Source organism: Manduca sexta, chromosome 18 (assembly GCF_014839805.1).
Source record: "Manduca sexta isolate Smith_Timp_Sample1 chromosome 18, JHU_Msex_v1.0, whole genome shotgun sequence".
Classification (NCBI taxonomy): domain Eukaryota; kingdom Metazoa; phylum Arthropoda; class Insecta; order Lepidoptera; family Sphingidae; genus Manduca; species Manduca sexta.
The window spans coordinates 4,774,006-4,846,094 of record NC_051132.1 but is presented as its reverse complement, the minus strand read 5'-3'; the positions used below and the strand labels follow the sequence as shown (position 1 = coordinate 4,846,094).

At 33.3% G+C, this 72,089-nt stretch overlaps 1 protein-coding gene across 1 annotated transcript; it reads right to left on the bottom strand.

The window, feature by feature from the left end:
• Positions 1–26,924: 26,924 nt before the first annotated feature.
• Positions 26,925–57,724, bottom strand: LOC115442837 (muscle segmentation homeobox). The gene is made up of 3 exons (XM_030168012.2): positions 56,754–57,724; positions 28,908–29,095; positions 26,925–28,428 (listed from the first exon to the last, which is right to left on the bottom strand). The coding sequence occupies exons 1-3, from the start codon at positions 57,163–57,165 to the stop codon at positions 28,183–28,185; spliced, it is 846 nt and encodes a 281-aa protein (XP_030023872.2). The 5' UTR covers positions 57,166–57,724; the 3' UTR covers positions 26,925–28,182.
• Between the last annotated feature and the right edge of the window lie 14,365 nt (positions 57,725–72,089).

Here is a 72,089-nt window from a genome sequence, read left to right as displayed (position 1 = left end):
CGAAATAAATCATTGGCTCATAAGCAAGCTGTTTGCTTATGAGCCAATTATTTTACAAATGTGATCTATACCTTCCTAAGGATAAACTTATTTTATGACAACCACTTAAAAGATGGAAGTCAATACCCATACAAATGCAAAACTAGATCTTCCATTACAATTCCACAAACGATGTTCCAGACAGTATTACAATTAGTTCCATTTCGATAACGTTCCACATTCACGAAACTAGTTTACTTGTTTGTTACGTAATAAATCCAATACAATTTAGCGGCCGAAGTTATTTCAATAGAATACAGTGGACGTCGAGCGAATTGTCTGCGGGTAGTCGATAAATTCCGGTAGTGGTTGACGCAACGCGGCCGCCCGTCATTTGCTATTGAGAGGCCGAGCGGAGCGTACGTGTCTAGATACCGACGCTCAATTTATTTGAATGAATCAAATTATCTAACTTCATTGATTTGATGAGCTTGAATTGTTTTTTTTGCTAAGTAGGTTAAGTTAAGTAAGTTTTTCGTAAGTAACGACTTGTTTTTAGTATACTTGATAGTAGTAGTAGTCAAGATTAATTAATGTATGAGAGGAAGATTTTGATTCGTTAGAGAAAAATATCTAAAATCTTTTTGCTAATCTTAGTTATAATTACCTATACTTAGACAAATGCACGCGCTAACCATTCTAAGTTATCCTCATTATCTCAATGTAATTGGAAACGCTACACGACTAATCAATACTTGCCAGACTCAAGTATTTTATGGGACAAAAAATGTATCGACATACATTCCAGGATTGCTTTCTTTAGTAATAAAACTAGACCAGTTTCACGTATTCGCGAGTTTGCAGCCCTACGACGTCACTACACGCTTTATTAAATGGCTACACTGTAGCTCGGTCCACGTGCTAGAAAAAGACAGTGATACGACCCCCCATACTACGTTACCCGCAATAAATGTGCGGGAAAGAAAGAGACGTAGTAATAGCCGGAAATTAGCACTCGTCTATCTTTCATTTTACACCCCAAATTTTCTTATTCCAATTTCCTCTCTCTACGAGAGTTCGCATTACGTCGGTCGTAACTGAATTGTTTTATGCTATCAAAAGCGGGCTTTATGCGCTCAAGTTTAAAGTTGAAATTCGGAGTTTAGTCGGTGCATCGATTGTGTTGTTCTCCACAGTGTAGAGTTTTAGAACACTCTGTCATTTGAAATGAGTCATTTTCTGATAAGAATGCCCTATTGGTTGAGACGTGTGCGCGTCGGGCGGACTGGCTGATAATGCCATTTCCGCAGTAAGATAGCAACTTACTTTGGTGTTGGTTTTTGCACGGTTTTAATAAACCATAGGGGAGCGATGGAAATGAGCGTGTGGTGAGAGGAAATTTGAATTTATACACCAGCTAGTTTTATTCATGAGGGTGAGATTACGACGTTTCGCCCTAAATTTGATATTTGATAACGTATTGTATTATTTTTGATGTTATGAAGTTACGATTTTAATGTTTTTGGTTTTATTGCTGTTACTTATCTGTTTTTTTTTTATATTAAGTTAAATTAAACAAACAATGTATGTCAGTATATCGCAGTCACCATTATAAGCGTTATATTTTAAGTCTCAAAATTAAGTAATAGACATAAATTTTGTCATACTTAAGGTAGCTTATTGTCCTTGTTTTTTTGTGTTAGATTCTACGTCTAATCTTATACGATTAAATGGATTTTATTACGGCACCCTCTTAATTCGCTTCGATTATATTAAAAATCATGAGCGGATTAGGTTGGTGTGAGGGGACTCATGCCCCCTCTTCGCTTAAACTATAATGTATTTACGGATAAATTATTATGAATCAATTTTGTTTTGGCTTGTCATGAATTCTTTTACACGATTAATTAAAGTAATATTTATGATACGTTATTTTTATTTATACGTATGACGAGTTATTATACAATATAGAAACTCAAGATCAGTCACATAAAATATTGAGAAAACTAAAATTTACTACTGTCTCCTATATATTTCAGAAAATTTATACATGCAAGTAGAATTATTGATTGTTTATGCGACAAATGTTGCCTACATTGCAGGACCAAATATTTTCCTACATTTTCTACACGATTCCCAAGTTTCACAAGTATTGTGCGGGTGCGTTATACAGCATCTGTTATCAAATAACCCGTAAACATTTCTATTAGTTCTTTGTCAGGTGCCGGGTCGGTGTGGGAACAAGTTCGGTTCGATTTGCGATTCCTCTCACGCCATTTAATTTGAAAGGTGAGGTTATGAAGATCCTGCGGCCAGTTGGTATGACTTCATAAAATATTGTGGGAATCAGGCGTCTGAAGTATTTTGACTATGTAAAAGTATTGATCTTGTTCTAGTGATCTTGAAGTTAAGTTCTTATTGCTTTGGATGCGATGTAGATTAAATCGGAAGAAAATAATTGTAGATAACCATAGGCCACTTGTATATAAATGTGTATAAAGAACTTATGTGATAAACCTGAGCGGGATTCGTTCTTGTTTGAAATTAAATCTTTAGTGTGTCTAGATGTAACATTTAAACCTGCTGGCTCACAACTTAAGCTTATTTGTGCTCCTAGATCAACGCGGTGATTTCTAACTTTAATGGTATTTTTAAGTATCAGTAAAAATGAACAGTGAATGTAAAAAAACATATTTCTATTGTTAAATTCATTCACGACGAATTGATACAATTTTTCAATAACATTAATCGTCCTTCTTCGCATTCTTAAGAGCATACTTGAGTTTTACACCTCCATTCAAAATTCACGTTCATAAATAATAATTTAACAATACAAATTTTTATCGCCTACGAACTCGGGCGGACTACAGGTGGGCAAAAAATCGATAAATCCATTCATTCATAAAGCATCCATTCATTCGTGAAATGCAAAAAAAATGTCCAGTGAGTGGTCGAACACTTACAATTGTTAGAAGTTAATCTATTACGACTTCATTTATCGTGTCCCGTGGGATTTCTGTGATGAATTTAGATTTTTATTGTGGCCCAATGAGGTGGCGTGTAATGGGCTGGTCATATTTCATTTTTGTGTTTATACGTTGTTCTCTCAGGTTCGTATCAAAGATATTAATATGGGAGATATTTGTAATGCATTTCAATGTGTCGAGGTTGTAACTTTTTAGTTATGTGGGGGGTCATGATCAAATTCATTTTCCTAATCCGCGCCTGTTTTATCGAAGTTATGTAACACTTTTATAATCATAATATTCGCGTAGGTGTATGTAGCAATAATATAATGTAGACTGAACCTCAAAAATCAATATACCTCTGTGGTTGATGAGAGCAGTGCTTGATAATTTAAAGTTTTCGTTAGTGTATAAACAGTTTAAGGGTAATCATAACAGTTATAAAACGTGCTCAGATCGCTCCTTTCGTCATTTATCATTATAGAATGTAACAAACAATGTTAGCAAGGTAATGACACAAAACATTGCGTGTTACGGTTCTAAGCTAATGTTTCATGAGTCCTAGATATCTAGAAGTTTTTGATCAGCCTACTTATGACTTAATATTCATTATGAATACTAACTTTACAAGGAAAGAATTGTTAAAATTAGCGTCGATTTTTTTATGAATATGTAATTAAAAGGTATAATAAATAGTGAAATATAATACATAACATTGACGAAATCGTAACGTTGTTCCTGTAGTATAGTATCATTGTTTCAATCTGCTTAATAATTTGAACAACGCATTTTAAAATTATTAGCACTATAACACTTCATCATACTAATTTGGACAAATGAAATTTCATTGAAACAAATCTCGGTTTTCACACTTGAGTAATGGAATGATGAATACATCCATTAGCACTAGTGGTCATTAATTTAATTCAAACGAATGTTACGAAATGAGCAACATAAACGTACACATAGTAATTGGTGGCGGCATCCACCTAGTTATCTCTCGCACCGGTTATGTGATCAAATTCCGGTAGCTGCCTTATTAATCTCGGCTCGTAATCGTCTCTATAAGCACCCACATGTGTCGCCATCCAAATACTTTTATCCAATTAACTTGTTACATTCTCGCTTCCGAAAATATCTACTGCAACTAAAAAAACACGTTCCAAGAAATTTGACCATTATCGACCGTTACCTCCCAAATAGAGTGCGATCGATACCGAAGATAAATCCTTTGACGTGAACTCTACTAATTGGCGTAATAAATTTAGAACACGACAACCTTCCGAAGGGATATTACTCGCCAGCCCGAACCTTATTAGGGCCTACACGATCTGTCATAGACCGAAAGTACACCTTATGCCTGTCAAAATTGATTTCCGAACGATTTTGCACCTTAATGACCCCAATTATTGAGCGAAAGGCTAGAATCGCGATCGAAGCACAATAAAGAAACGGCAGCTTGTTTAAATTCCATTTTTGAATTGAAAAAAATATATTCGGTGAGGCTGAATGCGTAGGATACTCGACCCTACTGCTGAGGATTAAAAACAAAAATCTTTAATGATGAGCCCTCGGAAACGTGACGGGTCGGTGACAAAATGTTGGACGAATATATAATTTTTATGTTGCAACGTGAATCTTAAAACGTTTCGAATAAAGTTTATTTTCAATTGTTTAATTTAGGCTAAATTCGTATCGTTAATATAGAGTCGTCGAGAGCGCGCAACCGCTCGCCGCGTCATGCGGACGGACGCTTTTTGTCGTTTTTAATTATATTTATTGTTCTCGTTATTTATTTATTGTTTTGTGTGTTTGTACCGTTTCTCGCTACCGTGCGTGCATTTTAACGATTTCGGAGTGGAGATAGCGGATGCATCCAAATTAGGCTGAATGTAGTTTGGAAGATGCAAATGTGCTCCTTTGCATACCGGTGTACGGGCACAGAAAAAACCTCAATCAGTATACCAGATGCGCCGAAATGAAAACATTATTAGCATACGCCAAGATAATGGGGTGATTTTTTGCTTCGAGAGTTATATTTTGTAATAAATCTTCTTAACTATCAAGAAATGTAGTTGATATTAAACATGTAAACAATGTAGATTTATTAGCGTCTATCACTGAGGACAGGAGGTGGATTATAAAATTTTATTGCAGGCGTAAGGATGTTTATAATTGTGTAGAAAACGTAAATGGGATAACACCGGGCGAGGCGAACTATTTGCACACAAAGGCACGTCAATTGGGTCCAATAAAATCGATGAGACGCGTCGTCAATGGCCGCGGCGACAATGTGCTCAAATGTCAACATATACGAATGCCGGGAGATGCTTTGTTTTTCATTCACCGCCTCGCGATTGGGCAATTTGGTAATTGTATTGCAAATATGTAATAAGTGACGTTTATAACGTGTAATGGTCACGTCCGTTTCATCTTCCACGAATGCAAACTGTTTAGTGACAGTAGGATAATGTGATGGCTGACAGCATCGAAATTTTTATAAGTACCTAGTCTTGCCATAAATATTGTAATAAAGAAAAAAGAAAATTGTTAACTGCAAATAACATTTATTACTTTTACAGTGTGTCAGTTTAATACATAAATATAAAACAATTAAAAATATAAAAGCTTATTCGAAGTGGTCTCCATTGGCTGCAATACAGTCCTTTAAACGATGAGGCCAGTTATCAATAGAAGCACGCACTCTTTCCATGGGAAAATTCTTCACTGCCAATCGTATAGATTGTTTTAGGGACTCAAATTATCATGGCGTTTAGAGCAAGCTGTACTCTCTAAAACTGACCACAAATCATAATCCAGCGGATTAAGATCGGGACTAGACGACGGCCAGTCTTCAGCTCTGATGAAGTCCGAAACGTTCGATTCCAACCAAGACTGCGTGGACCGAGCTTTATGACCCGGCGCCGAGTCTTGCTGGAAGGACCATACTTGGTTATTGAACATGGTGATGTTAAGGGGCTTAACTACCTTCTCAAGAATGGTATCTTGATACACTTGTGCCGATGTTTTGATACCTTTTCACAAAAATATGGCTCAGTCACTCCTTCATAGCTAACACCCCACCAAACCATCACTGAAGTCGGATAATGTCCACGTTGCACTCTGTCGACTAATTGGGAAGCTTCCTTAGAGCTTTGAGCATAAATACGGTCATTTTGTTTGTTAAAATGTTGCTCAATTGTAAAAATTTTCTCATCCGTAAACAAAATTTTTCTGTGACCTCCCTTTGCGTACCGCTTCAGTAGTTGTTTCGATTTTACCACCCTATTCTTCTTTAAATTATCAGTTAAGAAATGGCCAGTGCGTCTCTTATAGGCTGCAAGTCCTAAGTCATCTTTTAAAATACGCGACATGGTTCTAGGTGCTATCTTCATTTCCCGAGATAAAATCTTTTGCTTTCGGACAGGATTTCTTCGAATTCTTTCCCTTACTGCTTTGACCACCTTTTTCGTACGAACACTACGTGGACGGCCAGATCTTTTCTGTCACAAACAGAGGAGGTCTCATTGTACCTATTAATAGCCCGGTACACAAACATTTTACTAATACCAAGTGTATGGAGAGTTTTAAAATTGCATTTGGCTCCATACCTACTTTGTGTAATGCTATCACAGCGATTCGGTTCTCTTTATCACCCCACACCATTTTAATATCGCAAAATATTTTACAATGTATTGGCGCCAAAATGAGAAAACACAATGAACAATCGTATAAAAATGACAGATTCGAAATTCAAATGTAATATTTTTTTATAATTAAGTGTAACAGTATTTATGGCCAGACTAAGTATATGCGTCGATTTTTTGTGTAAGCGCATACGAAGCCTACACAGTTGTGACCGTACATTAAGTTTCCTAATGTGATATAGTTTTAGTTATTGTTCTGAGGATTAATATGTTGGAAAAGTATTTATTGAGTAGAGCACTGAATCGACATAAATGACAGTAAATAAATATTTCTTTTTATAGCACTATGTAGGCACAATTCGTTATTCTATTTTTATAATATTTTTGTATTGTATAATATAGTTTACTGCTACCAGTAAATCAAATGACAATAACGCTGTGGGCATTCGTCGTCAAAACATCGTTCGCGTACTGCAAAATTTTGCGAAATATTTACACTAATTCATCATTTTGGACTGAAGTGGGACGATTAGTACGAAGAAATTCATACGCGGATTCCAAATGAATCGAATTCTGAATGAACACATTTTTATGAATGAATGACAATGACTCAGCGAGGGTAGTTTTTGTAGAGCTTATTCAGTTACCACTGTTTTGATACTTTTTGCAACTGACCATAAGTCGAACCACGCCATACAGTCTGCGAATGCAATTCTATACTATTGAATCCATTTTCGGAGAATATTTCAATTCATTGATAAACTGCATTTAATAGACTCCAAGTTTTGCACCCAAGGGAACTCTATCAATGTAATTTGAAATATGTTTGTCGATAATACTTGTCGCTTTATTATATTCCTTGCACTTTTGTGTAATAATAGGCACAGTCACCGACATAGCGTGACAAATTCAAAACTTCGAATTGCCTATACAGTTTTGTGTTCTTATCAAAAAAAAAACTTTACAAAATAAAAGAGTTTTACTTTACTTCACACAAAGAACAATACATGTTTCCATTAAATTTAACGTGTATAGACGATTTGAAGTTTTGAATTCGTCCAATTACTATGGTTCAGTTACTATATATATTCGTTCAGTTATTATATGGCGAAAATTTATTGTGACAAATTTGTAACAAATATTAAATACCCAAATCTAAAAAAATACTATCGTATATAAACTTTCCTTGAAAGAGTCACTTGTAAGCAAAATTATCGTAGAACATTTTTACTAAAACGAATTAAACATTTCCAAGTTCATAGTAAAGTTTGAAACGAACGAAACAAGGTTCTGACTACCTCTCTGGCTCGAACAAACCTCCTGTTATATAATTAATAAGAAAATACGCAACGACTCCGCCGGCCATTACCGACAATTGAGATGGAATGTTAATAATAGTTTCACAAATGGATAATTTGTACAACAGTAATGTTTAATTAATAAATAAATAAGCGTTGCGAGGTAAAAGGAAAACTTATGTGCGTTCAAGGAATTGTTTGGGTTTTACAAGGGTTCGTTGTCTCTTTAACTTTTAGATGCATTCCGTTTGGGCTATTTTTTGCGTACACTGATTTAACATTTACTAATGACTCGGTATTTTATTTAGTTCCCTGTAATTTACCGACTTGCCTTTTGGATTGAAAAAGAAACTTGTTTGCATTACTATTTATTATTTTCTTTGTCATAGTTAATTGTTCCGTGACCAGAGCATTGTTGTCCCTATTTTCAAGACTTGTTTAAACCATAAACGTTATTAGAAGCGCAAACGTATAATTAACCTTACATAATTATTATTATTCGACTTAGAAATATTCTACGCCATCACTTAACATTTATTCATAGCTTTGCTGCTCAAACGTATTTCATAGTAATAGTTATTTTAAGCTGCAATGTTAATTTAAATAATTAAACCACATCCTTATAGATCTTAATGTGGCAGTTTCACTTATTAAATTAACAAAAATAAAAACTTAAAATATCACATCGCAACGTAGGAAACCATGAAAATGCTGTTAAACATTATCGGAAGTATAAAATGGCGTCCCTTCCATCACGTACCCTATACAAATGATGTTTAATTAAAAATGTATTTTATTCGACGCCAAATTCGCCATCTTAAGAAGGGCACGACAAAATTCTCGTATTTTAATTTGGGCACACCGCTTTAAGTGATACTTTTTCTTGATATCGCGTGTTGCGGTAGTAATAAAACTGTTGGAGAATTATAAAATGTCTAATGTTTATTTATCTATTTATTGATTAAAATTATTTCTCAAAATTTATAAATATGTACGTTTTAAAATAGAACATAATATTTTTCCTTTATACAAGTATATAAGTAGTTGCAATTCATAATTATGTACGAATGCTATACAATTCAACACTCTAATATCTATATCTAGTAGGGAAAAATAAAAATTTGAATATTAAATATTATAACCTACCGTTTCCATTATTTGTACTCTATATGAGACTTACCTCAAATAATGTCATAAATAAAAGCATTAAAACTTATAATAAAAATAATTTCACTGTTTACATACCATTCTAACCTCAAGCAGTTAGGTCTATTGAATTCGAGCCATAATTTACGTTACACAATCGTTTTATAGCAGTTCTATAATCAACATTAGCTCGTTATAAAATTTCACCCGCCCACGACATCGGAGTACACGGTACATCTTTTTTTTGTCGCAACCTGTACTCTCAGGACTTTGTCGAAGTAATTTAGTATAGCTTTACTCAAACATTTACTTTAATGTCTCCGTAATGTTACAGCGACAGAGTTCCAATCGTTGTCCAGTGTCGATCTCGAAATCCGGTAGCTGAAAGCAATTTGTGAAATTACTTTCTTAGAATCCGAGTCAATTAAGGCGCGCGTGTATGGAGACTCTGCGATTTTGGACAAACTGGACCGTCCGTTTGTTTGTTTTGTTTGATTTTTTTGTACATTTTAGCCACTAAACAATTAAATGAATATTTATTCGAAAGGTGCAACTGAAATGAAGGTGCCGAGCGTTTGATAAGGTTTTAAACGTTGTTTTTGTTTGTATCTTCATGGTGCTTGCGGTAGGAGCGGGTAGAATTGATTAAGATTGGCGACTTGATATTTATCGGTGGTATGTCCGAAGTGCCTTAAACGCCCCTTGAGTCTGAAAAGGTAGTTTAACGAGTTCATTAAATTTCAAATATGTATTAATTATTATACATCATTATCATATTCTTGATTTTTCAACAGTGTATCGTTTGCAAAGATGCCGCTAGGATTTTCCATTGGGATGATCCTTTGAGGGTTTCTCAGAAAACTCTCTGCATAACGTAAAAAAACTTACATTACTTATGAAAAAGTTAGTGTAAGGAATTTTACTTGATTAATATTACTTCGCGCTTTAATAAAAATACATGCTATATAATAAAATAAAACTATAACTTATAAATAATAAGCACACTAAAATGACATAATATATTTAATGAAAGAATGATTAAAAATATTTTCATAACTAATAAAACTCCTTAATCACACGTTTGACATAAATATCCATCACTGTCTCTCTTATGATAACGAAATGAAGTGAAAGAAGGACGCAGTATGTATAAAAGGCATTCCTAATTGCAAAGAAAACACTTTAATTGTTACATGATAAGGATCTTTATTGGCTAAAAATTATTATTGAATAAAAACGTGCGCCGTCCGCCTCGCCAGTACCGGGAATCGAACCCGACTAATTAGCGAATGGAGACTGCACAGTTAGTTCACGACACTTGTATCTGCTAATGTAAGGTTCGCAGAAAAAGTTGGGAAATATTTTTAGTATAGATACACTATTTATAACATTGCTAAATGTTATTATAATAGGAAAAATTATATGTAAACAACAAATACTAAACAGTAGCTACTTTTTAAAACATTTATTCGGCATTTTGAGTAAATTAACTAATTATAGAGCAATACAGACAGTTTAAATAAGAATATAGGTTTTTCGTATGCGAGTGCCCGTCTTCCTAATATTTATTTCAAGATTCACGAGCGCAGTGTAGTATTTTGAGTGGTGTTTATTTTGTTTATGGGATGTAAGAAGTCATCTTGTTTATCATAAGTTGAAAAGGTGATAATGATCTTACTACTGAGTGAGTAGAAGTGAACGAATGTAAACGAAAAGTGCTAAGATATTTTCTACATTTGTGATATTCACTAGTTTTATGGGTTAGCAGTTAAGATTCTACAAAGTATGGGATAGTAAGATATTTTTTATAAAAACAATTAAAAGGTAATGAAATGCGAATCGACTTTTTTATTTGTTATATTATTAGACCCAATACTACTTCCCAGATATCTCTCACTTAATGGATACTATTGTACCGTTAATATATTACACGTAAGTTCTATACTTTTTTCCTAGTATATAATGTAAGAAGATAATGTTAAATATTATAAAATATAGTTTCTTAGTACACCAACATATATTTCCGATGTTTTTGCAGCCAGTACATACTTGCACATAATAGGCGCGCGACATTTGCTCAACGGGGCGCTACGTGGAAAGCTGCCTGTTTTATGCGAGTATTTAGCAACTATAAAATGGTATATATAGTAAAAGTAGTTTGAAGAGCGCCTTTTTGTCATCGCATCGCCATGTTTACTGCATTACTCATTGCGAAAGTCTGCAGGCGTTTGTGCCGGTGAAACTGGACGGTTGGCGAGTAATGGCGGGAAATATAAATACAATAGAAATCGTTTTGCATACTTGAGTATTAGTTGTAGAGTTAATGAAATAGTTGTAATTTTTTATGTTACAGGTAAATTGATTGGCGAGTCGATTCGTGCGTAATCGTCAAATATGTGTACCTAAATAATATGGATAAAACAATATTTTTGGTGGTTTCTTACAGATCTTTTTATGTTAATTATAACACAATATTTACATACAAATAATGAAAATATTGTGACTGTTACTCGATTATATTGTTACCTTAGCAAATCTGACAGGGATATAAAAATCACTCCAGTATATCACATACCAATTTCCATTCGGACAAACATTGATCCACGCCCCTCAATCCGAATTGTCATCAAAAGTAATGGAAATCTCGGAATTTGAAAAAATAAACACATTATCTCGATATGTAATCGGTATCGATTATTAAAATCGCGAATGGATTCGATTAATCTGCCGACGGATAATAAAGCGAGAGCTGTTCGGTTAATTGGTTTGCACGGGTATAAAACATTGGGCTTGATAACTTATTTGATGCTGGGTGCTTCGTTGACTGTAGCAGTGTAGGTATATTTGGTATACATTAGGTAGGTATGTGATTTAAATAAGATATTTAGACATAACCTATTATAATTAATGGTTATTCGATTTCGATACTTCAGACTTTTCGAGGTCATGTATTTATTATGTAATATAACATATTCTGTGTATGAAAGCGGTATCCTTGGAAGCTGGGTACGTTGCGCAGCGGAACTGCAGGAATGCTGCTCAAGGTGGTTTGGTAATATTGGAAACAAATACCAATGCCTGGTGGTCCAGGTGAAGTGATGGATAAATAAGGGTTTGCTAAGGAAAATATATTTAAATGTCTATACCTTGATGCTAAGATTGTGGAAACATAAAAAAATAATAGTTTGAAATATACATAACTATAACAGAGATTACAGGAAGGGTTAATTAAAATGCCCATTTAAATCATAATGAAGTTCAGACCGCATTCGGAATGTTGGTATGCGAATACATTGAAGACGGTTCTGCATTTGTCGTGGTGTTGATTAAAATATAAATCCGAGTACCTAAGCCTTATGTTTTGGATATTGAGAGTGTTTACATTTAATAGATGTAATGAAACACCGGTTCCTAAAATATAATTACATCTTGGTACTTATACTGATTCCTTCTATTCCAACTGCACATATATTTTTTTTGAAATTTATTTATTTATTTATTTAACAACAACTATAAGTCATAAATAAACAGTAATTATTACTGCCTATCCTCAATGTTGTTTTGAAATACAAACAAATCACCCAAATTTAAAATGGAGTTCCAGAGAGCACAAATAAAAGTATCTTCACACAGTTTAATATAAATGGCCTAAAGAATCAACTATTACCATGCCTTAAAATTCTGTGTCTAAAGGCGATTATTGCAAACAGTTTTATTGTAAAAACATGCGTTTGAGCGTTCGAGTGGCGCACTAAGGTTTCAATTTAGCGAACCAAATGAAGAGATACACGGACACTGGAAGGGCGTAAAACAATTTTCATGAGCTCTTTGCACTCGTGACTCGTAGGGTTGGCACTTTATACAAACGAGGTTTGTTTTTTGAAAGAAAAATGTACGCTGTATATTTTATGTTTTTGGTAATGTTATTATTTGGTGATATTGTATATGTTTTAAGTACTTGTGTTTTATTGTAGGTGCAGATTATATTTTACGCATGGGTTCATGTATTTTTCTTATAATGTACACTAATTAATGAATAATAATATTTTCATAAGTCGAAGGATAATATTTTTCCTTATTTGATATAACAAACCACCGTGCAACACTTTTTGCAATGCAGATTAATATAATATAACAAGTATCTATCTTAATGTATTCCGCATAATTGTCTTTATATAAAAACTACAGTAAGTAATTATGCTTCCATAATAAAATATATTATATTAATTAAAATAAATTTTATGTAAAATATTGTAACGTGTAGCCAACCATAGACAAAACTAGTTAAAAGGTTGACGCAGGTACTAGATTATGAATAATTTGTAGCAATAAAAAGAGCCAGTCAGGCATCTTTCTTGGCTCTATAATTAACAATCATTGCTTATTGGTGGACATAACATGTAGTTAAATCCTGTACAGTAGAAAAATAAATTTGAAATAAATGTTGCATAGATATTATAATACATTACATTTAAAAATAATCGAATTCAAGTAGGGTAACCCTATTTCAGGCAGCGCTGGCTGTTTGGCTAAGTGCCGTTGCCTGTGGGCTAATTAAAACATCAAGCCCGGCTTGAGGCCATACTGCTCCCGACTCATGATCTTTCATATTTTGTCTTAACTGTCAAATACCGCCTTAGGCTTTGCTTCAACATTTCTCGATCGCCTCTGTTAATTCCACTTTTATTTTCGGAATGACAAGTCGTTTGTGGATGTGACCAATTTATCTTTGCAATTAGGTTTAAATTACTCAATTTTGTTACTTAGTTCAACTGGAGGTTTCTAAGTTAAATATTTTTTATTATTGTAAGTTTACTAATTACCTTATATTAAAATAAAAGCAACACGTAATAATTTAATGATGCCAATATAGGTACTGTATTTGGGAAAGTATTATTTGCCGAAATGTTCTCTAAAAAACGTTACTTACATACTAAGTTAGGTAGACTCTACCTGGTTAATAAGATAATGTGCACACCCAAATGAAAGGCAGAATCAAGCTTAACAGTCAAAGATAACTAATAGACAAGAAATTCTCATATCTGAACCTGTGAGACCGCGGTCAGCGAGTTCAATTAATGCTACCGATTATTTCACAGCGAGAGAACATATCCAAATGACAAATGAATCGATCGCGGCGGAGAGGGCGTGCGCGGATTAGTTATAGGTGGCACTCCGCCATTATACAACCGCGCCCACTCACAACTGAATTTAAATTAACTTGCTCGCGGTGGTACTAATAGTTCTCGAACAGATGTCGAGTGAAGTGTTCTATAAGAAAATGTAGTCGATCGAATCTCTTGATGTCATGCGTGCTTCAGCTACAGAAATACAGTGCAAGTACTGTATTTCTGTAGTTTAGGTGGTGTCATGATTTTTATAGCAGCAAAAGTAGAAGTGGATCACTTGATGCTAACTGATGATAGCCACCGCAAGTGCTAGAAGAATAGTAATTAATTTGTAAATTTACAAAAATCGTTTAGCGCTTCGTTAAGCCTTAAAGATTTTTATAGTAGGAGGCAAAGGTTTCTACATGTTAACTGATGATAATCATCACAAATGCTAGAATAACCGTAAGTACATTGTAATTTGTTTGAAATGGTTCTTGAACTTGTTAAGTCTCTGGAAATCCCACTGGGCATTATAAAGGCATGTGATGTTTATATTTTTGCAGTAAACCATGATATATTTAGACCTTAAAAAAATATATATATATGGACAACAAAAGACATTTTGTTAATACAATTTTCAAGATTACACGATGTGATGTTGGAATTTGATAATACATTATATCAGAATTCTTAACAATTAACCTGTGACTCGCCTTATCACTTTTCGAAGTTTAAGATTTTTTTAAATTCGGTATCGTTTCTACGAAATATTATTCCGAGGTATACGTTTTAACATTGATATAATTTGTCGTTACCTATCACATTGATTAACTGTAAGTACAAGGAATTTATAGGTAGAATTGGTTTTAAGTATCTTTACATTTTTGCATCGGAATAATCAGTGAGAAAAGGACCATTAGTAGAGCGGCCGACTTTATAAAACTAATCGAGCGAAGCATGGATGGCAGATGATTTAAGTTTTAATCTACAGATTGAAAGTATCGTAAGAGTGATCTTTTATTGGTTTGAATAATTGGTAAAATAATTGCACAGCAGTGTTTATCGTTCTTGAGAAAAATGTGAACATTAAAATGAGATTCATTTTTAAAATAAATAATTTTATGGTAATTAGCGGGATAAATTCTGAAAATTTTCACAGTTACGTGCAAAACAGAAAGGACAATGCCCAAAACCAGGCTATCTTTGCGTCAGTCATGCGTCTTAACCAAATAACCATGTAAAATCATAATTTTAATTATTACTTCATTTGTATTTATTTCAGTCATGAGCAAATAGGGGTTTTAAAGATATGAAAAAAAGTTGTTTAATTGTTGCAAATCAAACACCGGATAATTTACTGCCTATATGGCGAATTGATACCAATTTATAAAAAATTCCCCTTTTAAATGGAATAAAAAAGTTATATGCACAATAAATGTGATTGTACTTGAATCTATAATATATGGATTAAATATATTATTCATTAAACAAAAATATTGTTATAAAAAAATATATTTTACTTAATAATTATGACCAAAATCCAAATAGCTGGAAAAAAGATAAAATATTAATCCTTCTAAAAACAAACAAATGGCGACTTGTACTTGCATTGACAGAAATACTATTGTCAGCTAAAACATGTCTGGACTTTATTTTTAATTAAATGAATATATGGGTACTGATTTTTATTACACTGGCAACTGAAATTAATGACATTTTGACACTTTAGATTTGTCTGAATGAAAATATTTCATTATTAAAATATTTTACTCAAGATCGGAGTGTTATTCTTATGTATTTTAATGTTGAGTCGAGAAATTCACTGTTTAGAAACAAGGTGTATAGTGTGTGTTCCGAACTTTGAGACGGAAGGCTTTTAGTTAGCAGCACAATGACATCTAGAGCCTAGACCCGGGACGGTTAATCGAGACGTCATATCCCGGCGGTGTATTAACTGCACCATTGCGATGCCACAGCAACGATAAGTATATTTTTTAGACAAGCTATCCAGTTTGTAAGTTATGTAGATTATTTTTAACCTACCCACAACGTGGGAAAAACTTGCAAAAACTAAAGAAAACATTTTAACAATAATAATAATCGGAACATGTTTACTCAACTTCTACATTATATTCAAGGCTGGAATGAATTTGTGCTGCCTGCTGGAGATCAGTTAATAGAGAGGTTCACAGGCAACAGCAACATGACATGACCCGACCAGCACTGCAAGAAGTCATTCACTCACTTCAGCACTATTATAGCGTGTTGCGGCCACATCAAGTTCTTGTTTGTTTTCTGGGAAGCCATATCTATCAAAAATACACATCTATATAAAAATATACATCGGATTTCGTATTTCTTCTTTATTTTTTCTTTTCCTATGATAAGTAACTATTAGCCTAATCAGGCTGTGAAGTTAGTTCCTGGGTTTCTGTTCGATTTCCAGGCCAAGCAAGATTTTATCTCGGTGTTTCTAACATGACTTGCCTGGGATCGGAATCCTCCAAAGAGGGTTGGCGTCTGACATAAGGCCGGTCATAAAAACTAAGCTGAATCTATTCTGCAATATGTGTTGACGCCATATTGAAATGAGATAATGGTAGGTGAAAATAAAGATTAAGTTAATCCACGTAATAGAATAAGTCATAAGTCAGAAAAATATGTACTTACACAAAGGGTCGGGTAGTATATGCTCAGTGGAAAAACTAATATTCCGCCATACTATTTTAGAAGTTTTATTGGAGCTTCGTCTCATCAGATATGTTAATACCTATCAGTTTCTTATAAGGGCGATTAAAGCTAAGTGAAAAGAATGTCTAATAATTGTTTACTTATAGCAATATCAAGTAGCTACTGCAGTATTGAACTTAATTAGGCACGTAGGTACTTTCTACCGTACATTATTGCAGTCCATACTTAACCTCAAAATAACCGAGTTATTAAAATTCAGATTACTCCGAACTCCCATCGAATATCCAATTGTTTTCAATTTGTATAAGATTTAAGATATATTACCTATAGTTTAATGAAGGTTTTGTACAGACGCAAGCGTAGCCCAACTTTCATACAAAAATGGGCATTCTCCTTTGTGTTTTTAATGTTTATTGGCCAACTTTATTTTTTAGGTCAGTATGTATTATATGGTATTTAAATAATATAGTAAGGTAAAATTTATAGTAATTATCAATAGTATAATAGTATCGTATAACTCAAAATATCCTTGAATTATTAAAAAAAAAAGGAAAATGAATCAAATTATGATAATAATCCGAAACGAGTTCAAAGTTTTGGCTAGGATCATTTGGAGCTGTGGATTCCTTCGCCCTAATTTCCACATCAGAGGTCAACCGAAAGGTTCACTCTACATATCTGAATAAGTAATACTTCAGGAAAACAACCTCGAAGGAATACATATCACGGCGCAGCATTTGATCAACCAAAAAAAGAATTGTCATTCCGTCTACTAACGCGCATCAGTTTGCAATTACAGGCGTTCTAATTGAAGGACGGTTTTGTTAGCAGTATAGGTAAAATAATTAAAAATCCCCTATTTACCTATACGGCTATCAAATCTCTCCTTCCCTTACAACGTCCGTAATTGCAAAAAGACGGATATGCCCCCCAAGACGGAATAGGGGCCTCTGACTATAAAAGGAAATGCTCTGTAAAGACCGACTAATTACAAAATTAAATAAGTCTAGAAGTTTTTGTAATAAAACCAACAATTTACATCTCAATTTTATATTGTATTGAACAGAAAAAGTTCCTTTGTGTTTACTGCGTTCATAAAAAGTGCAATAATTACTTATTTAAAATAGATAACGTACAGACAGCACAATTTACTTTTATATTAACACCGAACACATTTCTTTTAGTAAAGGTGTTCATTAAAGAGTTATTAATAAAGACAAATTGAAATGTGACTCTAAACGCAAAAATGCTAAGCATTAAACATGTTTGTTTTAGAATCGTTTTTTTACTTTTCTGTTTATGACCGGGAAGGCGTTTAATTTATGTTTGTGGTTTGGCTTAAAAATAAATTATTTTCATGTTAAAACATTTAAAATTAAATCAATAGTAATTACACCTACTAATACCATGACCTCGCACTAAAATGTAGTATTTAGTATTTGATTAATATGTATTTATATTTCATTTAAATATAACATTTTAGTAATACACGTCATGTGTATTTATTAATATTTTTTAATTTCATTGCATATGACGTGTCTGTTTATTTCTACTGTCAACATCGAACTAGACAAACCAAGTACATAAAATATGAAAATAAAACGTTATTTTGGTTGCATTTTATAAAGTTCTGTAAAAATGATAAATAGGTTGTGGAATACTGGTTTCATAACATTTGAAAGTCATAAATACTTGCAGCTCACTGAGTAAAGCCTCATATAAACGGAGTATATTTTTCGTCTGTTTAGAGGTTAGAGTTGTAGGCAATTATTGCTAGCAATAATCAGAAGATTATAGGACCATATTGTTCAGATGTATGCAGGAACGAAAACTTGAGAATATTTCGTACAAGAATCGCTCTAGCTACTTTCTCGTCCACTGCGTCTCAAGGATACACGATGCCATTTTTCCTCGAACTGACGAGTATCGTACAAATTGGTTTCAATATCTGTGAAAATATTCAATTATTGCTTAGGCATGGTAAGTTTCATTTTGGCGGGCAAAATTTACATTTTTTAATATCCTTTCATGAATCGCACGTGCAAGGTAAGATATTTGCTCCGTCTAAATTCGAATCTTGATACCAAAGCTCCTACAGCGTGCAGCATGTAATGCTTGTTACATCTAAGAAGTTAAAATATTTCGTTTTAAACTTAAAAGAGATTATTACTATAGTATGTGTTTATGTAAAGAAAACAGTCGGAATGAAAAATTAGTAGAGTTTCTGCAAAATCCGAAGATTATTCGTACTTACACAAATAAGCATTATACCATTGCTCTACACTAATAAGAATTGTACCAATCATTAAAAAATAAAACCATTAAAATTTAGTTTGACGAACTTTTAAAACACATGATACATTGACGATAAGGTGTAAGGGTTCTTTTTGAGGTATGGAACTTTAAAGATACCCATACCAATATAATATAAGTTGTTTAAGGCATCTTCCATATACTTACATGAAAATCCATTGAATTAATTTAACTTAAAAAAGCAACCGTTAATTCTTAAACGGGGTAAAGGTAAGAGAAGTAACGACCACACGCTCTCCGTAAATAGCTCATATATTGAAGTATTTACTCATTCACACAATAAAACACGTCAATTTTATTCAGACACTCGCGAAAGAGCACAATGTACTGCCCGCTGAACATCTGAGGCGGTTTTAAAGGTCATCTTAAATCGACAGTATATCACTCAGAGGCCGTCATTACGTATGGTCCGACCAATTACAATAAATTACCGGGCCACGTATAGTAATAAACCGGCCATTTTGGTAAATAAATAAATAAATGAGTAATTAAGTGAACGCAGGGCGTGCGGCGGGTACATCGCGGCATACAAATCTGTGCATTAAAATGTATTAACATCGATTATTGTCTGTTATGGCGCGCCCGTTTTTGGGGTTGCGCGAGCCTGTGCGGGAATTTTTTTCTTTTTTATCTCAGCTGTTCGCGAGTTATTCAGTTACTGGAATAAAATTTGCTAAGACAATACCTGTATACACTAGATATTAGAATTATTATGTTGGTACTCAATCTTTTGATAATGTACTTGACAACTATTAGCATAGAAACAGCTAAGTAGAACAATGACCACTTACTTACCGATTTATGATGTACTAGACAATAAGGGTCCATTGTCGGCCAAGCCGTCCTTTTTATGCACCGTCATTTCCTCAAATTCCTTTACTCGATTTTCTCTCTGCTTGTTTTGCACAATTATTTCTAGTTACCCTCAGTTAAAAAAATGGAATACTAATAACGTTAATAATCAACTGTTGTATGAAATTAAAGTTTTCATAAACAGAATGCAGCCACAATATCTACGTTAGTATTAAGCATTATTAAAACAATTAACATTACTAAATATAATTTGTATATTATGGTATTGTGAAACAAAAGACTCAAAACAATGACTTAAGTACTGTTATGAATGAACAATATGTAATTTTACTACGTTATAAAATTTGAACATACAGAACCCTTTCCCTACAACCTATGGTCACGCTATATTTTTTCTCTCCCTACAGTGCCAATTAGCGCAGTGTGCAGGAAGTCTACTGGACATTACGCCGATCGTTCGAGGCTGTAAACCTGCTTATAAGGCGCGCTCGTCCCTGCATTGTATACAACATCATTCAAATTAATCTAGCTAACGACTTCAATAGATGGATTACTTACCTTGGCGATAAAAAACGCTACGAATAAAACGGTTGTTGATTATGAGATTAGTTGCTATTGGGGTTGGAGTTATTTAAAGTTGTATTAAGTCGGGAATTTCATTTTCATTGAAGAAATGTTAGTAATCATTACACCGATTTGGATAAAGTTTGTAGAAATTCATAATTTGACATGAACAAGTATTTGACACACATTTCCTACGAAAAATTGTGGGGTCTTCAGGGGGAGTCTTATTTTGGAATGTTTAGTGAATCTAGCGAAAAGCATATCCTTTTCTTTAATATCGTGGTATAGAGTTTAGTGTGAGGTTATAACTAAATTAATTAACTTGGATAAGTTATATTCGCTTCTATTTTTAAAGTTAATAACGAAGTAGATATGATATGTTCCAAATCTTTAATCTTGTCTGTGAGCTTATATAATTAAAATCAACAGGTACTCATTTATTATTTTAGAGTAGAAATTATGGATACAAACATGAAAATGCTTTCCTGTGTGACGTGTCGGTAAATACGTTTGAGATTATCAGTTTTATCGTTATTAATTTACTTATATATAAATATTTGTAGGGGTTTGATTATAATGTACTATTTGTTTTATCGGTAGATAATATTATATAAAGTTGAAGCTATTAATTTTTATTAAAACGCGCTAATCTCTGGAACTATTGCTTCGATTGTGAAAATTCTTATGTTAATTTGACGCTATAACATTCTTAAATACTGAGTTGAAATGATTTCTTATGCTTACGCATGTAAGACATTGAAATAAAACTATTTTACGGAATTTATCGCGGCATTTCATATTATAATTTTGTTTAAAAAATGTGTAATTGTAAAATGTAGTTTGATATTGTAACTTTGACTTTTCAGACCACTACCCTCGGTTCCCTCGAGTCCATTAAGGCTGCAAAGTCTTTGAAACGTCAGGAGACAATAATGATATAAAACACCGCGATAAAATGCGTAAAATAGTTTTATTTACTGATTTACTTGCTCACTTTTGACCATTTTCAATAAACGATCCCAATGTCAATCTTCAATTCCATTCCCAGTATGAACAAAACAAAATAAGCATGATATAAAAAGAACTTTGTTCTTTTTAGTTCATTTCGGAGATAGATCGAAAAAACTGATTGGGGTCGTTTACTGAAAATGGCAATATCTATCTATCTTATATATGTACAATTAATAGAGCAAGAGCCCGTGAACCCCACAACTTCGTTATTTTATAAAAGCTGAAAGTTTGTCAGCGCATGCTCCCAACACAGGTAACAACGATGGGCCATTATGAAGTTTGGGCTGCAGTGGCTTTGGCAGGTGCACGGTATTATGGTCTGTAAAATACCGATCTAGTTTCATCAAATAATAAAGTGAGATTTTATGGTATTACCTTCAGAAAATTATTAAAAATCACGTTATTCATTGACAGACACTTAACATGGTGGCAATACCTTGCCAGACACCCTTAATGTTCATGAAATTATAATTTTATTAAAGTTATAGTATAAAAACTGATTTTTACATATAGTACTTGGCGCCTTTCGTAACCAATAGATAGCACCTGCTTCCTTAGCAACTCTTCGTCGTGAAACTCTTAGGACGTTAGGTCATGGTAAGATATTCTAAACAGGTTTATAGAACATATAGGGTAAATTATAAGATCTGTCTCAGGGTACCGAGCGCAGTATATTGTCACGCAACGTTGTAATTCGAAGCTCAGGGTGCTAATTTATTTATTTAATTGAACAGCCAACAAAACATACACTTTACAGTTTGTTTTTTAACAATTCCATAAGTAATTGCTGCAGTGCTGTTTTAATTACAGGCTGTCACAGCATGAACTTTTTAAATACATAACAATAAACAATTGGCTGCACCATAAGTGTAGTATATTCTAAATATAAGACTGAATATAAAACTAAATTTAGGTTACAACAAGCGAGTTCAATATTTTCTTTTTGAAGCTAGAAAGCGAGTAATTAAATATGTCAATACAATCAGATTTTTCTACAATTCGGTTATATAATCTGGATAGGCGAGGGACAGGCGAGTGACTACCAAGGTTTGTTCTGCTAAATCTACAATAATCTAATACTACTGTTAATGCGCTGCCGTAATCTGAATTAACAGACGAGCGTTCTGCTAGTCTCGACATCATTTAGTATTAAAAAAACATAGTAAAATGGCTATACTGTTCAAAACTGACATATTATTAACTAAACTAGTCAATGACAGTATTTATAGTGCCATTTATATCACATGGGAATAGGTATGTGCCAATTAAGCGAATGAAAAATATGCGTGTATTCATGTGTCGTGGACATACTGTAAAATCGGTGTGGGCCGGTGTGGGCCGCTTTCACTTCTGATTCTATCGCACTGAGATATTTTCATTACCTTACCGTGCACCTTTTTATTTATATTTTATAGAGTATAAGAACAGATGGTTTTAGATAATGAATAGGGAAAATTGATAATTTTCATATCTGAGATATAACTTTATATTTCATAACATAATTTTTCTCTAGGTTACGTTATTCCTATACATATATTTTTTTTCTATTGGCGTAAACGAATGGTTAAGGCAGAATTTGTGATTATATAATCCGAACGGTTTTAGCCTACACGTTATCCAATTCGAGAGAAAAAAGGATATTGTCTATGTTTTCCAAGGTTTAGCCCAAAAATTGGACTGGGTAGCGACCACCGTACATAAGTCTCCTTCCATTTTAGACAGAGTACATTTAGTAAAGTATACAAAAGCGCACGTTTTTTTTCCAAAAGGTGTGGCAGAGGCAACTAGTACACCATTTTGCCAAGTTTATGTTTGACCATACTGTCGTCATATTGAATAAGAATTTCGGGCATTCTGGTGGATCTCAAATCAAAAAAACTCATACATATAATTATATGTGTGAGTTTTTTTGATAGGATATTTGATTTATCCTATAAAAATGGATTAAAGAAATACGATCTACACCAAAGAGGCGATTTTGTTTGTTGAACATTGAGTGTCGAAACGTCTCTCGTTAGTGTTACTATTTATTCTTGAAAAACATGAAACCCTGGGTCCTGCGCTTGATCTCTTTCCAGTCATGACAGATTGCCGTCTCTCCGGTCTATGAAAGTGAAGGAACAGAGAGTGTACTTATGTATTACGCACAAACTGCACTATAATATAATATCTCCTGCGTACCTGGCTGATCTCTATTAAAATTGGCCTCCGTGGCCGATATTCGACTAGGAGGGAGTCAAGTATTTTTTAACTTTTTTTATTTTTTTTATTGCTTTGAATGACGACACGAGCTTGTTGTTCGCTTGATGGTAAGTGATACGACCGCCCATAAACAGTAGAAACACCATCCAACACCTTGAAATACAAAGTATTGTTTGGTATTCCATCGCGCTTGCCATCCTGAGACGTTAGACGTTAAGTCTCAGTATTTCCAGTAGTTACACTGGCTATAATATCCTTCAAACCGGGACACAACAGTGACTACGTATTGCTGCTTGGCGGCAGAAATAGGCATTGCGGTGGAACCTACTCAGGCGGACTCGCACATATGAGAGACCTACCACCAGTAACTACATTATACCAACAATGCTAGTGGTATAATATATTTTATATCCGCCCGGATAGCGGCCACCGTACACAAGGTGTAAAACCCACTATAGCAGCCGACGTAAGTGTGTCGCATTTTGGGAACAGCCTTTGTATATTTCGTTTCAACAGGCCGGCATAATTGTATCGACTGCCGAGGGGTAATCATCTCTCGTCAGTCGACATTCTATTGGACCCCACTCCACTTACCATCAGGTGTAGTAGGATCACTTTGCCGTGCACATATACAAGAATAAAAACATCGAATCTAGTTTAAACATATTTGTTGTACATGTTAGTACTTTTAGGATGTTTGTAATGTCATCATTATAATCTTTATTTTATTAGCAAGAAGCAGGTAGCAATAAAACAGCTGTATTGTACTAATAACGAATTTATAATTTAATAATTTACAAGGGCTCGTAACTTAACTTATATCGGGTCGTATAACATAGGCGAAACGTACCAACTTTATAACTATTTTGTACAAATGTATTAATCATTCATCTCGATTAACAAATAACGTATCAACCATTGTGTTTACTGACTACGGAATAACTATTTTGGAGAAGTTTAATCTTCTTATTAAGAAAGTCAATCAGTTCAACTGTCCATTCTATAATCATAATTCTAAGGTTGTAAGGGTAATCAGAAAAATCAAACCTTTATTCTGCGTTTTTTTAAGATAGTTAAAATGTTTGGAAAAAAAATTACGCTTTAGTCAATTAGCCTTTCAACTGTTCATATGTTTCCTTACATCAAATAATTTGAGTTTAAAACGAAGCAATTAACAATTTAATATTTTAAAATTGTAAGGTACATTTGATTATAAAAATCATGAACAGCTCTTTGTTTTATAAGTGTTAGTCAACTAGATACCAAAATAACTTACGTAAGGTATTTTACTGGTAGTTAGTGATACAACTGGTGTATCCATTAGTCTCCGACACTATTTAAGCTTTTTGCTGGCCTCATTATGAGCAAGTTCATTTACATATTTGACAAAAAATCCAGGTTCGGGCAAAATATTATGCCTTCATAATTTATACTAGACGAGGATCGAATTTAGGTTGTCACCGGTTGGTATCATAGTCTAAGTATGCTGCCAGTATACTATAAACAAATACATAACTAAAAACGTCACAAGAAAGCAGAATTCGCGATTTAGTTTACTTGGACGACACAATTATTCTAGATATATTAATTTTAAAAACAAACTAGTTAAGTGGTTTTGAAAAAAATCTCTGGGACCAATCTGGACATACCTTCAGATTGGTCCCAGAGACTTTTTTCAAAGAATATACATTCTTCAGAATTAAAAAAAAAACAAATCGGTTCATAAATGACTGAATTTTGAGGTAACAAACAAAAAAAATTACGTCGAATTAATAACCGCTTTTTGAAATCGGTTAAAAAATAAGTGCTTATACATAAAACAACAAGTTTCTTATGTGAACGTATTACGAGTACAAGGGCGCTGCATTCAGATTGATTTATAGCTAGATTTATCTAATTGCCATCAGCTGCCGTATAACTATATATAAAAATACATAACATAAATACATGCCTTCTATCATTGAAAGTGTAAGCAGAGCTTAAAGAGGTAACTTGCTGTTGCGTTACGTAAAACCACGCATGTTTCCTCGTTAAGTCACTTTTCTGAAAAACAGTGGTATAACCTCAGTCGAGCTGTAGAAAATCACAGTCAGTATATTTTGATATGTTATAAAAACAAGTAATTGATGCTGTGGAACTTAGAAGCTAAATCAAATTAAAGTGAAAAATTATTCAAACTTAAAACTTGAAAATGACCACTAAATATTATTACAATATTATTCAAAACAAATTGGCCAGCATTATAATTTGTTAATCGAGACAGATAATTGATTCTTAAACATAAATAAATATGCATTTCAAATCGATATGACACAGAAAGCGATGAAAATCAATAACCGTAAATCTAAAGTATTGTATTTTATTGCTTAGCATTATAATTTTCACATTATATCCGATGATTCGTATTAAAAAATCTAAATTAATATATCTTATCCATGTATAATCTTACGTATACAATAATTTATTTAAATATTGCCTATTTATTTACATTATACTGCATATATATTTTAATGGGACTGTCAACTGTCAATATTTACGATAATTTTTTCAAATGGTTTGTAACGATAATTTGTAACTTTAGTATGAGAATACTTTAAAACTTTTACGTAACTAATTTCGAATGTGGAAAAATTATGGCAATTATTAATTCATTTTTAACCTGGAATTTATCATATTTAATCCTTATAATCAAGGTTTCTTTAGAAGTTGAGTTCATTGAAGTTATTGAAATTCAGATCATAGTCAGTAGCGCATCGTGGGTTCTTACCGGCCGTCACCGGGCGAGAGAACAAAAAAGATCTTTTTTAAGTAATGTCTTCTCCCACCCCCAACCACTAATACATGCGACACAAGTATAATAAAATCTGTTTTTTACATATTTTGCCGGCCCTCCATATGTGCCGCTTGCCCTAACCCAACTGCACTACTCCAGTTCATGAAGTATAATTAACCTTTATTTAAGGTGGTAGCTCAAGGTCCATTTTCATAAATTTAATATGACGAAATTTTAAAGGCAGAAATATCCATGATTATTAATTATTTTTACATTTTTCTTTCAACTGCGAGAACTAATCACTAACTAGACGTGAATTTAAATTCTTTACTTGCCAATACTTGTTTAGTTACCCAGATTAAAGCCGAAACAAAATGTATGAAAATGGACCTTGAGCTACCACCTTAAATACTATATGACCATTTGACATTTAGCAAATATTGATACACAAATTTATTTAATATTTCGCCTGCATAATATTTTTATCATCTACATATATATAGAAGTCCCTTTAAAATATTTATACTCTATTAATCATACATAAAATTAAGAGGAACAATTTAATGAAAGAGACATCTTGAACGATTTTTTTACATAGAATTATGTAATAATATTTTAATCTATCAGTAGAGAATGTAAAATAAATCTGTAATTGAACTCAAACATAAATAATTTTAAGAGTTAGGTACCTATTCCGCAGCTACGACGCCAAGAAAGCTTTTAAAGTTTAATTTTATGTTTTGTAGTTAAATTAAAGGTAAAGATGAAAATATTTTTAATAAATGGAAGTAGAAAAACGAGGTTTTGATTTTTTAAATGAATAAATACTTTCTGCAGATAATTAATTTTGTATTGTTGGTATTTGATTTTATTTTATTGTTTTAAATGTTAAATTAAATATTTTCTTAAGTATTTACAGATTTATTACTAACGTACTTTTAATAGAGTCTAGTGTTTATATTGAAAATTGCACTTACGGAAATTGTTTAGTTTTATTAAAACTAAGTGCAAATTCTATGGGTAAAGTTAGAAAATATTATATTTACTGTACAATATCCTAAAATGTTTTTACATTGTTGAAAAATTAATTTGGAACACATATTTATAAATTATCTTGATTTTATTTATATAGTTTGTGTTTTAGCAGACGTATTAAAGAAATTATTTTAGTTCTTGGAAATAATATATAGGTTGTATTATTTGATTTTTTATACACAAATTTGCGTTATTTCTTTTTGTCATTAATTATATTTAATATTAGACTAGTTTCTGTTATATTGATGCCATTACGCATGCAAACGTTCATCCTGCCCGCAATTCTATTTTTAGATTCTATAATTTTTCCTTCAACTATAGAATCCTATCCGACATAGAGCCAAGTTTTACGAACTAACGACCGCGGATCACAAACAACTAGTTGTGCAGACACAATGTTGTTTTTGATCTCAAAGGAGTTGAGCTCATGATGTCCTCGCTCTATGAACATTGACAGGTCGTGCGGACTAAGGAGGAACTTTTGCATCTGTGAGACCACGTGAGGAGGAAATCCGCGTAACAGAAACTCAAAGTCCGAAGTTCTATCATATCTCAATTAACATCCATATCGGATAGTGATTAAGGTGGCGGCGGCTCGCTCGCCGGGTCACGCGTTGCCGCGTGATCCAAACGTCAATGTGGTTGGAGAGAGTTCAGTATATTCATGTTTATCGCGTGCTGGTGGCTCGGTGGGCCCCCCAGGAAACTGAGCTGGGGTCTGGACGCCGCAGCCATCGCGGCGAATATGGGGGGCCCGCCGCCGCCGAAAAGGGCGAATGACGGCGGCAACAGAGGCCTTGCTGAGAGTCGTAGTTTTTCTATCTCCGCTTCTTGGAGCCGTTTTGCTTTTGCGCGTCGATTTTGAAACCATATTTTGACCTGAAATAGATTATTGATGAGTAAGACGGGCAAGTATAGTAAATACTAACGTAATAGGTCACATGACTGTTGGACCACATGAAGAAATATTAAACAACGACTTGGATCTCGTAACACGGTAGTGAAGAAAACGGCATTGATTATTTTTTGCACGCGAGGACAAATAGTTGTGTGGTCTGTAAATATAAATATCCATTGTCTGCAGATTGTGGTATGCCTAATCTTTCATAAAACGCAAGCTTTGTGTTGGAAAACATACATAGGTAAATTATTAATAATAAAACGGAATGTTGTTGGTATTAATATTATTAATATTAATACTTATTGATTTATTGGTCCAAATTCTACATATTTAAATTATAATAAAAAATTATGTGTCAATATTTTATCACCAGGTGATCTATTTAATTATTTTTGCTACAAAAAATCTTGATCTGCCACTTTTCCCAAACAGAGTATTAATTTCTTAAATCAGTTACCTGAGTCTCAGTCAGTCTCAGCGAAGACGAGAACTCGGCGCGCTCAGCGATGCTCAGATACTGCTTGTCTCTGAACTTCTTCTCCAGAGCGAGCAGTTGTTGCGTGGTGAAGGGCGTGCGCGGCTTGCGGTTCGGTTTGTGTTTGCGCAGTTGGCATCGGACCACTGGTGGGCCGCTGGGCGCGCCGGCTGTGGGCAAAGAGGTTGTTAATAGGAAATGTAAATATTTTTAAAAGTAATGCACGTTTTAAAAAAATAGAATCTAGATTCGTGATTGTTGAGAGAATTTTTCGAAAATGCAATATTAAAAGTCTATAATGGCCGTACGTTTTTAAAAATAAGACACGGTGTTTGAAATGACAGACAACGACGTTTTTCAAAAACAATCAAAATCTTGGATAATAAATGGCAATTACGAAATCGCCATGACGTGAAATAAATTAAATTAAAAAAAAAGAAAAATTGTGTTTACATTACCAGTTCACCTAAGCATTTACTCATAAACTATTATTAGTACCGTATGGTAGTCATTTTAACCCGCGAAGTTGTAGACGGAAGCTTTGTTCTGCCAGATCACGATGATTACCGTGACAATTGACTCTAGGTGGTCGGTTAGTTTCACCCACGTTTATTCCTGCTGCTATTTACGTTATTTTTAGAACTAATGAAAAAAAAATCAGAACTAAAATACACGTGATTTTATATTAGTCTTAAATTGAATTTATACAAGTAGGAAGTAAAAAATCGTTGATTTCTCACAATGAATTCTTTATAGGCGTCATTCTTTCATTTACTTGCGTTCATGAATGTTATTTTAAATTTTCATTTTACTTATACTACTATATAAAGCTGAAGGGTTTATGTGTGTGTCTGTTTGAGCGCGCTAATATCAGGAATTACTGGTTCGATTTTAAAAATTTATATGAGGGAGGCTTATGTTATGACGTTCATTTAATTAATTTAATTGTTAAGTATGTACTTTTTCAATAAATAAATAATTCCATTACATGCCCTCCAAAATATGCAGAGATAGCTGCCTATTCAGACTCTGGTATACGCGACTCGTAAGATCCATCGCTTAGTAAACTATTGGGATTCTGTGCACCAAATGTGATTAATGCAAAGACTAATATTAGTTTTGACTTTTGCTTGTTGAGGGACTGTCATTATGGCGCTCCTGATGAATCTACACAGGTTTCTTATCTTAGTATTGGTCATAACTAATAGACGATTGCATGACGGCATTATAGCAAATAAATTGAAATACAACCAAAAAGTTTATGATATTAGACACTAATTTCCTGCAACATTTGACGGAGTTTAAATATAGAATTCGTTGTGTATTAAAAATCTTTCCGCACCTACTAACATCCAACCAACCTAAATAATTTCAAGCATAATGCGTGTATGGTTGTAAAAGCTATTTCACGCTAGCAACGACTGGTGCGAAAATAGATTTTATGTTGTGCGTACTAAGTAAATATGTATTGTTTATTTTTTGTTGTTAAAAGGAAAACTTTTATATTTACGTTATATTGAGATAATTGTTTAATGCGGTACTTTGCGTATCTGCGGCACTTTATATATTATTTTGAAGATGAATTTTGTATCTAGACTCAATAAGTGCGTACTTTTTGACGTTGAAGTCTGCATGCTATGTCCATCATGATGGATTTTGATTCATCCGTTATAAATGTTTTCAGTTTTTGATCTGTATTAAAAATGTGAAGACGTAAATAAATGTCCGACAAAAATTCTCAGTTTGTTTGTTTAAACGTCCTAGTCTCCGAAACTATTAAACAGATTTTGAAATTGTTATTATATACTAAACTGCATTACTCCCGAATGCTATAGCTATTCACCGAAGAAGTTTTTCACGCAGACGAAGCCGCGAGCAAAATATAGATGTTGCGGGATATAAACAAGAAATGGCCAATAATTTTTTTTTTACTGCATATAGGTATTGATCTCCTGACCTCGGAAAATGTTATGTATCTAATATCTAATAGTTTTTAAAGCCTCAAAACAAAGTCTTGAATATAAATATTCAACAAAAATAAAACATTAACCCAAAATCCGTTCAAATATAATTAAAATTTGATTCACCCGATCGATTTGCCAGTTAATGGGTTATTGGCAGGCGGAAGCGGCACAATGGCTCACTACGGCGTTATTATGCAGTTCACTGAATCTGCGCTTTTAATATTCAAACGGAGTGGAATCTGTGTCTATATTATCCGGCTAATGGCTGTGATGGTATTGTTAATAGTTGGTCATTTTTGCAAGTTTTTATGGTGGGGCCTACTACGTCAACAGTTCAGTAAGGTTTCGGTCTTAGATGGAACGTAATATTAAATAAACCAGCGTACAGTCTGACTAGTAAAATAAAAATACTTGCTTGAAGGCGCAACGTATACTTTTTCGTTTTAAAGTTAAGTTCAGTACAAGAAATAAGACCCAAATTTTACCATAACATGGCGATTTTTTTCTTGTCCTGGTCCTGGGTGCTCATCTTACTTCTTCCCAAAATCTCAATTTTCACTGCATACACACACATAATGCAATATGCATTCATACTTTTGCTTGGTGTCAGAAATATACCTAGCTTGACGTACCCTCGACTGCGAGGGAGCTACAATCTAGTAAAGTGTAGTGTAGGTTAGTTATAATATGTCCAGCGAAAGATTCCGCTAATTATTACGTAGTATGGTGCGGCGCAAGTAATGTGTGCAGTGCGCGCAATATAGTGTTTGGTTCCATCAACGTCCACTGAGTGAAACATAGTATGTAGCATGCATCAAGGGGCAATGTATTAGTGAAAGCGAAGAGAATTCCCGATATTGGCTCTTTAAAAAAATTATAAACTAACTTTCCAACTTTATGACTAGCTTTTGCTCGCAGCTTCGCACGGTTAAAAGACTTTTACCCAATGCACTAACGGAAGCTCCCAAAAACAATTTTTTTTCCTGTTTTTAACCATTTTTCATTTATGCTTCGCTCTTATTGGTCATAGCGTGCTGTATATAGCTTATAGCCTTTCGCGATAAATGGACTATTCAATACTAAAATAAGTATTCAATTCAAACGAGTACTTTCTGAGATTAGCGCGTTCAAATAAACACACAAACAAAACTCTTCAGCTTTATATATAAGTATAGATTATGGAGAAGAATTCTAGGAAATCCTTGTTTTTGTCTTGGTCATTTCCTTACGACATAGAAACTCAAATTAAATTAAGGCTAATTAAATATTTAAATCCGCTCCATTTGGTTAATTAAATCAATTCATATGTTAATATTTCAATTTCCTTTCTTCAATGTTAAGACGCATGTATATTGCTTTATTGACCTTGAGTTATTACCATCAGGACCTCTATTAACAAACAAAGTGTAGTTAAAGGGCCCGATTTATATCACGCTATTATAATTAGAAATTAAGCTTTGTTTTTATTAAGTGTCATTGAACTCGAATAATTATTTATCAAATGGAAAAAAAAACATCGCTAGTCATCACACAATTTGTTTTTTCAGCAGAAGTCTGCTTTTATTATTAAGTCTTTAAATTAGTCAACAATATGTATTTTCATAAATTATATTAAACTTTGTATGATAATTACACACTATCGAGATATCAGTGAAAGTAAGTCAATGCAAGACTTCAGGATCAATCGATCATCTTCGCCTAGCTGAATATAATTCGAAATAAAAACTGTGCCGTATCGATGTAATATGCTATCGAGTGGAAAAATATTATTAGCCTCTATGAAATATTGACATAAACATCTCAACCGACTTTCTCGAACAACGACCATTGGCTCCGATTGAATAAACACATACAACCATAGACAATCCAATAAGGCAAAGGCAATCCCCGCAAATGCCTATCCTTTCACGTATCGGTGATAAAACACAACAATTTCAATAGGGGCCCCCACCTGCCGACGTATCAATGCACCACCGAACGTTAATGAAGATATAATATCCATCTCTAAATGTATTTATATTCCCGCGCGCGCCACTGCACTCGCCATTTTGTGCAGCGATGACAGACCATAGAGCATTTTACGTAATGGCCGCCAATTAAGCGAGCCGTTTGGGCTACTTTAATAGGATTTAGTTGTCAATGTTGCAATTTAATTGGATTGTTTGTAATCTTTGTTGTTGTTGAATAAATTACTTCGTGCATTCTTGCTTCAGTTTGTTTTTACTTTTATTTGTAATGTAGGGTCTTAGTTCTTACAATGTTGAGTAGCGATGTAAAGGAAGCTTCTTGCGAGAATATTTTATAACTAACCATCATTTAATGGATGCAATGGATTTAATGTTAAAAGAAAGCATTTAATTTGCATTTACTTTGGAAAACACGATTCGTTATTTATCTGTGCGTGGTAACTTACGTTTTAAATTAGCTGTCGATATCTCTATTTAGTGTGGGACCAGCTAAAACAATTCAGATAGACGCACCATTTCATAACTATAATTACAGATTATGATTATAATAATAATAATATCAGCCCTGTATTATATACTTGCCCACTGCTGAGCACGGGCCTCCTCTACTACTGAGAGGGATTAGGCCTTAGTCCACCACGCTGGCCTAGTGCGGATTGGTAGACTTCACATACCTTCAAAATTCCTACAGAGGAACTTCTCAGATGTGCAGGTTTCCTCACGATGTTTTCCTTCACCGTTAAAGCGAACGATAAATTCACAAAGAATACACACATGATTTTTAGAAAAGTCAGAGGTATGTGCCCTTGGGATTTGAACCTGCGGACATTCGTCTCGGCAGACCGTTCCATACCCAACTAGGCTATCGTCGCTTTTTTTACAGATTATGATTACCTGGATCGAAATGTAATTATGTTTTAAATCAATTTAAATAAACACATTGAATATAATTGCCATAAACATAGCATAGCATAGCCAGAGCTGTTAAAGACAACATTCTTTATTAAAATGGTACTTGTAATTAAAAACAGTCGTCAATCAATAATTGATCCTATTGTGACTTGAAAACTGTACAATGAAGCTAATGAGCCGATTAGCACATTTTAATTTAAGTGAACAATTATTTTAATATGTCTGATAACTATTATAGTACAATCCTTGACATGACACCGAATTAATTATTATGTTTTGATAGTATTTATAAATTAATAATTGGCCTAAACGCCTGTCTTTTATCTAAGGAACTACGCAGACGCCATAAGTTTGTTGCAGATAATACTATAAGAAATTATCAGTAATTGTTTTACGAACTTCAGCATCTGTTAATTTCATAGAAGTGTAAGAAAAGATTATATTATACTAATATTAATTAATTATTATGACAGTCAATAATAATGAGTTCAAATCATATTAAAATTATGAACAATTAGGTAGTTTGAAATGATTTCCGATAATATGTATCTCATTCTAAATATTTTTCTCCAACAGGAAAATATAGTATCCATGAGTACCTACTATTCCGGGAACGAATTGATGCGAACGAAATTATAGGCAAAACCTATTATTAATTATATCGGGTTATATTGTTTTTTTTTTTCATGCGTAAAGCTAGGGAAATACAATACAGTATGCCATAATATTATGTAAAGAGTTTTGTTTTCTCTTTAAACTTTTTTTTTATAACGATAACCGTTGTCCTATGTAAAAACGTATAACTCTTCGTGTATTTTTAAATATTATTAATAAATACAATGTATACAGCATTTACGAAAGCAACAAAACCGTTTTGACATGACAGCTTAATACATATTAAAGTATAAACGATAAGAAACTGAGTGACTACGTTAGAAATTCCGAATATATCTTCGCGTTCGTGGTTTCAGCCAATTATAAAGCGGTTGAAAATTACTGACACGAGTAAGCAATTAACTGCATCATGAAATCTCCGTCTATTTTCCGCTAAATGACCATTACTGATGCTTCACTATTCACATTTAGACTTTTTCTGTATGTTGCAGGCAAATTGTAACGTTAGGTATTGTGTAAAAGTTGCGGTTAGTTTAGCAAGTGAGATTTATGTAGGTAAAAATTACATTAATACGTTAAACTATGTATTAGGTCTCCATAGCATTTGCGTTTTTGATTTGAATGTTTTGTATGTACTTCGTAAAAAAAAACTGTTATGCAATACGTTTGTGATAAGTTTCATATCTGTCCATTCGTTTTATGAAGTACTCAATAATACTTCGTAAGTAATGTTTATAGATGACAAGTTGCAATACTGCGTATTCGATTAAACTATTTACCTATTTTTATAACAACCGCTAAAAATTCCCGAAAGTGTCTCAATACTTACTATTATTTTTTTTACACGAACTAGTTTCCCAGTTTTCTGGAAACATCTGTGTGGCGCTATGCATCATAATTTATGCAGAATAATTTATAGGTAACAAGTATAATAAGGGAATTTTCATTTTATAAATTCACGTGATTTGCTCGCGGCTCCATCCCCGTGAAAAAGTTTTTCCCGACATAAAAAATAGCCTATAGCACTGAAGAGTAATGGAGCTTCCTATCAGTGAAAAAAATATCGGTATAGTAGTGCCTGAGATTAACGCGTTCAAACAAACAAACGAAATCTCCAGCTTTATCTATTAGAATAGATTAACAGAACAGTCTATTTCAATAAAGTTGGCAAGTTACCTCTACTAAAAACCTTAGTAACATTTCTCAGTAGAGGAAATATTTTTTACCTATGCACCGATACCAGCTTTTGCATTGTGGAAAACATGATGTCGTCATAGTTCCAGTTAGTCCTGGAATATCGGCGGATGAGCATCCAGGAAAACGGACGGGCATAATTTTGACGACCATTGCGACATCTCTGATTGGTCAATAGTAAATTAATTCATCATGATCATAGACATCAAGCCTCATTTAGGTGAAGCTATTATTACTAGCAATAATTGTAGGCAATTATATATACATTTGACCAACATGTTACACGAGTGGCTCCAAAAAGTCGACGGGACAAAGAAATCTCTATCAAAACATTTGGTAAAATATCTAATTTCGCACCGTCCCAATAACATTTGTCGAGAAATCTGTTAGCAATTAATGAATAATATCGCTATGTATACCACGTATAAAATATTTCCACGAAGGTAAGAGATATGAACGATATTTAACATAATTATACCGTTTGTTTGCTAATCGTTGCTTCGTGATAAGGTGCTCTGATCGATCGCGGGTCCTTATATGGGCGTAAATGAACTAGAATAGGTATTAATTAATTTTTAATTAATGGGAAATAATCGCGTGTTTAACATTTGTAGTTTTTTTTCATAATAAAACTAATTAGGAACGCTTTGGAAAACTATTTTATCAATTTTAAATTTGAACTAGGAATAAAAAAATAAAACAAAACTTTCGATTTGAAAAAAGAATCTAAATAATTTTATTATCTGTTGGGGGTCTAGATTGGCGGCATTTTAGCTATAGTTGTATTAAATGTTTGTAGCCTAACTTGAAATAGGTATCATATACAACAATTGCCATTATAAAAAAAAATGTTTGTAGGATCGAGTATATTTTTTCATTTAACAGATTTCCACTCGTGATATCAATATTTATAGAATTGTATATAACGTTTTAATACTGAGAATGACATGAATATGTATCAAATTAGTGATGGATAGTATAGATCGATAACAACTTAATTAATGATAAATTTGTTTTTACATAATAAATACAGTCCATATTCGATTACCTAGTAGGCACGGGTCTCCTCTTCTCAGTAGTTTTAAGAGTAAACCTTTTATATACCACAGCGTGTAGCCAATCTTCAAATACCTTTGAATTCTTAGAACCTTTAGACGCATAGATTTCCTCAGGATGGGTTCATTTTAAATAATTACGGTAATCCTAGCTGCATCAATAAATATTAACTCATATAATAGGTATTTACAAGGTGTTTTTGTAATCATGATGGATGGTGGCATGAATAGTGGCATACATTGTTTAAATTTCTCTTTAAAAATATGTAAAATTTCTCGACATCGAAGAATATATTAGAGCTTATTACCACATCAATAAGGGTTAGTACGTTAGACACCTGAAATCGCGAAATACATAATGTAATTCGTAATCTACGGTATTCTGTTTCATTTCATCATAATATTACAATGATTGAAGAATTTATTCAGTTGTTTGGTACATTGATACAAGCAAAAGACAACTCGAGAAATGGTTAACGACATTCTACTTATCAAATAATGACAGCAAAACAAAGACTGCATTTACAATTAAAAATAGCACATTAATTAGAAAGAAAAACTTGTTAAGCCCAATATGAAGCTAAACTGTTGGAAAAAGATGCACTAAAACCTATAATTACGACAGATAGGGCAATTCCAAACGAAATTAACAAACGTCCATCCCTTAAAGGATTAAATACGAAAAAACTAACAACGTTTTAATGGAATAATTAAAAACCCACCAGCGCTAATACTAAATGTCAGACGAATTGAAATGAAAAAAGGTTCACACTTCATCGACCGTATGGAAGAACCTTTAAATATTTTTATTGTTGTGGTAGCATTGTAAAGTAATTAACGATAGGTACCAACATAACAAAATGAAAACATGTCTGCGTGGTCCTCAATCAACATTAAGAATGGAGCGGTTGTAAAAAGCTAATGAATGTTGCTTGCATAATGTTGAATTGAATGCGCTCAGCTTGAGTCCGATAGCGTCTGCCTCTAATTACTGGTGGAGACACTTTCAGACCAAGTCGAGGACCTGCAAAAACTGTTAGACGATAGATAACTGTTGCTAATTACATTGTAGTACAAGAAAATTTGCTAAAAACTTTCCCTCACATTGTTGAAATTATATTTTATTATACCGTTGTTACGGTTAGTTGGTAGCGAACATAGTGGGTTGAAAATTACTTGTGGTCAGAGTTGGTAATTTTTCTTGAACTAACCTGGCTACAATTCAACCGAGGAGTGGATACTGTAGAACTAATCTATACACTATTATATAATGCTGAAGAGTTTGTTTGAACGCGCTAATCTCAAGAACTACTGGTTCGATTTGAAAAAATCTTTTAGTGTTGGATAGCCCATTTATCGAGGAATGTTATAGGCTATATAACAAACGTTATGATGAATAAGAGCGGAGCACCCATAAAAAAATGCAGAAACAGGAAGAAAATTATTTATTTGAGAGATTCGTTGCGTTCGTTGAGTAAAAGTTTAAATTGCAACATATATGTATGACGGAATTGTTTTCCTTTAAAAAGTTCTTAAAAAATATACGAGTATTATAAAAAAAAAGTTCCTCGCCGCATCTGTCTGCCTGTCTGAAGGCGATAAACACAAAAACTACTCAACGGATTGCGATGAAATTTGGTATGGAGACAGTTTGAGACCTTGGGAAGGACATAGGCTACATTCCATCCCTGGAAAATATAGCAGGACTTTTATTCCGGAAAACATTATCGCGGAAAAAACTTTCTAACGCGGGTGGAGCCGCGAGCAAAAGCTAGTATGGATAATAAGCAGATAATGACATTGTAACCGAATACAAAATTAGGAACCTTGTTCTTAACATTCTTGTTTTTTTTTTCACGTGTTTTATTATGGCTGTTCAGTTTTGTCAGAAGCTACCATAATATAATATATAGGATATATTTACTATAACTATAGCTTTCTAATAAGTGTTGAATGAAGTAACGTAAGGTAAACGGACAGCTCTCTTCATTCCATGACATTATCTCTCTTACATATAACAAATACCTAGTCAGCCTTGGAATTTGCCATCCCAAACGCAATTAAATAACTACGCCTTGAAATTGTTCTGGAAATATTAATAATAATTTATTATCGGATTATTGTTTGTTAATAAGCGGCTCGCGGACCGGTGTAGGGTGCCGGAGTGCTTTTACGATCACTCATATGAAAGATAATTAAGACATAAAAAATATTCTCGGAATTGCTACCAATAATTCTCGGCGCTTCACTTTACTCGAGAGTAAATTACGTTCGATAATTGTTTTTATGTTTAATAGTTAAAAAAATATTTGGATATTGAGTTCGTATGAACTTTTGCTTGTATACCATAATGCATCATACAAAATTTTAAGTGGCTATGTTTGTTACATTTTCTAGCATAGCAAGCTTATACAGTGGAAAGTCATATATGATGGATAAAAAAGATGAACTGGTGACATATCATACTAGTACATCATCGGGTCCGATTAAGGTCCCTCAGTGATCAATTAATACCTGTAGTCCGATATTGATACGTTATTGATCATTAATTAAGTAGCTGATATGTTTGGTTTAACTGTCAATGTAAGCAAATTTAAAAAAACAACTAGGTTTCGCACGCTGTTTCGTCTATGTGTTTTTATTCGAGCTTAATATTTTTGCAGGATATAAAATAGCCTATAGTATTAAGAGTAATATAACTTCTTATTAGTGAAAGAATTTTAAAAATCAGTTGAGAAGTTCCAGAGATTAGTTTACAAATTCACAAACGTTTTCTCTTTGTAATATTAGTATAGATAAACTATGTGTATAGTATAGTATATGACAAATTGTTATATTTGAATAATAATATCAGCCCTGTATTATATACTTGCCCACTGCTGAGCACGGGCCTCCTCTACTCTACTACTGGGAGGGATTAGGCCTTAGTCCACCACGCTGGCCAAGTGCTGATTGGTAGACTTCACACACCTTCGAAATTCCTATAGAGAACTTCTCAGATGTGCAGGTTTCCTCACGATGTTTTCCTTCACCGTTAAAACGAACGATAAATTCACAAAGAATTTACACATGATTTTAGAAAAGTCAGAGGTGTGTGTGTGTTATATTTGAATATTGAATAACAATACAATTATCATGCTTAGTCACTGTTAGTCTCGTCTCAAAAGTTTCACAGACGTCACGCCTGATTACTTCAAAACAAATTTTAAATCGCTCGTGCAATGTATGTTCACACTGCATGCTGAATAGACAAGAGTATTTACAATGTTTGCTCAAAAGTTTGGCCAACTTGCCAATATGAATAAAATATTATTGACGCTAATCGATTTCAGCATCTGTCTGTAGGTCCCAGATGAATAAATCAGCACACATCAATGAATTTTGCAACAAAAATGGCGTCCATCGTTGAAATAGGTCAACGTATCTCCGTCAAAGCATTGGGCAAGCGTTCCGAGCGACGGTACAATTTCACAATTTGTCCGTGCGCTTTTTGCGCTGTCCGGTAATTGGCGCTCACCTGCCCCGCACGCCGGCGCGGCCGCAGCCCAGCCGCACCCGCCAAATATGGCAACCAGTCCGTCGCGAACATTTCGCTTTTTAGCTGTATCTGACAAATGTGTAATTATTTATTTAATATCGTCGTCGCTGAGACGCTTTTGGGCACAATTCGCGTTCCGCGCCCAACGTTTTTCGGTCGCCATTGCAGTCAAGTGTTAAGGACTCCTTAATGCTTCGCCACAGCAATAAATACGGTAATATTTATCCGTATGCGGAAACATGGGCCTTTTTTTGTTGAAATTTATTAACTTTAACTGTTATACTTAATTGGCAAGGTCCAGTGGTCGACGTAACGCCTGTCCGCCATATAAAATTGATATGAATAGTTGGCCAGCCGTTGAGACGGCGCGTCCAGTGATACGGTGAAAAAACTGCCTCTGCAGGACACCCACATAAAAGTAACGAGACGACATATTCGAATGCGTTTTGTTTAACTATTTGCGATTGGCCACCTCGTTATCTTTGAATAGTGAAATTAAATTATGCGTAATATAAGGTTATGGTATGATAAACGAAACATAAAGACTTTGTAGGCGAGAACGAAGAAATAAAATGAGTAGGTACGTGCCGAGGAAGGTATGTTGATATTCTTGGCATAAATAAATAGTTGTTTAGTCTGTGATTCTTGATAGTGTTGGGGAAGTAGTCTTGGGGACATTTATTTACATATTTAATATGGGTTTCTTATCTTTCAATTTTCACAGGTTTGTAAAAATACTAGTGATTTTTTTTCCGGCCTTAAAGAGAAATATATGGTAATTACAATTTTTTTGCGTAAATTGTAGGATCTTAAGGAATTCTGTTAATGAAGATTTTGTCTTTTTTTAAGACTTTTGTCTCAGTGCTTGAACGGACTGCCAACACATAGTTCGTAGGTTCAAAACTCAAGGCCCTCACCTCTAACTTTTAAAGCTTCATTTATTGTGTACACAGCTGCATACCTTTGATTTCTCCATGTAAAAATCGCGATTATGTGAAGTCTACCAACCCACACTAGGCCAGCGTGGTGGGCTAAGGCTTAAACCCTCTCAGTAATAGACGAGGTCCGTGCCCGGCAGCGGAACAGTGTATGTTAGAAGAAGAATATTTTTTATTATTATTCCTTTTTTAAGTATTTAGGAAGAAAAACACAGAGTGGAGTTAAAAAGTAGCTTAAATTGCAGGGGAAAATGTTAGTTTTCTTAAGGCGGTGCTCCGACCATAACGGCGCGCTAACAGTATTTTTAGAAGCCACCGCTTCACAATTTAAATAAGTACATAATATTATAAAATATCAAACATTATATTTCTATAATATATTATCTTTATTTTGCTTTCATTTATTTCATAATAATAATGACATTAAGAATATTGATCTGTGCATCTCATAAACTACACATAATTTTAATTTGCAATCAACACTATTAGTTAGACTATTTAATAAGAAATATTCTGGAAGTGTAAATTTTCAAAAAAAAAAAAACTAAAATTCATTGTGTGAATGAAATAATTCTTAAATCTTTAATATTCCCGTCGTAACTTTATAACATAAATATATGGGACAAATACTCAAGGCCGTTTACTCGAAGGAAGGCCTTAATGTAGATTTTAAATAATTAAAATTCAATACTTACAAATAAACATACCTGGGGATAAAAAGAGATTGTTATATAGAATATTCCAGAACATTTTTAACTACATTTAACTTTCATAAATAGAATAATATGCACATTGGTACTTATATACAGTATTTCTTGGTATATAAGCGAATACTAGGATATGTTTTACTCACAATGTCTGAGCTAGTGTTCGACTTTGCCTGGTCAGTTACTGTATACTCCCGAGTTACTTTATTTTTATATGTTAGAGTGTCGCTATATTAATATTTGTTGGTGTGATTGATTCTACAGTTAAATACTATCTGAGGGAAAGTTGTAATCCGTATCTTAACGACTAAAAAGTTCTAAGGTTTTCAATCGCCGCTTGTCCTTTCGCCTATTTTGAGTTGAACATGATTTTGCAAGAAGATCGATATAGCCAGGTGTTCAAACTTTACAGCCTTCCCACATGCACGATGACAGCTCGTCACTGTCATATCAGCAGCTATTAAGTAAACCAAGCTATAAATTGAATTTAATTTAGGCTTACCGTCAGCCATTTTATGTATAGTAATATATGCTGAAGAGTTTGTTTGAACGCGTTAATCTCAGGAACTATTAAACCGATTAAGATTTTTCCTAACTATGAAGCTACATTATCCCTAAGTGTTCTATTTATTTATTTGTAATAAGGTACACTAACAGCACTTCATATTACATCAATCAATATTAAAAAAAGCAATAAGGTACAGCATCTGATATGTGTGCTACTAACAGGTGAACACAGCATTTACCACTTACAACATATTGAATTCAAATCTAAAACATAATAAACGGAGGTAGGAAAGAAAATTATAAGGTACTAAAAATATAAAATCAATGAGTAATTGTTCTAGTTTTTATCCTGGTAAAATATTATAAAGTGGGACTTTTATTCCGAAATGAAAATTCACGCAGGCGATGCCGCGAGTAACAGCTATTCTTAAATAAACAATTGATGAATTTTATCATAAATGGTACAAACGCATGGTGTTCGTGTGAAGGGCGTCTCACGACTTGCCACCAACTAATTAAAATAGCAATAGGATGGCAAATGAGTTACGAGATCACCTGATCATCACTGTCCATATACATTTAGAATGCCAGTGCAATTGTGTGTGCGTTCCTTTTATGGAAAGAAATAGGCTTGTGGGTGGCTGTTTTTACTATCCAGTCATTTAACTATTAAGTTGACGCAGCCTAAAATTTTAAGTTATAAAAAATCTTGTGGTACGAGGGATATATTCAAAATTACAAGCAAATATTAAGCATTATAAAAAACAATATTTTAAAATTTAATTCGTCAATTCTTGGTTTTCAGGTGCTCCAATTCAACGGAGACAGGATAATTTTAATGCGTATGTTTTTCATAAAAAGTTTCTTGGCAATAAGTTGACAGCAATTACGTGATGCATAATGATTTCTTATGTTTACGTTAATGTTAGACATTGAAATAAAAACTATTATGCGGATTTTATCGCGGTTTTTTTATATAATGATTTTTCCCGACGTTTCGAAGACTTTGCAGCCTTCATGGTCACGAGACAGACTGAGGTGTTGGTCGTCCAAAAATTAAACTTACAATAATATCTGTCTATATTTTACATTATTTTTGTTTCCGCGATACCTTGATTAAATGTTTTATATGATGGTATCTTTACGACACTATATTTTAAAGTTGAACAAAGTTATTTTCTTCTAAAGAGGTTACGTTAAATTTATTGTGTTTAATTATTGTCCTGCAGCATATTTGTCAAGTGCCCTAACAACTAATGAGAATAAAGATATTAAAGTTGGAGAAATAGGAATAATTACGTACAAGACGTCTCAATTAGGGCACTTTCGAGTTTTTAGCGTACACGTATATGTATTGTATTTCCATTTTTAGCATAATGTCATTCTCTAGGCCCCACAGAGTGATGGCAGATAATAACATATTTAACTAGAAGCTATCTAAGACATCTGTTCGTTAAAGTTAAATTATGGTTTCTTATGTTTACGCGAACGACCGCCATGGGCATATTATTTTTGCGATAAATTTTTTTTCGGCCTTTTCGAAGACTTCAACCTTCATGGCCATGCGAAAAGTAAGTTTTAAATTAACCGATTATATAAAATTAAAGTTAAATAAATAATCGCAGTAAAATATACAATATTCTTAAAAGGTTTTCATTGCATCGGTAATTGCTACATATTATATCTGTTACAGCAATTTGTGTTAACGTTTAAAAGTCGAGAAACCGTTACTTATTTCGAATCAATTATATCTTAATAGATTTAATTACTTAAACGTCTGCGAATCGATTTTATTAAAGTAGTTTGAGCATTTTATATATGTTAATAGTAAATAATGGTGCAAAAAATAATTCCTATACCAGATGTCATTTGGATATAGTTTTAAAATCGTTTATAATTGTAGTTACGTATCGCTTTACTTTAATGGCAGTGTTTTTACGATATATTAATATATCAACTTTATATTTTTTTTATAGACTTGTTTTGTTACAGAATTCATTTGTGCTCCATATGGTGTGGTGACTCTATCACATCATGGGACGGAAATATCTTGGATCACTACAACACATTACTTACCATGACTACCCATAGATTCATCTATTTTGTTCAGTGCTTCAAAGTTATCGAGCCGAGGCTGTAAAACAGTAAATTCCGTATCTTGAAATGGATAAGTAGAGTAGTATGAGAGCCGCCTTACTTCATCAGTAGTATTTAGTGTTCATCTGGTAATAAATTCATAGCTATTAGCCCTACGATAAACAAACTTTAAGGATAATAATTCTAACAGCTTCAAATTCTTACAAAATATTGCCTAATGACTTAATGTGATCACCGCATATAGTATAGTGATATTTCCAAAAATGTTCTAGATCAATATAACATGCATTTGCTCTTGTTTATATCCGCTCGGATAGTAACCATCGCTCACAAGGTATTAAAACCCGCCATAGTGGCCCACGTCAGTGTGTCGCGTTCCGGGATCACACAGTATATATCCGGGTCCAACAGGCCGGCATAATTGTGTTGACTGTTGAGGGGTAATCATCTCTCGTCTTTCGCTCGTTTTCACCTAGAACGTAGTGACAGAACCGCTGACTTTCTAGAGAATGTAAATTACCAATGCCATTGGTGTTACACAGTGTTTTATAAAACATAGTTTCGTCCCAACTAGGAAAATGTATTGAAATTAGTCTACATTCGTGTAACAGCAAATAACTTGTCCATATAAGAAAATTGTTTTAGTGCCAATAGTAGAAGTATGTAGAACATTAAGTTCAGAAAATGTTACAGCCGCGGCAGCCATGGTTTCCGCAATCAAGATGTAGAATTTTTCTAAGTGGAATCAATTCAACATGTTAAGGGCAAGCTAGGGAAATAAGAGAAAATATATAGATATTGAGTGTATTTTTGTATGCGATGGTGATGAACCGATTATTTAATGCTTTGGTTATGGCAGAAACCTAAAAAAGAGTTGAACAATAAATATGGCTTCCTACAATAACAAAAAATGTTTCGTCGATGATTGAAATTTTTTATTGAGTCTTCCGTGTGCAAATCCCTACAAACTATTAATAAATATCCACCATTAAGGTGGTAGCTCAAGGTCCATTTTCATACATTTTGTTTCGGCTTTAATCTGGGTAACTAAACAAGTATTGGCAAGTAAAGAATTTAAATTCACGTCTAGTTAGTGATTAGTTCTCGCAGTTGAAGAAAAACGTAAAATAATTAATAATCATGGATATTTCGGCCTTTAAAATTTAATATGACGAAATTTTAAAGGCAGAAATATCCATGATTATTAATTATTTTACTTGCTCACTAACTACGTAATTATCGCCTTAATTTGTTTAAACATTACAAGTGCAACGTGGTTTGTATTAGTAGCATTGAGTATCAATGCTATCATAATTTTTCCATAGTGGCAAAGGAATAAAAATTTTCGATTTCGGTTTAGATTCTGGTGAATTACAAGTACGCTTTATGATTATTAATTACAAAACGAATACCTAGTAATCTTTCAGTTGTTTTTTGTTAATCGTTTTTAGTTGACAGCATTAAAATGTATCCACATCAACTACAAAATTAAATAATGGAATTTTTGCAAAAATTTAAAGCAATATAATCCCCATAAAGTCTATCACGCAAACTCATCTTCTCGCGATTGACTAACTTCGTCTTAAACCGTTAAACTGCGGTCTAATTATATAATTCTATATCTATTTCCTATCCATCATAAAAATTCCCGTTGCTAGCTCGTTATACCGACATTTCACCGTGATTTACGGCAGCTTGCGACGTGCAAAAACATCACGACATATGGCGATCTATAGCTGACCGGAGATTAAAAAAGCTGAAATGTAGGCGCCGCGTGTTTCTGATATAATTCCTGACATTGTTCAGATAAAGTATTTTATAATAATATTTAATTATACCAGGGGATTAATCGATGTGTAATCGTTTAATCACGGTAAGCATATCCTAACGGAGTAGGCTTTTAGAAAGAGACAACTGTGTTGCTTTTATCTCTTTCTTTCGATCAGAATCCTAGAAAAAGACAGCTATTGGCTGTAAGTTCGCTTTATTTATTTCAATCTAATTTAAAAATACTTGGCAACTAGATAGGAAGTGAGAAGACACATTTCTTTGTGAATGCAGTGACAGGATACAAGTCTCACAAAATTGTTTCAGGTTAATCTCTTTGCTTATTCAATTTTTATCTTCAAATGTTGGGTCATTGTACTCTTTTATTTTTTTAAAGATTAGTGATAGTATCTGGTTGATTCGAAAGTGATCTTACTAGACAAAATGAGCAACTCTATATTACTTATTGCTTCTATGAGATGCGATATCTAATACTGGGGAATGTTTATGGGATTTTTTTTGGGTTGCAGTTTCTGTAATGTTGTATTTGGATGGTTGACATCAAGGAGCTGGTCCGTCATGAAAACATGTCTGAAGTTTTCGATTGATGGATAAAAAAATGAAACAATTCAATACATGGTTTGGTAAAAAAATTACGGGAAAATAGAAAATTCCTTTTTTTGAATATTAGCTACACTTCTCCTTCTCCAGCCTAATCCCGTCCCCATTGTCCATGTGCTCTGTACTGCAGGTCCGTTTTGGTTACCTAAATAATCCATTTAAATTATTCAAATAAAATTTTAATTATGATTTCTTGCTATTTATGTCTTTTTGACTATAAAGTTTTTTATTTATTTTGTGCGCATGTTTTTTTCTGTTATATTGTCGACCAACGTGAGACGTTTTGGCAACAGTCTATAGAATTATGTGATGTAGAGCATCCTTTATTATATCATACAGCGACTCTTGTATGCTACTCGTTTAAAGGAGCCAAGCTATAACAATATTTTGGTCACGGCGTTAGCTATCGCTAATTTTAAAATAGAAATAAAGCTCAAAATACATTTGTTCATTCCTCTGCGATTTGTCTACGGAATAAAAAGTTAATCAAAGAAGTAATAAACGGTTTAGTAATAGTTCCGCCATTCGACATATTTATATTTTATTGCGATAACGCAATCAGCCCGCCACACCGCGGATTCGTGCCAATTATTTGAGTAAAGGCCACCAATAAAACAGAAGAGTGCTATCGATTGCCATTTTGATACGGTCATGGCGACTTAAACATTTACTTATGTAACGTAAATATCGATATTAATATTAGTTTTTAGAAGTTTACGACTCAAAAATATGAAATTAGGTACTACAAGATAATATGTTTATAGTTATTGTTAATATTATTTTTTTACGCGAAATTTGCAACTTATAATAATATTAAATGATTACAATATTATGTCATTATGTATATTATGGTCAGTAGTTTTAACAAATGTCAATAACGGCGGCTTTGTCATTACTATGGCGTATAAACAGTACATGAATGCTGGGGGTTGATGAGGTGTTACTTAAACAGGTTTTACTTTTACATATGTTTTTGGAACTCTTTATAATGTACCTAATATTGTAACAACTACTGGCTGTCCTATATTCATAAATAAATGAGGTAACGAATGGGTGGAAGGGTTTCATCAAGTGTCACGGTCCTTCGATACTAAGATTATACTGGCCAACATTAAAGGATCTTTACTAGGGATGCCATAACTGCTAGAAGTTAAATCGGTACATTTTAATCTTTCAATGACCATGGATGAAATCAGAGATTTTTTTTAATTTAACTCGTAAACGTTTTTTTTTATTAATCTTGTATTTTTTTATCAATAGTTAAATACTACCATGTCGAATAGTCGCTGTGACTAACAAGTATACGCAACTCAAGTCACCCAAGGATGAGTAGAGAATTTCTATACATGTGATAAAACAAAGTCCCCGAAAGCTGTCTGTCTGTATGTGATCGATTTTCTCAAAATGTACTGAACGGATTTTTGTACGTTTTTTACTAAAATATAGTGCAATTCTTGAAAAAGGTTTAGGTTAATAATACATTGTTATTTCCTTGCGGCTAAGCCACGAGCACAGCTAGTAGTAAATATTAAGCAAATAATCACTTATTTCGCACAAAATAAATAGCCGTAATTTCAGCAGATAGCATTCGTTGACACTATGACTAAAGACTTAATAGTTAGACAAGACAATCTTAATAGCTTGGACAGGCTGTATTTGCGCCTTTTATGTAAGTATTGCTAAATCATGCGAACGGATATACAGGGTGCGTTCTTAGTAGTATTAATTTTATTTACAGGGTGTGAGATGTTTGATGTAGGTGAATTTGGGAAATATAATGTGATTTACGTAAGTTGATTATATTTTAATGTCGTGCATGAAATATGAAAAAATCTTTGTTATTGATGGGTTCTTAATGGGTCTACATTTGAGTGGAAAGAAAGTTTTAGTTTGCTTAATTTTTATCTCTTAGGCTGTCTAATATCAGTTGATTACTTGACAATTACTTCAACTTATTGCTAATACAACAAATTTATTTGAACACCATAAATTTAGTAAGCCTATTTAAGAGCGAAATAATATGTACGCACGTGGATTCAGATAAGTTTTATAATATAGAATCTGTATTTAGATGTTGTCAATGCATAATGTTTAAAGAAGCAATGCCACCGGCAAACGTAACATACAATAGGCAAAATCAAACACTGTCGATTGGTCGGCCACAAATCAAATAATTGCCGTAAGCGATTCGAATTTGGTCACGCGTCGGGTTACGTTATCGATTTATTGCCCATAATCGTGCTGCGTTTCTGTGCTTATATTACCATCAGAGTATATAAGACATGGGAAATCAAGAACAATGTTCTTTTTTTCAATTTGTTATGTACTAGAATATTCTAATGTTAATTCTATATAGTAGATAAAATGTTACCTATCCATTGTTTTCAAAAAAATATCTGCGCTGTAATTTCGTCTTGTAACGTTATTTTTTTTATTTTTCAAAATTTTGAATTAAATTTTTAAGCAAATTTAATTAAATTCTCATTTCCACGACCCAAAAATAACGAATGAGAGAATCATTCGATAATATCATCCATTCAACAACTTTAAGGAAACAAACTAACCGCATTTATAAATATGATAAATGATAAATCCGCAGCCATACGGTCTAACGTAGGTGTCACGTGTGACGTCGAAACATCGACCGTTATATCATTAGCGATGATTTTTTAAGGGCAATCATTTTTCTTGTCAAAGCAGGTAAATGATTCCGGCCTGATCAGTAAATGGCGACTTATTCTGTAAACTAAATATTTACTAATTTGCCCTTTGATTATAAATAATTTAGTATGTTGTGGTTATGGCTATTGAGAATTAATTGAAGATGATTTTAATGGTGTTTAATTGGAGGGTATTTTTTATAGAGCACAAGTTTTTATTAATACGCCATCACCTGTTACATACACCTACATACCCATAGCCCGAAGTGTCTCTAGAGTGGGTGCACACGTATAAAAAACTTCTCGGCTTAACTCCTGACTGACTCCTGAAATATATTTTATTCCAGGAAGAGCATATCTATGTAGGATTAATTGACCCGAAAATATACGTACCTTTTGTTCAAATATACGTACCTTTTGTTTGATATTGGAACATAGGCGACATTGCGATAGCATTTGTTTTTGGGACGGAAAAACCTCCAAATACGCGGGTAAAGTAGTTGCGCCTCTACATAAACAATGGTAGAGATATAAAGTACTAATTTATCGTCTATACAATATCAATAACTATGAAATCAAAGTATGGAATACGTCCGCTTCTGTAAATTATCGTATTGATTAATGATGTGTTGTCAACGCCATCTAGCGTTTGTCTATATTAATGACGTTTGTCTCTGGTTCGGTGACACGGCGCTATCGGCGCGCGTCCACCTTTGTTGCGCCGCCTGACAATTTTTGGCTTAACGATGTTTGCAAACATCTGTGCTATACGGCTTTTATTTATGACTTGAAGACTCTCGCCGGCTTACTTTCAATTTCGACTTTGTAAGGTAATTCTGTACATCAAAGTAAATAGGAACAAATTGGGTGACTTTAAGTAATAACAATTCTATACTAAGATAATATAAAGATGAATAATTTGTTTGTTTATTTGAACGTATTAATCGCAGAAACTACTCAACCGATTTTGAAAAATGTTTCACTATTAGGAATCAAATGAGTGCTATAGGCTACTTTTTGTTTCGGGAAAACTTCTTCACGTAAAAGCTTCAAAAGCTAGTAATATGAAACCAACATAATAGGCCAACGAGCATGTGAAAATAATTGTATTCTAATATCAAGTTTAAATAAAGCTGGCTTTGTATTTTTTTTATTCTTGTAGGATATAAATTAAAATTTACATAACTTGTGTACTTAGTTTAATTTAAGTCTGATGTTTATCTTTGAAAATGATCTTAAGTTACACGTGGTTTCTTAGCTTTTGTTTTCAGCAGCTGAAGTGTACCTTAAGTCTTAGAGAATGGATTAAAATTATTTATTTCAGGCATCTGTAAAAATTGGCGCTACATGACTCATTATTTAATTATGTATAGAATTTTCTTTTATTAATAGAGAAGAAACATTTGAAATTACCTATATATCTTTTTTGAAATACGAAAACCATCATAGTAAATAATACTAACTCTTATATACTGTCCCACTGCTAGGCACGGGCCTTCTCTACAACTGAGAAGGAATAGGCCTTAGTCCACCACGATGGCCTAGTGCGGGCCTATAAAATGATGAATTCTATGTAGTAACATAGAATTCATCATTTTATAGGAACAGTTAATTTATTTCATGATATTGAGTTGAGCATTGCCAAACGTAGATTAATTTCATTTTGCAAACCGGTAGAACCGTACTGTTAACACATTATGTGAATTTATACCTGGGCCGGATTGACCGAGATAATATCAATCTCTTAAAAAGAAACGTAAAGTGATAGTTTAATGTTACGTATAGTAAGCGTATTTTTCAAAGACCCAAGTATCATTATTTTCGCTAATCGGTACTTCTTTCCTTCCGGTCTTACCCAAGAGCCTTTCACAATCTAGCATATTGCAAACATAACAAATATGGGAGTGTCAACCCAGCGCTAGACTCAGGATATGACTTTCCATATTTATATCGCGTCGCGCCACCTTTATTTTTCTTTACATGATATTGAAATCCGCGAAAACTGTTGTCGATAATGTATTTGTTTAATTGTTTTTAATCTATAAGCGTTATGTTTTCCATAATTTTTTGTAGTTTAGGAAAAACTGAAGTTTAAGAAAAATGTTGAATATAATGAATTTTGGCACGCAGAACATATTTCAATTTATTTAAAAGAATATTGTCAGGCATTAAGAATTATAATTATTCACATGTACAGTGTAATAAAATTTTATTACTGTATAAAATCTTACTCATTACGTTTATTGTATGTTTGCGATTATAAAATACCTGCATTAAAATATTCATTTGCATCTCATTTATTTTGTTTAACATTTTTCTATTATTCTTAATATTTATATTCGTCGCAATTGCTGCATAAATCGAGATAATATCTTCATAATTATTGTATTATTTGAATAATATTAAAATTAATTTAGCTGAAATCTCCAGAAAATATAATTTTATATAATATGTATTGTATTATAATGTGTAGTGTCAGTACTCGTGCTAGATGTAAACTAGGTGAATAATTTAAGCTGATGACAATAAATCATAATTACAATTGCTACGATGGCCTGATTATGTTTCATAAAACATTCTAAAAAATTTATTTACTTAGACAAATCACAGTAATAGTCGTCTTGATAATCGAATCCAGGACTTTCTATACTATGATCTAGGTATACATTAATACTAGACAAAGGAGGCTACATTATATAATCAAAAATATATATTTTTTATGTTTTTTCAATAATTCCTCATATGACTTGTTATACTGAATTAATAGCCTTTTTATTAACTGAATACTACAGATGATTGTGTATTGTATCTAGATTACGTTTAATTAAAGAGATTTGAACTTTCACGTAGACAAAATAGAGCAAAAATGTTATACAATTGATTATAAAAAGAATTACTAATGAAAAGCAATTACAATATGTTCGATGCTTCAATTAACCTTTAAACTGTAGCTGAGCGGTAATTCTTTAAGTAATTATTTGTAGTCCGCTTGTAATGCAGCCAATGTGTTAGGAAAATATGTGAAGGTTCCAGATGTTTGAAAAAAACTAGGAAAATATCTTCGATAAAAAGATAACCTACCTAAACTCGACCTCAGTGGCGTCGTTGTATTCCGGTACTACTGCATTACTGGAGGTCTCGGGTTCGGTACCTAGGCTAGGCAGTGATATTAAGTGTTTATATTCAGTATCAACCCGGAATCTGGCCATAGGCCCGGTATCATATCATGGGACGGAATACACACGGTGGAAAAGTGGGTGCACTAGTTGCGTTTCTGCCCACCCCTTTGGGGATAAAAGGCTGAGTGTGTGTGTACAAGAAAATTCTAGAATATGAACATAGTGTGTCACCCAGTATATATTCCATAGGAAATTCTATCTGGTGGCCCAAATAATAATATAAAATATTGGTGTAAAATGTGTTTGGACTTGAAGACGTTTAGGGTTCCAAAGCCAGAGTACCAAAGCTATTAAACTAAGTTTAAATCAACTAAACACATGCGTATTTGTTTGTTTTTACACTAACTGGATGTCTGTTCACCTTTTAATGAGCTTTATCTTTGAACTGAGAGAACTAGTGGATTTAAATTTCATTTAAATTGTCTCAAAACTTGTTATAAAAGTGGTGTGACTGCAGAACCCTCGAAACATGAGTTCCATTTAGATTTTTTTGTGGTTTACGACTCCATCTGTATTTTAATTTATAAGCAAATAATATGCAACTACATATTTAGTTACGTAATATCCCTAACTAATTTGTATTGTTACTATGCAAGGAATGAATGAACGAATGCGTTTATTGTATCTATTGTTTAAGTAAAAATAATTATAAGCACTGAATGTTTGTCACAATTATTTTGGTGTTATAGCTAATAGCCTTTTCCGACGTATTGCATCAGAAGAATCAGTTCCTGAAAAGGGCTTTTAAGGTGCCAATTGACGTATAATGTGTTAGAGTGAGAAAAAAAATATAAGAAACCAAACATAGGGTAATTTCTGTACAACGTCGGGTAAAATAAAGAATTAATTGAACTATAAATAATTAATTGCTGTAAAGAAAAATGCAACTATTACAAGTATAAAATGTACATTTTAAAATATTAATTGTTCGATATACACATATTGATAAGTTACGATGCACACTAACAATAGACTGCGCACACTTTGTGGTAGGTACGTAGTCTACTGCTATAAACCGGCGTTTAGATTGGCAAGAAAACTTGCTGAAGTTATCTTCCGTAAGCGATTTTTATTCTGTAAAGTAAGTTTTCTGTAAATTTTAAAGCTTAAAGGACTTGTTGTGAGCCGTATGTGTAGAATTATTAAAATATTGCCGCTACTAGCTAGTGTATAAAAAATCTGGAATTTATTCCGCAATAAATTACTCGAAGTACTTGCTAGTCTATACTTCATCTATCTATACTTCATACTGCCATCTGTACAATGGTAGCCATCTACATAGAAAATTAGAATAAAAATACAAATATTTCCTACAAAAGCTAATTACCGGAACAAAAGGTAGCCTATATGTAACCGTTCTGCGTTAATTTGTTACAATTTTGCAATGATTTTCACAAACAATCGCATTTGGTATTTTAATGATTATTTAGTAATTCCGATGTATCCTTATTAGTATTTATTTTTTTCACTCATAAGGCAGTAATTATTATGGTCAAGGTGGCGAAGTAGGAGTATTGATGCAGGAAGGATCATCGCGCTAGGCTGGGCTGCAATAATAAAATACTAAATATGATGGTTGCCAAAATCATAACACTCAACAGTCAACATTTATGAGTTGGAGATTGAACTAATTATTGCCTTTCACAATGTGCGACATTATTTATGATTTTAAAACAGAGCCAAGGCTACCCTTCGAATGGGGTATAGACACAAACACGATGAACAACTGGTGGAAACCATCAAGGATATGGTTGAGCCTCTTTATTGAGAGCGGTTTACATTATGATGTCCAAGGAGTATTCATGTATTGACTTGCAACCTCTGTGGTTTATGGTGTATGTTTTTAATAGTAGTTTAAATATGGAATGTCTTTGTAAAATAATATAGCGGGAGTTTGGAACGACAATGAAGTAATTTGATTGTGAAATGCACATTGTAATGTAATAATGGTGATAGAAGTACATGAATTGGATTCCTGGACCCGCTGCTGTGATATTGTTTTGTACTAGTAGGAGCGTTATGGTGGTATTTAAATTATATATTCAGTGAATACTCTGTTTTGTTGCTCACATTATCCACGAAAAGCTCGCATGGTAAGTAAACGTGGCATAATAGCCGGACAAAATGTTTGTATGTATTTAATTTGTCATCTGATTATCTATTTACATGTTAAACAAGTGTATGTATATTAAAATATGTCTCAATACACCGTGATTCGCATTATCACAGCTGACAAATTATTCATAATTGCGCCTGCGGTTTTAATTAAATGTATTCCGAGTGCGAAAAAAATAATTATCCTGATGATGCTTTGTTAATTGTAATTACTTAAATACAGGATTATACCCGTGAAATTATTTTTATTTAAATAATTGGACGTTAAACCTAAATTATACATCTGAAGTGCCTTGTGGTGCATTGCATTGTGATAATATTTTTTTTAATTTGTCAAATTAAAATTCGTGGATCATATCTCTTTCAGTGTATATTGATTCAGAATCATGTTATATTTGATATGATAAATAAAAAGAGTTATTGTCCATGAAACTTTTTCATTTTTTACTATCATGAAAATTAGAAATCATTAACAATTAACATAAGACCTTGTAATAGTGAGCCAACGATATTATGCTTTTGCATTGCTAGTGATAGGATATATTTTATATCGCCCCGAATCGCGACTACCGAACATAAGGCGTTGAGACCCGCCATAATGGCCCACGTATGTGTCGCGTTCCGGCATCAGCCTGTGTATATCCGGTTCCAATAGGCCCGCATAATGTCGACTGCCGAGGGGTAATCATCTCTCGTCATTCAACATTCCACTGGAGCCCACTCCACTTACCATCAGATGTAGTGGGGTCACTTACCCGTTCTCGTACAAAAAAAATAATATCCTCATCGTTTCGTTTTCGAGATTATGACAGTTTAGTTTAGTTTTTTAAATCTTAACATACTATGATATTGTTAAAATAATAATATATAAATTATATACATTGTTTTATAAATACATGATTGTATTCTGCTTGAAGAGAAGTAAGTCATATAAAAATTGTTTTAGTGCGAAGATCGAAACTGCATCGCATGTTTCAGCCTTGTTCATTATGTTACTGAAATGAATTTGTAGTGCGAAATTCGGTAGATTATAAATAACATGTAATTTCATTGTTATAATTCAAGTATGTATGCTATTTACAGAAAAATTATGCCGGAGAAGAATTGTACTTTTCCGGCCATATCTATAATCAATAGGTATGTTATATTTAATTGCATAATAAATAAAATTAAAGCGGACATGTGTTGTACAAAAGTATAACAATTAGGTAATATTTGTCCTTTCAGAATTTTATAATTTTACTAGCGACCCGCCCCGGCTTCGCACGGGTGCAATGCTGATACTAAATACACTACAGAAAAACTGTGAACGTTGTATATAAAAACATAGCGGCCCGCACTGGCTTCGCACGGATATAACATAACAAAATAACAGTATTTCTCCACTATTTAATGGATGTTATTATTATACATATTAACCTTCCTCTTGAATCACTCTATTTATTTTAAAAAAACCGCATCAAAATCCGTTGCGTAGTTTTAAAGATTTAAGCACACATAGGGACACAGAAAACGACTTTGTTTTATACTATGTAGTGATTGTTAATTACCACAGAATTAAAATCAAGGATAATATTTATTTTGAATTAAAATGCGCAATTAATATTATGTAACATGTAAACAATTCTAAATTTTATTTAAATACGATTCATAAGTAGAAGGAAATTTGTAACTACAATAAATAAAAATATGGAATGAATATTAAAATTAATTACTAAAAACCATTTCGGTACCAAATCATCAAGTATTTAAACTATAAAAAGGTGCTTAAAATGAACAGAATTAATAAAAACATTGAAACACTAATTTGGATTCGATCTACTTTTTGATTAAATTCTGAAACCTTTTAAACTCCTCAACGGTCTTAAAATGTATACAATGCAGACGTGCTGCAAACTAATCAGTACTCTACCATATTTAGTGTCTAATTTAGCTGGTAGATTTCAACAAAACATTAACTGATTTCTGACGTAAATATATTGAGAAACTCACTGTTGGGTGAACCGGTCCGGAACATTGGGTTGGGCGCCATCCATGGGAATGCTCCGAAAGGCCACGCTGCCGGCGGCGCTGGGCCCTGATACAGCCGCGGCAGCAACGGTTGCGGCACCACCACTCCACTCCTACTCTCCAACTCTTCGCCCTCATTGATGTTCTCCCTTTCATCTCTCTCATCTCTGTCATCTCCCGCGTTGGAATCAACATCCTCGATGTCAACGTCGCTGTCATCAGACTCTTGAGCTGCGTCAGTGCTTTCCGCGTCATTGCTTGCGTCATTCAAGCTGGCCTCTTTAGACGGCGTGTCGGTCTTCCCGCCCAGTAGCGAGTCAACGCTAAACGATATCCGGCCCTTCCCGCCGCTGTCGGCGGTCTCGGCCCGCTCGCATTCGAGCGCCGTCTTCATTTCATCTAATCAATGACATTTCAATTTACAACCTCCTTGGTTTATCAGCAAATCATTTTTTTATTTCGGGTTATTTATTTTTTATTTTCGTTTAATTTAAAACGAAGAAGGCGCGTATTATCGTATATTGTTTAAATTATAAATTCGGTAAGTGTTTTGTAATTGCAAATTGCCAGCATTGTTTATAAAACGATACGATTTTTTTCGTCCGTGTAATTAATACATGAGGAACTCACGTTAATGTACACATATACACGATTGACAAGGTGTATTATTTACTTTGTTAATTAACTGTAGTGTACACATCAGTAATTTAATTATACAGTCCACGCAACGTTTATTTTTCAGTCAATCGAACACTATTAGTGCAGTCACAAAACGTATCACAGCACTGTCTAAAGAAAAAAAACTCCAAATTCAAACTGGTCCGATCCGTCGCCGGGCAGTGTTGCAAATTCGGCAGTGCGAACGCTATAGCCGCGTACGATTCGCGTGGAAGCGCGGTGAAAATCGCGCTAGCATTGGGGCGCAAACCGCGGCCCGCGGAACGCCTCTCCTCTCGCCGGCCGAGAGGGACGCAGCTACCGAGCGAGGAATTTTAATAAGCGGCGCGGAGCGAACGAGACGACGATACAACTCAACATGTGTGTAAACGCGATATTGGGTAGGCGGGGTTCGTCGCGCTCAAATTAATAGTCTCTGTGGAATACGCCTTATAAAATTTATCATGTTAACACAAAAGTATACTCTATCGAGATGTGTTAAAGCATATTTTTCAGTGTAATTGTTGTTATTAAAGAGACGTAACGGATCCAAGGGAGTCGAATTGCAGCGGCTATTGTGTTGAATGAAAAAGGAGTAAATAGACATTCGCTGTAGGCGGCGTAGAGGGGACTTTACGATTTAATTATTCGCGAATGCGGAGGCATTTTGTAGCGGGCTAATGTCTCATTGTCTCATTAATATCGGGAGGCCGGCCATGTTTGATATGTTTATGACACGGCGGTGTTGTAGGCTGCACGGCGCGGCGTGGCCGTGAGACGTGAGACGCTCGTTGTTCCGTGACGGGCGCCATCGGATGTAGCTCTACACACAAAATTTGGCACCGATTAGTTGGGCGGCTGTTGAAAGGCTCTCGCTCGAGCATTATGCCTTAGAACAGATACTTGTGCGCTACACTGTTGTGTTGTATGTTGGTTTATCGTGTGATGCTGTAATGAGCAGAATGGGAACGATTTATATGAACTATGTTATTTTTTAGCACCTACCTATTATTTATTTTTATATACGATCTGCAATAAAACTTATATACATAAGGGGGACTATATTGCTTAATTCTATCTTTGGGCGATGCAGAGATTACTATTAGATTTACTCTTACAGCATATTTTTTAAATTTAATAAGTCTTCTAGAATTAACATAATCTCAACCCACGAAATTTCGTCATCCATGCACTGACTATAGATTTCCCTATAATTATTGGAGGTTAGTCTTTTTCTACAAACAATTACAAATATGGATATCAATGAACATATTTTGTATTCAACCGTCATCTTTTTTGCGAAAATGAAACAATCTGTTACATAGAAAAAAAAGATTTTCTTGAGAATGAGAAAGTTCTTTTTTCCATCCAGGATCTAATGAATATTATGCGCATGTAACGTAATTTTCAATTATCTGGTCAAAAAATGTAACCCATCGTGCTCTAGTCTTTAGACAAGGAGATAGGAAACTCCAAGCTCCAAATATTCGAACAAATACAAATTAAAGACTAGACAGCCTTTTCAGAATTTGTTGAGTCGATTCTAGGACAGGTCGCGGCAATTGTTTGTACGCTCCTGAGATTGACATCAAAAATCGATGAAAATAAACGGAAGGGTCATTAAGAATCCCCCATTACCAATACTTATCAACAAACATAAAAAGCAATGATTTCAAATCAAAATCATTAGCGCCATGTCACTTAACACCGAGTTAATCGCATTACACCATTATCTGACGTCTCTTTGTGCATTACAAAAAGATTTTCCCTTTCACACTTCTCGGGGTTACTGTCGACTCTATTGTGTCGGAATAGGGTTGTAAATGCAGTAAAAATAGCAAATGTGATGGTGTCGTCTGGCAAATATTAACTAGGGGCGATTTTAAGGGTGATGTCGTTGTATAAACTATAAGATTCTGAAACAGTATATAAATATTTATTTCTTTACATCTCATATTTTTAATCCCCATAGAAGAAAATATCAAAGGCTCTCGAAGAATCAATTTCCTAACTGATTATGCTACAACTTTTGTCGCTGATTTTATGCCAAACAGATATCAAAAGAACCATATAACTAATAAAGCAAATTATAGTATGAAAATTGCAATTAATTTATATCGGAGTAATATTGTTTGATCCGAAGTCTGCATACCTCAATATATTTCTCGCGAAACTAAAAGAAAATAACTGCCTTACAACTGTAACACATTTTAAAAATATGATCCATTTTGCATGCGATACCATCCGCGTGTAAAAGTTAATAGTAGACTAATTTATAAGTGAAAAAAAAAAATCGGTTCAGTAGTTCCTAAAATAAAGCGAGTTCAAACAAACTTTTCAGTTTTGTATATTAGCTTGAATTTAATAAGAATTGAATGTAATAGTTGTTTTTTCATATACTTTACACATTCAAGAAACCTATCGCTATTACTCTGACTTCACCCTTACCCATTTTGATATAGTAAAATAGTCCTTATAACGTCAGAATAACGTCTGTTTGTCTGTATATATCGCGGCTGCACGTCCCCGCAGCCAATTAATGTAATTTAATAGCACAGAGAGATTAACGTCCGTCTTAATTGAAAGAGTGTAATCGCAAACTGTTTATCCGTAGGCTTTGTCCCGAATGCCTTTTGGGATGACGAGGGGTGTTTGATTATATTTTTCCCGTATGGGGTTGCGCGGTTGTTGGCACATATTTTCAAATTCCGCGTGGCCAGTAGAGTAAACAGAGTTTCTGGTTTTCACTAAAAAGCAATTTTGGATTTCACAAACTTTATTTTTTTTGAGATTATCAATGTGTGAAAATTATTGAAATTAGTGTAATTTTCAAACCAAGGCATCGGTCACCTGTGTTTTGTATGCAAGTCCACTTTACGTCGTTAAACTGACTCAGAGTTAGAGCTAGCGCAGAAATATAATTGTTATTATAACTGTGGGAAGATATTTATCACAATAAATAAAATGTTCGTTCACAATTTCAACAAATATACTTAATGAATACAATTATCAAGGTAAACAACAATAATTTTCGCTTTAACAAATTATTTTGAATTTCGAATACCTACATTTTAAAAACGGCCAGGGATGTTTAAAAATGGAACGCTGCCTCAAAAAGTATAACCAACTACATGCTAGTGTAATATATATATGCGATAATATTATGGTAAACCAGTATAGTTTAATGTTTTGACAAAGACGATCAGCTCTCCTTGATTCAAATCCTATCAAAGATATAAAAGCTTTCTTGCCTATTTTGTCTATAGAGTAAATGGATCGGCTCGCTAAGATAATGCTATTGCATCACAGATCGATATAAAATGACAGTCTTTATCTTCGTTTCTCATGGTTATCTTGCAGGATACTCAACAAATCTCATGCATATACATTAGAACTACTTAGTAATTTGGGGTTTTAGCACTTATTAGCTAGTAGTAAAACACTATTTCGCATATTCTGATTATTTAAAAATAATTTAGTACCGCGTTAGCTGGTATTGTTTTTTTTGTCATTTGTAACAATTATGGGAACTTTGAGCTCTACATGTACCAAAAACAAATGTTTTAACTTGCACAAATGTCCATCAACGTATAATGTACAAACAGATAGCATTGTGTTGTCCACGAAGTTATTTCCCAAGGTGTTTAATAATTCTTAACACTTCACAACCTTGACCAGAGGAACAAAGGCGAAGATGATTGACTAAATGTAATTACTGGTGATAACGGAAGCGGCTCGACAGGACCACACACGTAGTCCCCTTAAAAGGCGTGTACTAAAAGGTGCTAATGCGAAAACATCACGCAGTACCTTTTGTACCTCAAACACGCGCGCTTAAACTGTATAATCTGCTCAAAGCTGGCGCCCCTTATATTTGAAAATCGAACTAGTTACACTTAACTGATATTCAAAAATTGTTACACGTTCTTTGTTCCGACAATATTTGCTTGGCGTATAATGCGTCCAGTTTAACAAGACCCCTCAGGGTAAAACTCTACCTTTTCAAATACGAAGGGTGCGTGCCATTTAAAATCGGTTTCGTTAAGTGATGTGGTTAAGTGGGAGCTTGATGTTTGGTTGTTTTAGGCCGTTGTTTGTTTTGGGGCTTTAAACACGAATCGTCTTAACAAGGTGCGGTTTATTTTTATCTGTGCCACAACACGGCGGACGCTGGACAAAAAATATCTTTGGAAACGCTGGCGCTTTACTAAACCAATGTTTGATAGAAGTTGTGTGCGATATTTGTTAGGGGGATAAGTGAACTACTGAAAACGCGTAATAGATTGAAGTCAGTGTTGGTTTTATTTGAAAACCACCCGTTATATAATGAATTCTTATGTTTCCGCGAATGTTAGTCATTGAAATTAAACTATTTTTCGGATCTTATGGCGGTATTTTATACATTATATTTTTCTTCCGACATTGTGCGGAATTTCTATAATTGTAAAATGTAGGTAGACTTGGTAGGTAGGTAGGTGTGTTGCAACTCTGACTTTGCGGATGATCAACTCCTCAGTCCGCCTCATGAAGGAAGTGAAGCCTTCGAAACGTCGGGAGAAAATAATAATATGAAATCCGCGATAAAAACCAAAAAAATACTTTTATTTCAATAAGCACATAATGTAATTAAATGTTATACCATACCGATCTACGATTGAAAATATAGTATATAATATGATTGTAGAGTATTTAGTATTTACTCACTATACAGTATAAATCGAATAAAACCTATAACATTTCCTACCTTGGCATCTCGTTATCGACGATTCTAAGGTTAATAAGCTTATCTTTACCTTTTTTTTTCATGGGTAAAATCCTCTTGGATCTCCGTCGTGCATATGTCGGATTTTTACCAACTAAAAACCCCATGGTGGTCTCCATCAGCACTTTAAAATGACTCCTGGACCTCGAACCGAACACGCCGAAGCAAGGTTATCTTTACGTAGCGTTCCACCCCGAATTGTCCTCGTCATCTTTGACAATCCTATCGAGGGCAAGTAGGTTGTGTCTGTGCATCTAACTTAATAAGAACCAGTTCCAAGTCTATAAAGATATCCCTTTATACAATCTTCCATCTTTATATATAAAGATGATATCTTCAACAAAGTTTATACCTTCATAAGATCAATATATCGCCATAGAAAGTTCCCATCCAAACGTTTATTAGCGAATATAAATACAATAAATTATAACAAAACATCTATTTGGCGGAATGTGGGCAAGGAAAAGTGGCAATTGTGGAATATTAAGGGCGGGAAATGTTTTTACGATGACAGCGGCGCGGTCTCGCTCGACGCACGTTTTATTACGTCGGCGCTACGGAGATACAGGATGTTGGATTATTGCGGGATAATTTTGTTATGAGATTGGAGTAAAAATTTGGTCTAGCCTAGGTTATATTGTTTGATGATGGAAATATTTTGAGAGGGAATTTCGAAACGGTAAGAGATTAGAAGGTAATAATAATAGGTAATACGGTTAAAATTAGAAGATATAAATATTAAATCATTAATTAGATTCGTTATTGGTAGTTTTCTCAAGTGTTTATCGGTTTCCATAATCATTTTAAATACATAGTAAATTACACATGGATAAAAATAAATTATGATACAGTAGCCAAAACCAACAGTTCTACATTTAATCAGACAGATAACATATTAAAGTCGATCGCGATAAACCCCGCGAAAAACAATCACCCCGTACCCACGTAGAAAAAAGTGGCAAACTGAAAACTCATTTCGCGCGGAGTAATGGCAGCGGCTGGGTCCACCCCCACTTACTATTATCATCATCCCGCAACTTTTTAATAAAAAAAACATCTCTCATCTCCGCTAAATTGTCCGCACCACTCGGGAATATGAAAGTCGTTATTTAAAAAGATTGCTCCTTCTCGTATTATTTCGGTATAAATTTTCAGTTAAGCCCGTTACCCTGGCAGGCGTTGAGTGTTCTATATACATTTTATTGCGGTACCCAAAGTATTTTTACATAGAAATTATGTTTTTAAAACGGTCGTATTTTAATTAAAAATATATAGAGTAGTAATTTTTTTGATTTATATGTTGTAATGAATTCGTTTTAGTGTTCTTTTATGTGTAAGTTGACAAATCTAGTCTTATTCAGTTAAATAAAACAAAAGAAAAGAAAATTAAATGAATCAAGGATTCAAAGTATTGTATTAACTGACTGAGCATGAGAAATGTTGATATTAAATAATTGGAGCTATAAATGACATAAGCTACCAATAATGATATAATATGCTATAATAATGAAAATCCACTCGATTATCAACGCGTGCTCAGAGAACATTCACAAAAAAACTCTTTGTCCTTCTCAAAGAACTTTACACCTTTGACACAGGACAAAAAGACTCGCGAAAGAAGTCTTATAAATAAAATTTAAGATTTACGAGTAATTCTTAATTTAAACCTCTGTTAACGGACTTAAGGTTTAAAGTTATTTGAAATTGATTGTGTATTGTATTTTTTGCTAACCGTAAAGATATTTAGATAACATTAGTGGAATCTAAACGGTTGTCCGTGTCAATGGGGTCTATCTATAGGGTACGGTAAATGAGTCCAAAGGATGACGTTTTTCCATACGATGGGTCCATGTTGATAAATACGCGACTAATCAAATTATTTATGGCATCAAATCGTAATAAAATGGAACATCTGCTTCGACTGGCTTTTTAAATGTGAGAAAGAATCGTATCTTGTTTTGTAGTATGTGTCTAATATTATATTTTGTTTGTTATGAAAAAAATATATATGAATAAAGAAAAAAATGTTTAGGTTCTACTTTGATTACCTCTTGATTCCCGCTTACAGCAATATCCCAGAATAATACTTAATAAGTATATTGTCTAGTCAATTTCTATTAAAATGACATTGTTTTAGTATAAAAAAATAACATTTAATTTCTGTTACTACTTACACAGACAATAATGAGTCAGAGATTTTATCTTTTTAAACAATAAATCTTCTATACATGGAACTTCTAACCATCTCAAACATTCAAAGCTTACATTAAAACAAGCATCCGAGCGCATTCAACGATCAATAACTAAAATAAACTGAGCGCCATTCTATATTTGGTACATCAGATCGAACACCTACAGCTCCCGTTTTCACCTCATTAAGCCCAAGTTAAGGACCCTATTATGTACTTTATGTATTTCTAAATTACCCATCACTTAATAGGGTAGGGAGGTCTCCCCACAGCCAATATATGTCGACCCCCAACCCGAGCTACTCAAAATAATTTTGGATATACCATTTGATGGTGTGTGTGAACAGAGGGGTCAAGTTAATATGGTTAATCACAGAGGAGGGGCATTTTAAAGTGTTCGTATGATTACTGGGCTGTTCAAATTTAATGCCGGTATCTCGTTGCGTTGTACAAGTTTGGATATTGGACGATACATTAGTGTTGAAGTGCATTCGATTTAGGGTGTTGAATTTAATTTAATTGTGATTTAGCTTTGAGTTTAATGGGGCTGTATTTATGGAGAGTCCATTTGATAAAAATAAATTATCATGTTGTTAACGAGATTGCTTTACAATTCCTCTTTGAAATAATATTAAACAAAAGATCTTCTTTATAACATAAACTGCTTGCAGTTGTACCGTTAGATTGCACTATCAAAAAACCTTTGACTGATATCGATTTAAAAAAACTTGTCAACGTTAAAAATGAAATCATAGAATTTATATTTTGTATTTTTAATTTATAAATTAAAAAGAAATAGGCATAATATGCAATAAAATATTGTATCAATAACTTATTTCCTTTTAGATATCTATAAAGAGGAAATGTTTGAAGATTTGTAGGGAATAGTCTCTGGAATTAGATAACCGATTTAAAAAACTATTTATCTCATAGGAAGCTACATTACATCTGAATGTTATAGGTTAGTTTTATACTAGGAAAATATTTATTCTCTATAAACTTTCTCACACGGGCGGAACCACGGGCAAAGGCTTGTAATCCATAAAGTGGCACTATTAAATGGACCACAGACAAGGGATGATTAAGCAAAAATTTCAAAAAAGGAACGCGTAGTTTTCGGGTGTCGTATGGAAACCCCAGATGTCCAAACAACAATCGTTTGACTCTTCCCGTGTGTCTATTGTGTGCGATGATAAACGGAGATCTATTGTCATGCCGTCCCATTATTAAGAGCACTTAATATACTACCAGTAGGGTGGACATGGATTCTTTCTTGTTTATGGGTTATATTGGATTTTTATTAGCAGCTTTAGGGATGTTGCTGGATGTTCCGGTTCATTTTTGTAGTGAATCTTTTTGATGCGAATTGATAAAAGTTGCGATGGTTGGAGACGTCTAAATGTTCTTTTAGTTGAAACTGGTTAATGTGCACTGTAGGCACAGGCCAAAATATTTTGAAAATATTCGAATAAGTTACATAGTATAGGTACGTACTAACCATTTTATAGGAAGAGAAAAAATAATATCAAATAAATTTCTACTTTTTTCACTCGTACATTTTCAGTTCAATAAATGGGCCCTCACAAAACTTTATTTATAATATGGATATTTTGCCGTTTACATTTTCCTTCCTTAAATACACTGTGGTATACTGCATAGATTTTTTAAATGTTTTTTTATCAACTTATTGTACACAACATTACGTTATTACTGAACCTTTAATAACGTTGTTAGAATATTTACCAAAACAATAAAATATAATTCCCATTAATTGTATAAAAAAACAAGTATGAGGATGGCCACCCTACACTAAAATAGCATTCACACACGGAGGGCCCCGAATGCGCGCACCATTCATAGTCGATTTTAATGACCGGCTGATAGCCGTTTAAAAACGAATTTGCTCACTTCTGGTACATTAAACAATCATTCATGGACGCTATGTGCGCATAATGTTCTGCGTCGACGATCGAGCGATATGGTTTGCCAACGCACCAACGCGTTCCAATTTTGAAATTGAAATGACTTAGATTTGATGGTATTATTATTTTTTTAAAAGACTAACGAGTTTATTTTTAAAGTTTTAGTGGTTTATTAGTGATTATAAACCATGTGTTTATACAAACAAAATAATTAAAATAAAATTACAATTAACTATGAATTACCTATCTGTTTATTTAATATTTCTCATAATATATTTTTAATAAAATTTTCTGTAGAAGCAAAATATTACATGTAATTAGTAATTGATATTTGTAGGTCTATTGTTTTCTGTATTTTATATGGGAAAGAAAAATATATTTTCGTAATATGTCGAGGGTTTTAAGCTATTATGTAACCTACATATTTATAGGTTTGGCCGTGTTTATACTTAGTTAAAGTTAATAATTATTTTTATAACAAGTTCATTATCTCGGCAGGAAATTCAATTGTTATTAGGTTCTGATAAAAAATAATTGGCTATAGGAATTATAATTAATGGAAAAGAATAATGTTATTTATTACCGTCATAAATAACGGTTTCAGTAATTAATAAATAATCTAAATTTAACCTCGTTTTATCCTGTTTTGCTGTTCATATAGTTCACATATGGATAATTGCATGAATGTTATTAGTCAGTAGTTAGGGCAATCATTATTTCGAAGAAATAAGGAAAACCACATTTTGTTAAAATTAACTTTTATTGTCTAAGAAGTTTAAATATGTTGCCAGTTTTAGCTTGTACTTTATTTAGGCTCATTGGGTAACTATCAGAAGCATCTTTGATCTTCAAGTCCAGCAACAGTTATTTTTATTTTAGTTATTAATATGGTTTGATTGACATTCAATTGTTAACGCCAGTCATACAAGCGGCCATAGACATTGGCAAATTGTTCTGCAAAAATATGTATTTGATTGAAAAACGGGATAAGTGCAGAAGGATGGTAGCGATATACATATAAGCATTTAGTTTTATTTTCATATTTACCATATTTTACTTCGATACCCTAAATTATTCATTTTGGTGTCATTCGGTCCAATAATTTATAAACCAGGAAACCTATTAAAACGCTAAAAAATATTAATTGAAATACATTTTAACGTTACGTATGCCTTTGGCCGCAGTTCCATTTCCCTATGATCGTTTTACCCATCTCACAACAAAGTTAAAACACTAAACGACAATTCTACACATAATTTATTACACGTTCAAAATTAATGCAGGCAACTTTTCTTTTCCTCCATTATGAAATAAAAATAGATTTGTTAAAACATCCCGAACTCTTTCGTCTCATGACAGTAATATATAAAACATTCCGTGAAACGGAACGCGCGTCTAAATTGAACAAACCAAAGCGGCCGTGACAAAAGATTATTTGGTATAAACGCATTTCTATAAACACCCCTCTGTAGTGCCCGCACTGTACATTAAATGTAATGCACAATGATTCCACAATATTAAATTGTTTATTGTCGATTATATTAAACTGTCAATTTATCTCGTATGTGATTTTAAATAGGTTATGATTGAACACAATAGTTTTGATGTTAGTTGCATTTGAATTATTAGGATGACGTTTTATTATAATACATTTTATGAAGGTGATAAAAATATGTTAGGGTAATCGGGTTTTAATTCATTAATTAGTTTTAAATAATTTGTTGGGTTTAAGGGAAAAATAAGTAGTAGGTAAGCTTTATTAGAGTTAAAAACTCTGACATAATTCTAATAGAAAAACAAAAGCTTTCCGAATACCTACATTATCTTTTATTTTTTGGAGTTACAAAGTTATTATACTTTGCATTGTTTCTATGTTTTGAATGTTATCACGTGCGTGTAAATGTTATGTAGTTCTAACTTTTAAAATTTCTATTGAGGGAGATTTTCCTCCAACAAATATAATATGCTAGTTGGCATAAATGTGTTTAATTGCATAATCAACTAAAATATAATTCTATATTTATTATTTACTTTAATTTATATTCTTATTCAATGAAACTAGAAAAATGTTCATAAAACATTAAACATCTTTTAATTGTAAATGTATAGGTATTATAACATTTCAAACATCGGAAACAGATTTGGTAGTACAGACATATGGTAATAGATGTCGGTAGTGATATTTAATAAGCGCCCTCATGCAGGCGTCCCGACGCTCTCCCCTCGTTATGCGATATTTTTCCATATCATCCTTAGGGATGCGGTTTGGGGATACGAGGATGGTGTTATGCAAGATTTTCATGGGTAGTTTAATTATTGTGAAACTTTAGTTCAACTGTATTTTTATTTATTCATTATTTTATCAATTATAGTATATTTATATATTTCATAGATGTTATACTTTGTGCAAAAATAGTGCACTATCTTATTATAATATAATATTTATGCATAATTATTTCCGTAGCAACTGTCGGATTAAAATCAATTGACATTAAAACCTAACATGATGATGCTATGAGTTAAAAAAATAATATTCCTTGGTTCTTTACATTTCACCGTTGTCCATCCCATTCGGATAACCCCTGGAGCTTAACTAAGTTTAACGGAGTCAACTAAACTAATAAAATGAGGGGTCGTCACCGCTTGCTTTGGGTTCAAATTCAATCATGTTATACGCTCGTTTCTTTATTGTCGCGATGTAAAACATCGTTTCTTGATATAGAATTTTACAATGTAAATGTTATTTAAAATTATTCTTTAAATTTTGTAAGCACGTTTTTTTGGATCCGTTTGTGGTTTATGATTTTACACCCCAAAAGTACCTTTTCCGCTTTTAATCATATTCTTTCCTGTAAGTAGTATAGAGTAGATTTTATTTTGAGCTATGAGAGGAACGTTGTCATAACGTGTTATTTAACTTTGAAATTCTGGATTAAATCTTGATATGAATTTGCTAATAAGAACCACGTATTTCATGTTCTAAAGAATCTATACTTACATATAAAGCTAAAAAGTTTTTTGTTTGAATGCGCTTATGTCAGGAATTACTGAAATTATTTTGATTATTCTTCCAATAGGAAGCAAAACTACTCTTGAGTGCAATAAGCAACTTTTTATTCCGAAAAATATGAGGCAGTACTTGCATCCCGGAATATTGTTCACTGTGGAACTGCGAGCATAACCTAGTAAAATATAACACAGCCACCCATAGCGTTTGTCAATTGATATTAAGCCTAATTGAATTCAATAAACATTACATCACGTTATTCAATCAACAAGTTTACATAACATCCAAAACTATCACAAATCATTAATAATCATGAATGACTTCTAAAATTGTAAAGAATATCCAAAACGTCTACACACATGCTCGGCAGCTCTTTTCAACGCTTCACAAAATCATTTATCAACGGCCATCGATTAATCATTGAAATGAGACTTAAAGAGAGAGAAAATGAAGTAAGCTCCTCAGTAAATACGATAGTTCACTAATGATATGATTTCAAGATTAATTGTGTTTGGAATTTCACAGTTGCTGTGTCAATGGGCTGTTGGGCAGAGGTGAACTTAGAAGGGGTGAATAAGGGCCCAAGATCTTCGAAAACTTTGTAGGTTTTGGTTTAGAGCGGTATTGATGACGGATGTAATATATGCAATTTTATACATAATTTAAGCATATCAGTTCTATGTCCCCTTGTAAGGAAAACAAGAACATAAATATCATTTTGATTTTGTTTAATCAGTTTATCATTTAACTTTTGCCATCATAAACTTCGTTATTTACACCGCATGATTTATAACATAAATTAGAAAGTATTTATAGAGCGCTCAAAGAATCATCATTTATCAATCGAAGCTCTATTAGGATGACATTGCACTTATCATCAGGTGTGGTTTATTACCGTACCACCAAAGGAACATTTAATTCACAAATGAAATCCCAAGTCTGTCCCTGCTCCTCGAATAAAAGAATAAAATCAAATTCAGTTTAGAAAGTGTAAAGGCGTCGGTATGTCTGTAAAGTGAGTGTTTGTTAATGATTTCGGTACATTGAGTTAATGGGGGAATGATTGTGTGCAAACCATTCATTGGCAAGGGTTGAGAGTGTCTCCCGAAATTAGCTTGCACTTCATTCATAATTTCATGGTTTTATTCCACATTAAAGGGTACTTTACATGCTATTTATTACATAAATTGTGCTGTCTGAATGAAAAGTATTAATGAAAAATACATTAGAATATGCCGGATAATTCTAAACGTCTGTGTCAATGAATTTTATGAGAATAAAATTCAGTGGTTTTACCGAGGATAAGTTTAAATAGAGGTGTCAATGGAGTATGGTTTCAATGGTGTATAGAGTTTTTGGAAAGTAGTCTACGAATATTTTAAAGTTTGGTGTTTCGATGGTCATATTTATGGTTTAAACTGCTGCGTCATGTCGGGTCGTTCAGATACAAAACTACATTAACATGAAGTAATATTTTGTGTATTTTGTTTGATTATGTTCGGGAAAAAGCTTTCTAAATTAAATTAAGTAGATTGTTACTAATGAAATATTTTAAAAATTTTGTTTACATAAAATGATGTACGCAAAGAACAGCGATATCCTCTTTGGGAGTTGAACGGACTGCCGAGACTAATGTCCGCAAGTCTAAACTTAAAGGCACGAACCTCTGACTTTTAAAAAAATATTGTGTATTCTTTGTGAATTATCGCTTGCTTTAACGGTGAAAGAAAACATCGTGGCTAAACCTGCATACCTGTGAAGTTCTTATTAATAATTTTATGTATGAAGTCGACCAAACTGCACTGGACCAGCGTGGTGGACTAAGGCCTAAAACTCTCAATAGTAGAGGAGGTCCGTGCTCAGTATTAGTACATACAAAGATGGTATATTTATATTATTAAAATGACGCATTATTTTTATCTTTTCACTATCAAATTTAGTCGAAGTATGTTCCTAATATATATACGTTAGCTGCAGACTTTATCCAAATATTTATATACTACATTTTAATTATTTCCAGATAGTACACCCCGTACTCCTGTGAGTTGTGACACAGTGTTACTAACAGCTCTAGCAAGCAGTACAGCAGTCCACAATCAGCGGTAGTCAGTTGTTGAATATTAAATAACCGGGATCAACGGTAGCACCGCTTGATGCACTATAAACTGTGAAATATTGTCATTGCATGTAGTATATACGCACGTTTCAGATGAAACAAAGTTGAACCGAAGAAATGTGATGTTTGTCAAATTCGTTGTTGTTATAAAGTCGATTTGATTTGTCGTGAATTTGGTAAAGATATTTTCTATGAGACATTAGGAAATCTAGGCACATTAAGGTAAATATATGCTAGTTTTTGTAATCATTAAACGAATAGCTAAATGTTTTAATTTGTGTTAATAAATTGGTAATGAATATGTTAAAACTAAATATATTATTGATATTGAATTATATATGTTATTATAGAATATTATTGAACTAACATAGAGTTAGAGAACCTGGAAACTTTTTATGTATATGTATCTAATGTGTACTTCAGTTTTCAATTATATTTTCACCCAATTTTGTAATAACAGTAAAATATATAAGAAGTTTCTTCTAGCACACTAGTCTGTGAATAACCAACTAATATTCTCCAAAGTTCCATTTTATGTCCCCTTTCCCCATATACGTCCCTAACGTAACAGCTGTTAAATATAAAAAATAACAATAGCCTTAAGTGGAGTCAGTTACTAAATAATAAACTTTAACGACACCTTATTAAGGATTTATTTGTTGCTC

What these genes read in the sequence shown, in the direction of transcription:
- LOC115442837 (XM_030168012.2), bottom strand. Translation starts at nt 57,165, where the DNA reads ATGAAGACGGCGCTCGAATGCGAGCGGGCCGAGACCGCCGACAGCGGC. An exon ending in CCGGACCGGTTCACCCAACA is followed by an intron (nt 29,096 to 56,753) that starts GTGAGTTTCTCA and finishes CTTTGCCCACAG; the next exon opens with CCGGCGCGCCCAGCGGCCCA. An exon ending in TGAGACTGACTGAGACTCAG is followed by an intron (nt 28,429 to 28,907) that starts GTAACTGATTTA and finishes AATCTATTTCAG; the next exon opens with GTCAAAATATGGTTTCAAAA.